This window comes from Argopecten irradians, chromosome 12, assembly GCF_041381155.1.
Source record: "Argopecten irradians isolate NY chromosome 12, Ai_NY, whole genome shotgun sequence".
NCBI lineage: Eukaryota > Metazoa > Mollusca > Bivalvia > Pectinida > Pectinidae > Argopecten > Argopecten irradians.
The window spans coordinates 42763338-42835426 of NC_091145.1; the positions used below are offsets into that span (position 1 = coordinate 42763338).

Sequence of the window (72089 nt, forward strand, 5' to 3'; positions counted from 1 at the left end):
ACAAAAAATCATTTCTATGGAATAAATATATACAAATCATTTCTATGGAATAAATATATACATTCTGCCACGATAGGGCCTTCTTCAGTCGAAAATAACACTAACACCTCGATTTGCGTTCAGGACTACATTATGTACATCAAAGATGCTGTCACGTACAATGTCCAAATATCATTGATATATTCTGAATTAAAGATTGTGGTTGTCCTAGATAGCTGACATCGAGTCAGCATGTGACCAAGGACGTATATATCTCACTTTTAAATCCTTGATGTGACCGAATATTTTGCCTACGTCGTAGTGGCCCATTGGTTAAGATGTCCCGACATATTACATGTACCACAAACCCTCCACCTCTGGGATGCGGGTTCGAAATCCACGTGGGGTAGTTGCCAGGTACCAGAAACATTTATACATATGTACATTGTATATATGTTTCTGCAGGTACTGACCGCTGGGCGGTGTTTTTTCTCTGAATACTTCGGTTTTTCCCCACCAACACAAACCTGGAACGTCTTTAAATGACCCTGGCTGTTAAAAGGACGTAAATTGATAAAACCAAATATCAATGCATGTGTAGGTATCACAGAATAAATTTTGTATTTAGCGCCAAGAGTACTGGGTTGTAATTAAGTTGAGCGCCACCTGTTGGCCAGGTAAGTGACCGTGTTATCAGTATGGCGACTATCCGTGTTTGTTGATCAGCTACAGAAATAAGACAGGTAACCCAATTTGTTAGTTATTAGAACTTATAAAGTTTAAGTTTTAATACCTACTGTTGTCTAGCTGTAATGTTATATGGAGGTCACGTCATGTACACATGTATGACCTTTACACATCAAACACCTGAGCTGTATACGTCATTACAAAGTTATATTTAGCTGTTATATATGGGGATCTCTTGTTGTAACCCGAATCCAATAATAAAGATTACGGCGTTGAGAACGTTAACTGTAGAATGGAATCAAACCTCAATAGCCTGTATTCAGTCGTCGCAAGTTCCGCTCTCAAAAAATCAACACGCCATGGGGCACGAGTCGCCTGATCGTTAGATGTAGGTATTGAGATTTTTTATATGATGCTTATCAGAAGTTTCTCATCGTCTAAACTCGAACATGGTTAGAGAGGAGGTATAACCTACATGTATTGAACATTGCTCAGCTGATCGAGAGAGCTATTTATTGACATGACCCAATGTGTTTCTCTAAAAACTAATACTTTGATATTCTATTGACTACAAGTACTATAAATCTGACCCTAGCCGAGATTCAAATATACAAATATATACCACTTTGTGTGATACTTTGGAGTGGTAAATGTAATATATATGAGTCTGGTCCAACCCTTGATGATGAAGGCATCAATTTCAACCTTGTTTAAATCCTTAATATTCTTCCATGGACTTCACCTGACTGGTTCATGCATTAGGTCATATTGGGTGAGAGCAATCATATATCACTGTGTAACTTTAAAGGCAGCTGGTCCCTGACACTCTAAGACCCAATAATTATTCTTATTATTCTCTTTATTTCCTCCAATTTGAAGATTACATAAATAGAATAACATACATGTAATACAATATTCAACATGGCTTAATCTGTACAAAGAATAATGTAAGTGATGTGACAACTAGCTGAGTAGATGTACATACAACTATTTAGTACTATCTATAGTGCAGTATAGTGGTGCAAAATAATTAATAGACAATAATATATATAATAATGATAATAATTATAGTCAATAAATAAAAAGAATAATAATGATAATAATAAAAATCAGGGGAAAAAATTAACACTTCAGTATGTATATATACACAATGAACCCAATCAATTAACTACACATACAAGTAGTAAGAATAGTCATAATTAGACGTGATAACTATTTGAAAAAATAATTTAACATTTTTGAAACATATCTGACAGAAACGTGGCGAAATACTATTATATCTATACTGTTCAAATCATACATAATTTTACCACCTATAAGTATATGAAATAATTGGAAGTCTGAATGGGAATGTAAGTATACGTTAAAACCGATTCCATCTATACTTAAAAGCTCGCACCATAACCGATCTCGCACCTCTTCCGTAAATCCACACTGTAACACAATATGCGTATATATTTCATTATACATTTTCCCACACCTATGACATAAATCTAATTTATCCGTCTCTGGACTTCTTAAATCAACAACCAATCAGTAATGAAATGCAGAATTAATTATTGTGGAAAAGTTATAATTTATTATGAATGAGTCTGGTGTCAGTGTCACTTTCTGATGAACGTAGACGACCTATTTTGTGAATTAATATTTAATATTCATCCTCTATTTATGCTAATTTTTACTCCTTCAGATCAAAGATGGCGAAGCGATACCAGCCTTAGTCTGGTGTCTGTGTCACTTTCTGATGACCGTAGACGACCTATTTTGTGAATTGATATTTTATATTTGTCCTCTATTTATGTGAATTTTTACTCCTTCAGATCAAAGATGGCGAAGCGATACCAGCCTTAGTCTGGTGTCTGTGTCACTTTCTGATGACCGTAGACGACCTATTTTGTGAATTGATATTTTTATATTTGTCCTCTATTTATGTGAATTTTTACTCCTTCAGATCAAAGATGGCGAAGCGATACCAGCCTTAGTCATGGTGTCTGTGTCACTTTCTGATGACCTTAGACGACCTATTTTGTGATTGATTATTTTTATATTTGTCCTCTATTTATGTGAATTTTTACTCCTTCAGATCAAAGATGGCGAAGCGATACCAGCCTTAGTCTGGTGTCTGTGTCACTTTCTGATGACCGTAGACGACCTATTTTGTGAATTGATATTTTATATTTGTCCTCTATTTATGTGAATTTTTACTCCTTCAGATCAAAGATGGCGAAGCGATACCAGCCTTAGTCTGGTGTCTGTGTCACTTTCTGATGACCGTAGACGACCTATTTTGTGAATTGATATTTTATATTTGTCCTCTATTTATGTGAATTTTTACTCCTTCAGATCAAAGATGGCGAAGCGATACCAGCCTTAGTCTGGTGTCTGTGTCACTTTCTGATGACCGTAGACGACCTATTTTGTGAATTGATATTTTATATTTGTCCTCTATTTATGTGAATTTTTACTCCTTCAGATCAAAGATGGCGAAGCGATACCAGCCTTAGTCTGGTGTCTGTGTCACTTTCTGATGACCGTAGACGACCTATTTTGTGAATTGATATTTTATATTTGTCCTCTATTTATGTGAATTTTTACTCCTTCAGATCAACGATGGCAAAGCGATACCAGCCTGGTGAGGGTATAGTGGGGGACGATGAGTTAGCCTATGATAGCGAGCTCCAGCCCCATCTCGGCCATTTACAGTTCGATAATGAAGGATTTACACCATTCGATTTCAACAACCCTGAAAATAACAATGAAAATGCAAAACCTTCTGATAAGGCTAATATAGAGCCAGAGGTCAAATCAGGTCAAGATCAAAATGTCACCTCCAGTGTGCAACAAAATGGCAGTGCTACCAGCGAACCATCAGTAACTATTCTGACAGATAACTCAAATCAAAATGGAAATGCCCAACCTCATGGTACTCCAGTTCATTTTAAAAGTTCTTCAGAATCAACTGCCAAATCAAAGGCACGTAACAAAGATCATGTTGTGATCCGAACGGCTAATATACAGGAAACAGAGAGATGGAGAGACTTGGAGCGACAGCGTCCCCTGAGACAGAGGCACATCATGTTGTTAAAAATCTTTGGTGTTATTGCATGTTTTTTCTTCTTCCCAACCGGCATACCAGCTATGTATTATGCATTTAAAACTGAAAAAGAATTTGATGAAGGCATTATGCGTGGTAATATTGATGAAGCTCAGAGATGTGCAAGGAAATCAGAAAGGTTAATTATTTTTTCTGGTCTCCTTGCTATACTGACAGCGGTGATTGTGTTCGCTGTAGTGGAACGGTCCCTCATGGACGAACAAGCCTACTGGGACAGCCATAGCTCCAGTCGCGTCCTTCCACCCTAAAATATTTCTTCATCTCCTAATGGAACGATTACCTGCATACTCTTTTGGATGGGCAAATCCGAATTATACATTTTTTAGATTCATGTAGAAAACATGTCATTAGAATTTCATTAATGAACATGATATTATCAAAATGGCTATATATATCTATATAATATGTCTTCTGAATCCCATCTTTGTCCTTGATAAGAAACCTTTTATCTGTAGGTGACAACATCTGATGTAGATTTCCAGTTCGAGGTCCATCTTACCATTGATATTTTTTCACCTTTAGCAGTTTTAGCTGTATGTATGAAATATTCAATGATTTGTGATACATTATTATGCAAGGGTAAATAAGTATGGTTTGTAAACATTTCAAAGACCTGTTTATTAATTGATAACTTTCCATTTTACAATTTATTTAGGTCTTTGTGTTTATAATACAACCACCTTGTGTTATATTCAAGGGAGGATAACGTTATACCAATTATGTAATGTACATGTATGGGTCCAAGGGGAGATTGTTATACCAATTATGTAATGTACATGGTTCCAAGGGGAGAATTGTTATACCAATGTTTATGTAATGTACATGGTATGGGTCCAAGGGGAGATTGTTATACAATATGTAATGTACATGGTATGGTCCAAGGAATGTTATACCAATTATGTAATGTACATGGTATGGGTCCAAGGGGAGATTATTATACCAATTATGTAATGTACATGGTATGGGTCCAAGGGGAGATTATTATACCAATTATGTAATGTACATGGTATGGGTCCAAGGGGAGATTATTATACCAATTATGTAATGTACATGGTATGGGTCCAAGGGGAGAGATTGTTATACCAATTATGTAATGTACATGGTATGGGTCCAAGGGGAGATTATACCAATTATGTAATGTACATGGTATGGGTCCAAGGGGAGATTATTATACCAATTATGTAATGTACATGGTATGGGTCCAAGGGGAGATTGTTATACCAATTATGTAATGTACATGGTATGGGTCCAAGGGGAGATGTATTATACCAATTATGGTAATGTACAATGGTATGGGTCCAAGGGGAGATTATTATACCAATTATGTAATGTACATGGTATGGGTCCAAGGGAGATTGTTATACCAATTATGTATGTACATGGTATGGGTCCAAGGGGAGATTGTTATACCAATTATGTAATGTACATGGTATGGGTCCAAGGGGAGATTATTATACCAATTATGTAATGTACATGGTATGGGACCAAGGGGAGATTATATACCAATTATGTAATGTACATGGTATGGGTCCAAGGAGAGGTAATTATACCAATTATGTAATTTACATGGTATGGATCCAAGGGGAGGTATTATACCAATTATGTAATGTACATGGTATGGGTCCAAGGGGAGGTAATTATACCAATTATGTAATGTACATGGTATGGGTCCAAGGGGAGATTATTATACCAATTATGTAATGTACATGGTATGGGTCCAAGGGGAGATTATTATACCAATTATGTAATGTACATGGTATGGGACCAAGGGGAGATTATTATACCAATTATGTAATGTACATGGTATGGGTCCAAGGAGAGGTAATTATACCAATTATGTAATTTACATGGTATGGATCCAAGGGGAGGTAATTATACCAATATGTAATGTACATTGTTTGGGTCTAAGAGGAGGTAATTATACCAGTTATGTACATGGTATGGATCCAAGGGGAGGTAATTATGCCAATTATGTACAGAATATGGTGTGGGTCCTAGGGGAGATAATTATGTGCAGTAAATGATATGGGTCTAAGGGGAGGTAATAATACCAATCAGTATAGAGTTAACTGAATAATAGTGAAGGTTAAAGGGAGATAACTAGTTGATGTAGACAATAGGATGATGGTGACACTAGCTTTCTAGGCTGCCGATCGGCGGCTTGACTTCAGCTTACGTAATACATAGACGTGAAAGTGACACCACAAGCCAAGATGGTAATAGCCCAAGGCTGCTAATTAGGGCCACTGGTGTGTTGGTCAGGGGATCAGGGATCGATCACACCTCTTTTGTTTACTTAATTATCAAGCCTGGTATTTTGGTAGTTTAGTAAACATGTTCTGGGGACAAACATGGCCCTGCAGGTAGGGCGTAAGAATTGTACCTGCTGCCCCTATTGCATGATCGTAAAAGGCAACTAAATTTAGGATATTATCTTTTCTCTTCTTCCTAACTGACTTTATCTTTCCTAATGCCTCCCTTGGCACCGCCTCACTTTTGGCCTTGAGTTGAGCGTTCGCCCCTGTGAGGAAGGCTCTAGGTTCTGTCCCCTGGCCGTGACACACCAAAGTCTATAAAAGTGGTAGTTTCTGCTCCTGCTTAGCGCTCAGCATACAGGGAGTGGGACAACTGGTTCGCCCGTTGTCAGTAAAATGTGACCGGGTGAGGTGTGTTGCTTGGTGTCTTCGGCGGCATGCTTCAGTGATATAGCACTATAAAAAGGGTAAAATTTCCACTATACAAGAAGACACTACATGAATATACCGCAGTCTCCTAAAACACGCACCTCGCAGAACATACAAGCAACACACCACATACATGGGAGGCCGTCCTTACATGACCATAGCTGTTAATAGGACGTTAATTAATCAATCAAACAAACAAACAAACAAACAAACAGGGCAGGGCGTTAGGTTATAGGGGCATGGCATCAGGTAAAAAGGGCACTGAGCAACGCCATGCTAATCGGGGCTGTGGGAAACACTACTTTGTGTAAAGTGGCATCTACAAAAAGATGGTGATTCCTTAATTTTATTGTTTACATCTAAGCCTGGTAGCAGATTAACATTAAACTAGATATTATTTCATAACATGTTTGTGTTGGTGTGTGTTACACATGTTATGGCGTAAAAACTTGAATAGATTGTCTTTAAGCAGATCTCAAATAAATGAATTGCAAATTATCAAGATAAGCATGATATTATCCAAGTATTTGTTACTTGTTATCTTTGTCGGAGACCCACGGTTGATTAAACTACACTATGCTACATGTAGCATAATGAAATCCACAGGGACCTGGCACAAATTTCTAAAAAACAGTATAACATTATATATTGATATTATAATATAACATAAATACTGTTGGTTAGAAAAATTGTGCCAGGTCCCTGTGATGGGTCTTGGCCGGTACAGATTATGTGTACATGTACATGTCCTATTTTGTCCATTATTCATGCTTATTATTCAGATCTTTGTCATTGCTTGGAAAATGAAATAAAGAAAATGATGGTCACTTTTCTTTTTAGATAGATTTTTATAGAATTCTACTTAAGAATAACAATTATATAAACTGGTATAATTTTATGACATGTATTATTATGTAAATGTGTATAGAACTGCTGGGCATGAATCTCGCCTAAAATTGAAATCAATTTATACAATTTTTTGTATCATATATATATATTCTATTTTAGATCATATGTACTAAGTCTTTCAGAATATTTTTGAGAATATTAAAAATGCACTCTGGGTGATAGAAACTATACATATTAGATATTTGTTGTCATTTTAACAAACAGTAGAATACACCCTAATATCAAACCACATACAGAGTATATTGGAAATGTTAAAATCTTTGGACAATACCACTCCACTACTAACAAAAATCTAAAAGTTTGAATCTGATGTTAAGCATCTGCCATGCACTGACCTTGGGTCAGTGGTTTTTCTCTGGACACTCAGACTTTCCTACACCTATACCTGGCACGTCCTTAAATGACCCTGGCTTACCAAACTGTTGGATAATTCATGTATTATCATATTACCTCCCTTATTTGCCTCTACTCCAACACGTGTATGAGGCCTTATTCCACCATGATTAATACATGGGTTGGATATGTCACACAACCCATCGTCATGTTAACCTCTAACATTGTTGGAGTAGTTTGACACCAACAGATTGCATGATAGTAGTAGTTTGTCAACAATAATAAAGTTTGACATCGATAGGATCTAGCCCTGTAACACAAGAATTGATACCAACTCTATTGTATGTGTTAACATCTTTATCAGAACACCAGCTGCTGGAATAGTGCCAGTAAGAGTTACTTCCCCTTACATTGTGGGCTGTACAGTAGATTGATTGACTTTTTGTGATGAACAATCTCACACCTTAATTAATTTCAAATGCATTGGCATTAAAATACAATTTAGATTCTTTAAGACATGGTAAACCTTTAAATTTTCAGTCTTCTGCTTGGATTTACTTGACTTTAAAGTGAAATATTTTATCAGGATCAATGTCTTCCAGATATAGGAGTATTTGTTAATGGGTTTCAAGTGAAGGTGGAGTCATAAAGATAAGCCTCCATTACAGACGAGACAATGATTACAATAAGATAACTTGACCTAGAAATAAGTTGAGTCATATAGATGTAAACTAGCAATAAGCCTTCACTACAGACGAGACAATGAATATAATTAGATAACTTGACCTAGAAATAAGTTGAGTCATGAAGACGAAAACTAGCAATAAGCCTCCACAACAGACGAGACAATGAATATAATAAGATAACTTGACCTAGAAATAAGTGGAGTCACGTTAACTTACAATAAGCCTCCACAGCAGATAAGACAATGAATATAGTAAGATAACATGACCTAGAAATAAGTTGAGTCATGTAGATGTAAACTAGCAATAAGCCTCCACAGCAGATAAGACAATGAATATAGTAAGATAACATGACCTAGAAATAAGTTGAGTCATGTAGATGTAAACTAGCAATAAGCCTCCACAGCAGATAAGACAATGAATATAGTAAGATAACATGACCTAGAAATAAGTTGAGTCATGTAGATGTAAACTAGCAATAAGCCTCCACAACAGACGAGACAATGAATATAGTAAGATAACTTGATCTAGAAATAAGTTGAGTCATGTAGATGTACACTAGCAATAAGCCTCCACTACAGACAATGACTACCGTAAGATAACTTGACCTATAGATAGGTGGAATCATGAGAATGGATATTGGACTTATAGCATGGTGAGATCACAGGTGTTCGTTTCTAATATAAGTATAAGTATAATACTGGGTCAAGGTCTATAACTCGGCCGGCCATATAACACTACCCAATTTCAGAAAAAGTATGATTATTAACAAACCGTATAGGATATGATAATAGGAATACTCTCAATCGACAGCCAGATAATTTATCTTTAATTTGGTATATGATACAATATATATCATGCCGTATAAATGTCACTAGGTATCCAGAAACATCGGAAAACAGCCAGATTTCAACTGGTCGGACACTGGTGTCCTCCGATAAACACGCCAGGGCTCTAATGGGTAGCTCAAAAACCACTGCATGTCAACATTTCAGCTTCATAGGAATTAAAGTTTGGTTTTTTAATGTTTGTTAATAATCATACTTTTTCTGAAATTGGGTAGTGTTATATGGCCGGCCGAGTTATAGACCTTGACCCAGTATTATACTTATACTTGATAATTTTGTAGTCACAAATATAATTATAACTTACCATTAATAGTACACTTATTATCGCCTTCTGAACAGTTAAATTAAATTAAATGTTAAGGCACATTGGCCTCTTGTTGTGTTATATCTCCATAACATAAAAAATCTAGTCGAATTGATCCTCATAATATAGTTTACTAAAAACTTTCACATAACGCATTCATTTTTAACTCTTTTTTTTCCCTATAGAATCACGCCGTTATCTCAACCAATCAAAAGCGACGGTACAAACTGCGGCGAAATTTTTTCCCCATAAGCTGATAAAGTAAATTTTTAGCAGAATTAAAATCATATTTACATTGTAATCGATATGAGTGATAATTGTACAGCATTGCTTCATAACAGCACTCCAGTTTTCCAAAAGCTTCAATGAGAGCCTTAATTTAGTTATTGTAGGTATATGATATCACTGCTATAAAATGTTAACAAAGACATACAAAGTGTGTGGGGCGGCAACAGTCATCGGATAAACCACCTCTGCTAAAGTCATGTAAGCCTCGCGGGGGGTCTTGTTTTAATAATCACTGTACAAAGAACAAATGCGTTTGAGTTCTGATCCATAACATAAAAAGGAAATGACAAATAACTTAGTTTTCCCAGAATCAGAAATACATGTTTCTGCCAAGTTTTATCTTCAAAAGACGACGGAAAATCGTTGTCTCTTGTAAAACCTCTTCTTGTCGATGACGTTCCGACGTCGTCAAAAGACTTGTTTGTCGATGACATCACTGCTTAAAAGCTGTAGTATTTGACCTTTGGACAACGTCATCAGTTGAAAACTTGTCGATGACGTCATGACTTAAACGTTTTTGACAGTTTGTAATATAAACAGATGTCGTCGGTTGATCTTTGTCGATGACGTCATGACTTTAAAGTCGTATTAACCTTTCGTGTTATGGACATCGTCGGTTGATTGACCGAACCATTAAAGCATTGATGTCACTTATTTTCAACTTCTTCGGGGTAAGAAAAAATGTTTGCAAATTGTGTGAATCGGCGTAGCGAATTATCACAAAATTTGCAAACAAGTTTTTTTTTTCGTAACCAGATGAAATTAAAGAAAAATATGACATTAATTCTTATAATTAATCTTATAATAAAACAAAAAAAAATAAATATACATTTCTAGTGATTTTTCAAGGGATTCTTTTTCCGAATTATACGCAACGTCAATGTCTCTATTGTGACGTCACGAAAACGTCGGGGTTTCGCTCCATTCTCGGATATTTTTCCAACGTGTTATGAAAAAAAGTATTGGCCAATCAGAAAGCCAGATTTAGTATTAAAACAAAGAAAAAGATATTACAGTGTTAAACATTTGTATAACAGACCTCGTCAGCTGATGTTGACGTCATGACTTAATCAAAGTGTTGACATTTTGTATAACAGACCTCGTCAGCTGATGTTGACGTCATGACTTAATCAAAGTGTTGACATTTTGTGTAACAGACGTCGTCAGCTGATGTTGACGTCATGACTTAATCAAAGTGTTGACATTTTGTGTAACAGACGTCGTCAGCTGATGTTGACGTCATGACTTAATCAATGTGTGTTGACATTTTGTGTAACAGACGTCGTCAGCTGATGTTGACGTCATGACTTAATCAAAGTGTTGACATTTTGTGTAACAGACGTCGTCAACTGATGTTGACGTCATGACTTAATCAAAGTGTTGAGCAGATTTCGTTGACTTATCAAGTGACATTTTGTGTAACAGACGTCGTCAGCTGATGTTGACGTCATGACTTAAATCAAAGTGTTGACATTTTGTGTAACAGACGTCGTCAGCTGATGTTGACGTCATGACTTAATCAAAGTGTTGACATTTTGTGTAACAGACGTCGTCAGCTGATGTTGACGTCAAGACTTAATCAAAGTGTTGACATTTTGTGTAACAGACGTCGTCAACTGATGTTGACGTCATGACTTAATCAAAGTGTTGACATTTTGTGTAACAGACGTCGTCAGCTGATGTTGACGTCATGACTTAACCAAAGTGTTGACATTTTGTGTAACAGACGTCGTCAACTGATGTTGACGTCATGACTTAACCAAAGTGTTGACATTTTGTATAACAGACGTCGTCAGCTGATGTTGACATCATGACTTAATCAAAGTGTTGACATTTTGTATAACAGACGTCGTCAGCTGATGTTGACGTCATGACTTAACCAAAGTGTTGACATTTTGTGTAACAGACGTCGTCAGCTGATGTTGACGTCATGACTTAACCAAAGTGTTGACATTTTGTGTAACAGACGTCGTCAGCTGATGTTGACGTCATGACTTAATCAAAGTGTTGACATTTTGTATAACAGACGTCGTCAGCTGATGTTGACGTCATGACTTAACCAAAGTGTTGATATTTTGTATAACAGACGTCGTCAGCTGATGTTGACGTCATGACTTAATCAAAGTGTTGACATTTTGTGTAACAGACGTCGTCAACTGATCTTTGATGACGTCATGACTCATGACTTAATTAACCATAGTGTTGACTTTTTGTATAACAGACCTCGTCAGTTGATGTTTGATGACGTCATGACTTAACCAAAGTGTTGACATTTTGTGTAACAGACGTCGTCAACTGATGTTGACGTCATGGCTTAACCATAGTGTTGACTTTAGTGTTGACATTTTGTATAACAGACCTCGTCAGTTGATGTTTGATGACGTCATGACATAATGATAATGTTGATATTCTGTATAACAGACGTCGTCAGTTCATTTTTGATGACGTCATGACTTAATAATAGTGTTGACGTTCTGTATAACAAACCTCGTCAGTTGATTGTTGATGACATCATGACTTAATAATAGTATTGACATTGTTTGATGACGTCATGACTTATTAACCATAGTGTTGACATTTTGTATAACAGACCTTGTCAGTTGATGTTTGATGACGTCACGACTTAACCATAGTGTTGACATTGTTTGATGACGTCATGACTTATTAACCATAGTGTTGACATTTTGTATAACAGACCTCGTCGGTTGATGTTTGATGACGTCACGACTTAACCAAAGTGTTGACATTGTTTGATGACGTCATGACTTATTAACCATAGTGTTGACATTTTGTATAACAGACCTCTTCAGTTGATGTTTGATGACGTCACGACTTAACCATAGTGTTGACATTGTTTGATGACGTCATGACTTATTAACCATAGTGTTGACATTTTGTATAACAGACCTCGTCGGTTGATGTTTGATGACGTCACGACTTAACTATAGTGTTGACATTGTTTGATGACGTCATGACTTATTAACCATAATGTTGACATTTTGTATAACATACCTCGTCAATTGATGTTTGATGACGTCACGACTTAACCATAGTGTTGACATTGTTTGATGACATCATGACTTAATTAACCATAGTGTTGACATTCTGTATTTACAAAGTTCGTCAGTTGATGTTTGATGACGTCATGACTCATGACTTAATTAACCAGTGTTGACATTCTGTATAACAGACCTCGTCGGTTGATGTTTGATGACGTCATGACTTAACCATAGTGTTGACATTTTGTATAACAGACGTCGGCACGATAAAGCCTATTAGACCTTCTATCTAACGCGCGTTCAGTGTCAGCTGAATTTTGTCGATGACGTCATTTTTCCCCAAGTGCAGTTGAATTTGTTTTCGGAAATGTTTGCAAAATATTCAAATTGATTATCGCATTTTATCATTGAATATTTTTTTTTGTGTGTCAAATAAAAATATGTATTTATATGGTATATAATCAAGCGATTTGTTTCTCAGAATATCATCAAAACACTATAATGTTACATGTTACACTTGTTTTATTTTAGGTCGAATAAAATATAGAGCATCATACAAACAAGAAATCATGTGGATAATCAACGAATAATTGTAAATACTGTCCTTACATCGAGTATACCCCGACTGTCCTCTGACACCAGACAAAGACATTCTGACAGTTACATAGCCTGGCTCGGTTATACGTCTGTAACAAAGCTTTGTTTGAGGGTCCTAACAAAGTGTGACTATAATTTGAGGGTCCTTACAAAGTGTGACTATAATTTGAGGGTCCTAACAAAGTGTGACTATAATTTGAGGGTCCTTACAAAGTGTGACTATAATTTGAGGGTCCTTACAAAGTGTGACTATAATTTGAGGGTCCTTACAAAGTGTGACTATAATTTGAGGGTCCTTACAAAGTGTGACTATAATTTGAGGGTCCTTACAAAGTGTGACTATGATTTGAGGGTCCTTACAAAGTGTGACTATAATTTGAGGGTCCTTACAAAGTGTGACTATAATTTGAGGGTCCTTACAAAGTGTGACTATAATTTGAGGGTCCTTACAAAGTGTGACTATAATTTGAGGGTCCTTACAAAGTGTGACTATAATTTGAGGGTCCTTACAAAGTGTGACTATAATTTGAGGGTCCTTACAAAGTGTGACTATAATTTGAGGGTCCTTACAAAGTGTGACTATAATTTGAGGGTCCTTACAAAGTGTGACTATAATTTGAGGGTCCTTACAAAGTGTGACTATAATTTGAGGGTCCTTACAAAGTGTGACTATAATTTGAGGGTCCTTACAAAGTGAAATTTGGTCCTACAAGTGTGACTATATTTGAGGGTCCTTACAAAGTGTGACTATAATTTGAGGGTCCTTACAAAGTGTGACTATGATTTGAGGGTCCTTACAAAGTGTGACTATAATTTGAGGGTCCTTACAAAGTGTGACTATAATTTGAGGGTCCTTACAAAGTGTGACTATAATTTGAGGGTCCTTACAAAGTGTGACTATAATTTGAGGGTCCTTACAAAGTGTGACTATAATTTGAGGGTCCTTACAAAGTGTGACTATAATTTGAGGGTCCTTACAAAGTGTGACTATAATTTGAGGGTCCTTACAAAGTGTGACTATAATTTGAGGGTCCTTACAAAGTGTGACTATAATTTGAGGGTCCTTACAAAGTGTGACTATAATTTGAGGGTCCTTACAAAGTGTGACTATAATTTGAGGGTCCTTACAAAGTGTGACTATAATTTGAGGGTCCTTACAAAGTGTGACTATAATTTGAGGGTCCTTACAAAGTGTGACTATAATTTGAGGGTCCTTACAAAGTGTGACTATAATTTGAGGGTCCTTACAAAGTGTGACTATAATTTGAGGGTCCTTACAAAGTGTGACTATAATTTGAGGGTCCTTACAAAGTGTGACTATAATTTGAGGGTCCTTACAAAGTGTGACTATGATTTGAGGGTCCTTACAAAGTGTGACTATAATTTGAGGGTCCTTACAAAGTGTGACTATAATTTGAGGGTCCTTACAAAGTGTGACTATAATTTGAGGGTCCTTACAAAGTGTGACTATAATTTGAGGGTCCTTACAAAGTGTGACTATAATTTGAGGGTCCTTACAAAGTGTGACTATAATTTGAGGGTCCTTACAAAGTGTGACTATAATTTGAGGGTCCTTACAAAGTGTGACTATAATTTGAGGGTCCTTACAAAGTGTGACTATAATTTGAGGGTCCTTACAAAGTGTGACTATAATTTGAGGGTCCTTACAAAGTGTGACTATAATTTGAGGGTCCTTACAAAGTGTGACTATAATTTGAGGGTCCTTACAAAGTGTGACTATAATTTGAGGGTCCTTACAAAGTGTGACTATAATTTGAGGGTCCTTACAAAGTGTGACTATAATTTGAGGGTCCTTACAAAGTGTGACTATAATTTGAGGGTCCTTACAAAGTGTGACTATAATTTGAGGGTCCTTACAAAGTGTGACTATAATTTGAGGGTCCTTACAAAGTGTGACTATAATTTGAGGGTCCTTACAAAGTGTGACTATAATTTGAGGGTCCTTACAAAGTGTGACTATAATTTGAGGGTCCTTACAAAGTGTGACTATAATTTGAGGGTCCTTACAAAGTGTGACTATAATTTGAGGGTCCTTACAAAGTGTGACTATAATTTGAGGGTCCTTACAAAGTGTGACTATAATTTGAGGGTCCTTACAAAGTGTGACTATAATTTGAGGGTCCTTACAAAGTGTGACTATAATTTGAGGGTCCTTACAAAGTGTGACTATAATTTGAGGGTCCTTACAAAGTGTGACTATAATTTGAGGGTCCTTACAAAGTGTGACTATAATTTGAGGGTCCTTACAAAGTGTGACTATAATTTGAGGGTCCTTACAAAGTGTGACTATAATTTGAGGGTCCTTACAAAGTGTGACTATAATTTGAGGGTCCTTACAAAGTGTGACTATAATTTGAGGGTCCTTACAAAGTGTGACTATAATTTGAGGGTCCTTACAAAGTGTGACTATAATTTGAGGGTCCTTACAAAGTGTGACTATAATTTGAGGGTCCTTACAAAGTGTGTGACTATAATTTGAGGGTCCTTACAAAGTGTGACTATAATTTGAGGGTCCTTACAAAGTGTGACTATAATTTGAGGGTCCTTACAAAGTGTGACTATAATTTGAGGGTCCTTACAAAGTGTGACTATGATTTGAGGGTCCTTACAAAGTGTGACTATAATTTGAGGGTCCTTACAAAGTGTGACTATAATTTGAGGGTCCTTACAAAGTGTGACTATAATTTGAGGGTCCTTACAAAGTGTGACTATGATTTGAGGGTCCTTACAAAGTGTGACTATGATTTGAGGGTCCTTACAAAGTGTGACTATAATTTGAGGGTCCTTACAAAGTGTGACTATAATTTGAGGGTCCTTACAAAGTGTGACTATAATTTGAGGGTCCTTACAAAGTGTGACTATAATTTGAGGGTCCTTACAAAGTGTGACTATAATTTGAGGGTCCTTACAAAGTGTGACTATAATTTGAGGGTCCTTACAAAGTGTGACTATAATTTGAGGGTCCTTACAAAGTGTGACTATAATTTGAGGGTCCTTACAAAGTGTGACTATAATTTGAGGGTCCTTACAAAGTGTGACTATAATTTGAGGGTCCTTACAAAGTGTGACTATAATTTGGAGAATGTTAGTACAGTACAGAGTGACTATAATTTGAGGGTCCTTACAAAGTGTGACTATAATTTGAGGGTCCTTACAAAGTGTGACTATAATTTGAGGGTCCTTACAAAGTGTGACTATAATTTGAGGGTCCTTACAAAGTGTGACTATAATTTGAGGGTCCTTACAAAGTGTGACTATGATTTGAGGGTCCTTACAAAGTGTGACTATAATTTGAGGGTCCTTACAAAGTGTGACTATAATTTGAGGGTCCTTACAAAGTGTGACTATAATTTGAGGGTCCTTACAAAGTGTGACTATAATTTGAGGGTCCTTACAAAGTGTGACTATAATTTGAGGGTCCTTACAAAGTGTGACTATAATTTGAGGGTCCTTACAAAGTGTGACTATAATTTGAGGGTCCTTACAAAGTGTGACTATAATTTGAGGGTCCTTACAAAGTGTGACTATAATTTGAGGGTCCTTACAAAGTGTGACTATAATTTGAGGGTCCTTACAAAGTGTGACTATAATTTGAGGGTCCTTACAAAGTGTGACTATAATTTGAGGGTCCTTACAAAGTGTGACTATAATTTGAGGGTCCTTACAAAGTGTGACTATAATTTGAGGGTCCTTACAAAGTGTGACTATAATTTGAGGGTCCTTACAAAGTGTGACTATAATTTGAGGGTCCTTACAAAGTGTGACTATAATTTGAGGGTCCTTACAAAGTGTGACTATAATTTGAGGGTCCTTACAAAGTGTGACTATAATTTGAGGGTCCTTACAAAGTGTGTGACTATAATTTGAGGGTCCTTACAAAGTGTGACTATAATTTGAGGGTCCTTACAAAGTGTGACTATAATTTGAGGGTCCTTACAAAGTGTGACTATAATTTGAGGGTCCTTACAAAGTGTGACTATAATTTGAGGGTCCTTACAAAGTGTGACTATAATTTGAGGGTCCTTACAAAGTGTGACTATAATTTGAGGGTCCTTACAAAGTGTGACTATAATTTGAGGTCCTTACAAAGTGTGACTATAATTTGAGGGTCCTTACAAAGTGTGACTATAATTTGAGGGTCCTTACAAAGTGTGTGACTATAATTTGAGGGTCCTTACAAAGTGTGACTATAATTTGAGGGTCCTTACAAAGTGTGACTATAATTTGAGGGTCCTTACAAAGTGTGACTATAATTTGAGGGTCCTTACAAAGTGTGACTATAATTTGAGGGTCCTTACAAAGTGTGACTATAATTTGAGGGTCCTTACAAAGTGTGACTATAATTTGAGGGTCCTTACAAAGTGTGACTATGATTTGAGGGTCCTTACAAAGTGTGACTATAATTTGAGGGTCCTTACAAAGTGTGACTATAATTTGAGGGTCCTTACAAAGTGTGACTATAATTTGAGGGTCCTTACAAAGTGTGACTATAATTTGAGGGTCCTTACAAAGTGTGACTATAATTTGAGGGTCCTTACAAAGTGTGACTATAATTTGAGGGTCCTTACAAAGTGTGACTATAATTTGAGGGTCCTTACAAAGTGTGACTATAATTTGAGGGTCCTTACAAAGTGTGTGACTATAATTTGAGGGTCCTTACAAAGTGTGACTATAATTTGAGGGTCCTTACAAAGTGTGACTATAATTTGAGGGTCCTTACAAAGTGTGACTATAATTTGAGGGTCCTTACAAAGTGTGACTATAATTTGAGGGTCCTTACAAAGTGTGACTATAATTTGAGGGTCCTTACAAAGTGTGACTATAATTTGAGGGTCCTTACAAAGTGTGACTATAATTTGAGGGTCCTTACAAAGTGTGACTATAATTTGAGGGTCCTTACAAAGTGTGACTATAATTTGAGGGTCCTTACAAAGTGTGACTATAATTTGAGGGTCCTTACAAAGTGTGACTATAATTTGAGGGTCCTTACAAAGTGTGACTATAATTTGAGGGTCCTTACAAAGTGTGACTATAATTTGAGGGTCCTTACAAAGTGTGACTATAATTTGAGGGTCCTTACAAAGTGTGACTATGATTTGAGGGTCCTTACAAAGTGTGACTATGATTTGAGGGTCCTTACAAAGTGTGACTATGATTTGAGGGTCCTTACAAAGTGTGACTATAATTTGAGGGTCCTTACAAAGTGTGACTATGATTTGAGGGTCCTTACAAAGTGTGGACTATATTTGAGGGTCCTTACAAAGTGTGACTATAATTTGAGGGTCCTTACAAAGTGTGACTATAATTTGAGGGTCCTTACAAAGTGTGACTATAATTTGAGGGTCCTTACAAAGTGTGACTATAATTTGAGGGTCCTTACAAAGTGTGACTATAATTTGGAGAATGTTAGTACAGTACAGAGGAAACACATAAGTAATGAACCCCCGTTATATGTTTTATCTCACAATAAAACATTGATTAGTCATACATAATTGATAACAGGAAAATTGGAATGATAAACCAGGAGCATATTTAGGCCGTTCTGTCTTCACTATCGTTTGATGAGCACCACAGGAACTTGCATTTAAAAAGTTGTTTTTATGTATCAGAGGTCTTGGTATTAAATTCTTTAAGACAAAGGAATAGAAGTCCTCTGTTATATTTAAAAAACAACTCCTTAATGCAAGTGCCAATAGAATCCGCGTTTGGGAAATCAAGTCTATGCGCAAACATTCACAAAGCTGTATTTTAGATGTTTTACCGTTTTTAAAACGTCAGGGCAACGAAATAGATTCTAATCACAGCAACATAAACTTACCTACCGAACCACGGAAACGAGATCTTCGAATGTGAAATTGTTTATTAATAAAAAGAGTTATTTATTTTTTCATTTAATTAGTAATAAATTACCAGTTTTCGCGCCTACAAATTTTGTGTTAATTATATTTTGTTCGTGTGGATTCGTTATTTGTTCAAGCTCATTTTTGCGCCAAAAAACAGCATGTTTGCCAAGTTTTGTTGTAGTTGATACAATTGTACGAACGACGATTAAACATTTTGTTATTCTTTTTATCCGAAACCTTTTCTGGTACACTGCGGTGTTAATGGGTTAACATTTTAGTGAGCATGAACAAGTTTTGTTAACATTTTAGTGAGCATGAACAAGTTTTCATAAACACGGACTAGGGCCTCAATATCAAATATTTGATGTCTAGATACGGCATTAAGGAAGTTCATTATCCGAACCAACTTCGGCAACACAAATATCTCACAAAGCCCCAAAATGGATTGGCTTGATCAAACTGCCTTCTCACAGTCATTAGAATAATCGTATGCTATACGATGTCGTCGTCATGAACAATACGTTTGTCTTTAAGACGCTATTCCCATAGAAACACATGGGTTTGTCACACCATCACACACATATATGTTACGTTCAAGTCTTTGGAGAGGCTGATGCTTTGACACCGAGTTCCCGGACAAACTGTGGGGATCCCCCGACACACGACATCGACGTTCCGATCGCCTGGTTTATAGAGAACACGCCATATTTCCTGCTGTCTTTGTCCTTGTGATGTTTTTCCTGTGGTGTGAAAATAGAATGAATACATCTCGGGGCATGCTTGTTGCGACTGTTGATTAGTTCGGCGGTTCGTTTGTTGGATATTATTTGGAAAAGTTCCTTTGAGGTTATAAAGGTTTCCCGGTCCTGTACACAAAAAAGGAGAGGATTCAGGCATGTTTGTGGAGGACAGAAAATTAGTTGACATTCTAATAAAGCATACGCAATCATACATCGTATCTTACACGTGCAGATATGCAGTCACATGACATTTAAAACACTATCACAACGGGATATATACTTAATACTTTCGGGACCTTAGATTTAGGTTTATATTGTTAATAAAGACAATTAAAGACTGTGCCAGAGTTTGGGGTGGAAAATTGATACTAGAGTACCAAGAAAAACGCCATAGACCTACAGTCGGTACCTGCCCCACGTGGGGTCCGAACACGCAACCCAGAGGTGGAGGTACAGTGATGTGATCACCGTGACCTCTAATGACCTTGAATGTTTTATAAGACGTTCAGATCACTGAGACACCAGAAGTTGTTAATTATATATACAAAACGATGACTTATGTTTAGCTGATGTTAATGAATATTAATTGAATATTACACAGTGTATTTATTTGTATTTCATGGTACGTATACATGTCCTTTCCGTGTGAACATATTTTGTTTCCGTATACAGGTACTTTTTTGTTTCCGTATACTTGTACTTTTTTTTTGTTTCCGTATACTTGTACTTTTTTTTGTTTCCGTATACTTGTACTTTTTTTTTGTTTCCGTATACTTGTACTTTTTTTTTTGTTTCCGTATACTTGTACTTTTTTCTGAACTAAAAGTAATCAAAGTTTCGAGACGGAACATATCTATTATAAGTAAGATAAGATAACATATATTATAAGTAAGATAAAATAACATCTATTAAAAGTAAGATAAGATAACATATCTATTATAAGTAAGATAAGATAACATATCTATTATAAGTAAGATGGCAATTTTCTGACAGTTGTATTCCTTATATAGACTAGGAGGGAGTTTGTTCATGCACCGTTGGTCTATAATGTAAGCAGTATGCTACTGAGCACGTGAGTTTCACTTCACGTGCAACGCTTAGGATGTTTTGGAGTTTCGGAACGCAGAAATAAAAAGAAAATAGGACAAACTGTTTGGCTAACTGACAAAGCGCATACTTGTATAATTTATATTGACGAGTACATTTTCAGCTATTTCCAAATGCTGTGAAACAACAGGAAGTGGAGGATCTTAGTTGAGACGTTTATTGGCACTAGATAGGTGTAAGGGTGGGAAACACCTACCGAGTACTCCTAACGTCCAAAGATTGTATAGATTTATCTATTGAATGGTAAAACTACAGGAGCTACGGAATGAACTTTTGGTTGTATAATAGTTATTCGTCTGGATATGGGTACATAAAATAATCAGGTATTTTGTAACTGGGGTAATGTGCACGTGCTGCCCTTGACCTAGATATTGATGGAGAGGATTCCATTAATTGATTTTTTCATCTGATTTGTCGATATCTTAAATATCTTTTTGATATCGAAGGAATGCATTTTCGTATAAAGTAAACATGATATTCCAAGATACCAGTTGAGTTTAAACAAGTTTTCCTTTCCTACAACTTTAGAATAATTCAATCATTTTAAAATGTTCCGAGTATCATCTGACCACCACACCACTCGATAACTCCATCACCATAAATTTAACCGTTTGTAAGTACAAAATATCAACCATTCCACAATGCTATTGTTACTTATATATACATGCACTGGAAATAAGACGATCTAAAACGGTAGGACTGGCCATGCACCAAGGTTAGGGAGGCAGCTAAATTGGGAATCGTGCACGACAACGAAAGCAAACTTAACAATAACTGTAAATTGTATGTGCTATTTCTGTTAACAAAACGACAAAACGAGGGCTGGTAAGAGGAAGTAAAAACAGATATGAATAAACGTAACGTAAGAACAACCAACTGATATACAAAAACACAATCACGGAAGTTATTTCTGTCCGCCATAAAACGTTGTTTTTCCTACATATTTCAATGTCTTGTTCAAACCTCACACCCTATCTATGGAAACATATGACATGTGGTACGCTAAACCTGCCAATAAATTAGGGTTTTAATTATTATTACATCTTTTACCTGATAAAATAGGGGGAAAGTCATCATCGATTCTTCAGGAGATACTATCACTATCGAGGATAAAACGACAGTGATAGTAACCCCTGGAGTACAGAGGATAAAACGACAGTGATGGTAACCCCTGGAGTATAGAGGATATAACGAGTGATACAAACCCCTAGAGTATAGAGTGTATAACGACAGTGATAGTAACCCCTAGAGTATAGAGAATATAACGAGTGATAGTAACCCCTAGAGTAAAGAGGATATAACGACATTGATAGTATCCCCTGGAGTATAGAGAATATAACGAGTGATAGTAACCCCTAGAGTATAGAGGATATAACGACAGTGATAGTAACCCCTAGAGTATAGAGGATATAACGAGTGATAGTAACCCCTAGAGTATAGAGGATATAACGACAGTGATAGTAACCCCTAAGGTATAGAGGATATAATGACAGTGATAGTAACCCCTAGAGTATAGAGGATATAACGACAGTGATAGTAACCCCTAGAGTATAGAGGATTATACGACAGTGATAGTAACCCCTGAGTATAGAGGTATAATGACAGTGATAGTAACCCCTAGAGTATAGAGGATATAAGACAGTGATAGTAACCCCTAGAGATAAGGATATAATGACAGTGATAGTAACCCCTAGAGTATAGAGGATATAATGACAGTGATAGTAACCCCTAGAGTATAGAGGATATAACGACAGTGATAGTAACCCCTAGAGTATAGAGGATATAACGACAGTGATAGTAACCCCTAGAGTATAGAGGATATCACGACAGTGATAGTAACCCCTAGAGTATAGAGGATATAACGACAGTGATAGTAACCCCTAGAGTATAGAGGATATAATGACAGTGATAGTAACCCCTGGAGTATAGAGGATATAACGAGTGATAGTAACCCCTAGAGTATAGAGGATATAATGACAGTGATAGTAACCCCTAGAGTATAGAGGATATAACGACAGTGATAGTAACCCCTAGAGTATAGAGGATATAATGACAGTGATAGTAACCCCTAGAGTATAGAGGATATAACGACAGTGATAGTAACCCCTAGAGTATAGAGGATATAACGACAGTGATAGTAACCCCTAGAGTACAGAGGATATAATGACAGTGATAGTAACCCCTGGAGTATAGAGGATATAACGACAGTGATAGTAACCCCTAGAGTATAGAGGATATAATGACAGTGATAGTAACCCCTAGAGTACAGAGGATATAATGACAGTGATAGTAACCCCTGGAGTATAGAGGATATAATGACAGTGATAGTAACCCCTAGAGTACAGAGGATATAATGACAGTGATAGTAACCCCTGGAGTATAGAGGATATAATGACAGTGATAGTAACCCCTAGAGTATAGAGGATATAACGACAGTGATAGTAACCCCTAGAGTATAGAGGATATAATGACAGTGATAGTAACCCCTAGAGTATAGAGGATATAACGACAGTGATAGTAACCCCTAGAGTATAGAGGATATAACGAGTGATAGTAACCCCTAGAGTATAGAGGATATAACGACAGTGATAGTAACCCCTAGAGTATAGAGGATATAACGACAGTGATAGTAACCCCTAGAGTAAAGAGGATATAACGACAGTGATAGTATCCCCTGGAGTACAGAGGATATAACGACAGTGATAGTAACCCCTGGAGTATAGAGGATATAACGACAGTGATAGTAACCCTAGAGTATAGAGGAGATATAACGACAGTGATAGTAACCCCTAGAGTATAGAGGATATAACGACAGTGATAGTAACCCCTAGAGTATAGAGGATATAACGACAGTGATAGTAACCCCTGGAGTATAGAGGATATAACGACAGTGATAGTAACCCCTAGAGTATAGAGGATATAACGACAGTGATAGTAACCCCTAGAGTATAGAGGATATAACGAGTGATAGTAACCCCTAGAGTATAGAGGATATAACGACAGTGATAGTAACCCCTAGAGTATAGAGGATATAACGAGTGATAGTAACCCCTAGAGTATAGAGGATATAACGACAGTGATAGTAACCCCTAGAGTATAGAGGATATATAACGACAGTGATAGTAACCCCTAGAGTATAGAGGATATAACGACAGTGATAGTAACCCCTAGAGTATAGAGGATATAACGACAGTGATAGTAACCCCTAGAGTATAGAGGATATAACGACAGTGATAGTAACCCCTAGAGTATAGAGGATATAATGACAGTGATAGTAACCCCTAGAGTATAGAGGATATAACGACAGTGATAGTAACCCCTAGAGTATAGAGGATATAACGACAGTGATAGTAACCCCTAGAGTATAGAGGATATAACGACAGTGATAGTAACCCCTAGAGTATAGAGGATATAACGAGTGATAGTAACCCCTAGAGATATAGAGGATATAACGACAGTGATAGTAACCCCTAGAGTATAGAGGATATAACGACAGTGATAGTAACCCCTAGAGTATAGAGGATATAACGACAGTGATAGTAACCCCTAGAGTATAGAGGATATAACGAGTGATAGTAACCCCTAGAGTATAGAGGATATAACGACAGTGATAGTAACCCCTAGAGTATAGAGGATATAACGACAGTGATAGTAACCCCTAGAGTATAGAGGATATAACGACAGTGATAGTAACCCCTAGAGTATAGAGGATATAACGACAGTGATAGTAACCCCTAGAGTATAGAGGATATAACGAGTGATAGTAACCCCTAGAGTACAGAGGATATAATGACAGTGATAGTAACCCCTGGAGTATAGAGGATATAACGACAGTGATAGTAACCCCTAGAGTATAGAGGATATAACGAGTGATAGTAACCCCTAGAGTATAGAGGATATAACGACAGTGATAGTAACCCCTAGAGTATAGAGGATATAACGAGTGATAGTAACCCCTAGAGTATAGAGGATATAACGACAGTGATAGTAACCCCTAGAGTATAGAGGATATAACGACAGTGATAGTAACCCCTGGAGTATAGAGGATATAACGACAGTGATAGTAACCCCTAGAGTATAGAGGATATAACGACAGTGATAGTAACCCCTAGAGTATAGAGGATATAACGACAGTGATAGTAACCCCTAGAGTATAGAGGATATAACGACAGTGATAGTAACCCCTAGAGTATAGAGGATATAACGACAGTGATAGTAACCCCTAGAGTATAGAGGATATAACGACAGTGATAGTAACCCCTAGAGTATAGAGGATATAACGACAGTGATAGTAACCCCTAGAGTATAGAGGATATAACGACAGTGATAGTAACCCCTAGAGTATAGAGGATATAACGACAGTGATAGTAACCCCTAGAGTATAGAGGATATAACGACAGTGATAGTAACCCCTAGAGTATAGAGGATATAACGACAGTGATAGTAACCCCTAGAGTATAGAGGATATAACGACAGTGATAGTAACCCCTAGAGTATAGAGGATATAACGACAGTGATAGTAACCCCTAGAGTATAGAGGATATAACGACAGTGATAGTAACCCCTAGAGTATAGAGGATATAACGAGTGATAGTAACCCCTAGAGTATAGAGGATATAACGACAGTGATAGTAACCCCTAGAGTATAGAGGATATAACGACAGTGATAGTAACCCCTAGAGTATAGAGGATATAACGACAGTGATAGTAACCCCTAGAGTATAGAGGATATAACGAGTGATAGTAACCCCTAGAGTATAGAGGATATAACGACAGTGATAGTAACCCCTAGAGTATAGAGGATATAACGACAGTGATAGTAACCCCTAGAGTATAGAGGATATAATGACAGTGATAGTAACCCCTAGAGTATAGAGGATATAACGACAGTGATAGTAACCCCTAGAGTATAGAGGATATAACGACAGTGATAGTAACCCCTAGAGTATAGAGGATATAACGACAGTGATAGTAACCCCTAGAGTATAGAGGATATAACGACAGTGATAGTAACCCCTAGAGTATAGAGGATATAACGACAGTGATAGTAACCCCTGGAGTATAGAGGATATAACGACAGTGATAGTAACCCCTAGAGTATAGAGGATATAACGACAGTGATAGTAACCCCTAGAGTATAGAGGATATAACGACAGTGATAGTAACCCCTAGAGTATAGAGGATATAACGACAGTGATAGTAACCCCTAGAGTATAGAGGATATAACGACAGTGATAGTAACCCCTGGAGTATAGAGGATATAACGACAGTGATAGTAACCCCTAGAGTATAGAGGATATAACGACAGTGATAGTAACCCCTAGAGTATAGAGGATATAACGACAGTGATAGTAACCCCTGGAGTATAGAGGATATAACGACAGTGATAGTAACATCTTGAAAATCAAGGATACAACGACAACGATAGTAACCCTTGGAGTATTGAGGATGGCTTTCCCTCTACTCTATGTAATCAGGGTTAGCGAACTAAGGAATCGCACATCCCACACAGGGGAACCATGCATGATGCGATAGCAAGGGGCGATAATCTAAATTTGACCCTAACAGAACGTCTTAAACAGAAAACAATCGGATGATAATAAAAAGCGAAAATGGCGGCACAAATCAGCCACCATATAATAAACATTTCCATCCGACTACAAACTTAGTGCTATGTACTCACTTTAATATCCTGGCTCCCTCTACGTTGGTGGTTGTCATGGTTACTTTGATGTTTGTTGTTGTTACTGTTACTGCTGCTGTGGCTGGGACCTGGAGGAAAAAATAGGAGACTTCAGATGACACGTTATTTTAATTACCCAAGGTTAAATATCATACATAACAACAAGAGAACACTCGTTTTATACTCATAGCAATAGATGATACTATATGGTATAGGATCTAAAGCATTCCTATGGTAGATTCCTATGAGAAAGTTGAATTTGAATCAGGCCAACGGGATATACAATGTACGTTACGTATTCGAAAGGTTTTGGATAACTTTAACACCATTCAAAAGAACAAATATAACAATCGCAGGAATAGGCGAATGAAAACATCCGAATACCATGACATTATCGAGACGTAATGAATTATCGTACCTACAGACATAAAGCCTATATATAATGTAACATTACATAACTAATATAAGTAACATCTCCACATCAATCAGCCCTGGGAGACATAAAGCCTATATATAATGTAACATCTCCACATCAATCACCCCTGGGGGAGTTGGGAAGGGGGGAGTCTTTAAGACAATGGGCCTTAACTCTTTTGTTACCTTGGAAGTAAAACGGGAGCATGAAGTTGGTGGCCAGTTCCTAATGCTTCCCTACAAAACCTATGTAACCCAAACAGGCTGTCTCTGACACAAGTTGTAAACATGACCGTATCACTGTTATTGAATCATCTAATGACTATCACAGACTCACACGACCATTCGGCTCCATGTCTACGTACAACGTTTGATACCATACATTAAACGGGGAGAAACCTTATGAACATTTAGTCTCATTCCTATTAATTCCTATTAAGCTCATATCGGTTCAGTTTCTTTTAGCTCATCAGCCTAGTTGTCATTCATGAAAGCAGGTCCCATGTATAAGATTCCAATATAATTCTTTTATTTGCTAAGATAAGAAGCATACCTGACAGATAACGTCAGAGCGCCGCTCCTACAGATTCGCCAACCCTCCTATTGTAAAGTAATAGCTATAGCTATTCCCTCGTCTTGTCATCTATATGTAGCTGATCTGTCAGAAGCTCTACATCTACTTTGGCAACACATTAACGATATTAATACTGGTAGTTACAAAGGTGTCATAGTGATGGGGTGCATTCGTTACCAACGTATCACGGTCTGATGGCTGATAATGGCACTAATATTGCCAAATATGGAATGAATTAATTCTTCACTACAATATGAAAGATTCGATAAAAAGATAATTCGAACTCATTATACATCTCTGCAATGTTTTACCGAAAACAAAACTCGTAGGACAGCTAACCTCTTCAGTTGAAGATAACAAAAAGAGCGACGCCCGACTTGAAAGCCACACAGTCAATCATGATCACAGTGTACCATTATTCGATTCTTAAGATATACATCAAAGAATATTTACAGTCAGTGGTGAATTGATAGTATAAACCCCGTTGATTTCAACCAAAGGCTACTCAACTTTATTTCTCGATAGATTGAGTATGTCACGCGCAATTTGGAGCCGCGCGGATGAATTTATGGTGGTCCAATTCAGAAACTTTTGGTGTTTTCAGTACCGAACGTACGTTCGATGAACATGTAAGCTTACATGTATCAAAATAGGTTTGAACAAATATACATGTACGTGTGTAAATACAAATGTAGAAAAGTTACATTGTTTATGTTACTACCGTACCTCTTTGAGCAATGCTTCCGTGCGTATGATAAATAAACAATGTTGTACAATGTACAGTTTTGCACATTCCGATGACGTCGCAATGTTTACATGTTGTGTGTCGGTGAGTCTGTGTTGTTCGCTACAACATGTAGCCTAGATCTACATCCTATTTGTATTTTTAACATCTTTGGTTGTACGCGAATGGATAAGATATGTAAGGACATCATCAGTCTCTCTATCTATCTATCTATCCTAGCACGACAATGCATTTTTGTTCATCTCGGGGGACAGACAAGTCCTGTACGTTATCTACTGTGAATCGGCGAGAGTAGGCCTTACAATGTACGTTTGGGTGTTTCGAAATATCAATGAAACGGAATCCTACAATTGTAGCTTTACAATACTTGTAATAGATATCTCTAATATTTATTGAAGTGTTTGAAACAACAATATAAATATATAAGCTAACATTTTGAGAGCGGTAAACGTTTACAGTAGTGGGCCTACCTGTGTTTGTACATGTTCCTCGAAACGACGTCCGATACATTCGAATCTCCAAAATCCGGAAATAATGACATGGAACTATGTAAACATCCATATTTTCAAGAAATTTCAAACGTGAACTGATTAAGTAGAACTCAAGTGATCACAAAATTGAAGAAACTCTCTGTTTGTCACACTTCCTTGACACAGGCGGTTTGAATCGGACGCCGCGTCACAACTACGTTAAATATCCTGCCACGTTATGAATTGTGTAAGCGTGTGTAATCATACGAAGCAAAAGATTAAAACCAAACTGCTTTGCATCATGGTGTTTTTAACAACAGGTAAATAAAACGATTTATAGGCCATACCGGGAAAACCCCAGATATATGCTTCATCAGACGGAACTCATTTTATTTGTATGTTCATTGATAAATTGGCGGGAATTTCCGCCACTTCGAGTGGCTGTTCCAAATGCCTGTCGGAACCAAACGATATAATTCAATTTTAGTCTTATAAATGCCACAAACACTATTAAGGGTAAATTTTGAGCTATGAAAATAATAGTTAAGACTGTAAATATAAGGATTAAAGTCTCTTTCTGGTGGTTCTATCGAAGGATAAAGTTGAGTAGGGTATCGATATTTGTTTCATGGACCGCGAATATCGATACCCTACTCAACTTTATCCTTCGATAGAACCACCAGAAAGAGACTTTAATCCTTAAACCAATTCAACTGAAATTACCTGTGTCTTCTGTTGCCTCCAGTCTCAGTATGAGATAGTCCAGAGTTGGATATAACGTCAGTAATAGTAACCCCTGCAGTATCGAGGATGGTGTATTACTATATGTGTCGATGTAGCTAGCGCCGATTTGGTAGTGTATTACTAGATGTGTCGATGTAGCTAGCGCCCCTTGGTTAATGTATTACTAGATGTGTCGATGTAGCTAGCGTCCCTTGGTAGTGTATTACTAGATGTGTCGATGTAGCTAGCGTCCCTTGGTAGTGTATTACTAGATGTGTCGATGTAGCTAGCGTCCCTTGGTAGTGTATTACTAGATGTGTCGATGTAGCTAGCGTCCCTTGGTAGTGTATTACTAGATGTGTCGATGTAGCTAGCACCCCTTGGTAGTGTATTACTAGATGTGTCGATGTAGCTAGCGCCCTTGGTAGTGTATTACTAGATGTGTCGATGTAGCTAGCGTCCCTTGGTTAGTGTATTACTAGATGTGTCGATGTAGCTAGCGCCCCTTGGTAGTGTATTACTAGATGTGTCGATGTAGCTAGCGTCCCTTGGTAGTGTATTACTAGATGTGGCGATGTAGCTAGCGTCCCTTGGTAGTGTATTACTATATGTGTCGATGTAGCTAGCGACCCTTGGTAGTGTATTACTATATGTGTCGATGTAGCTAGCGTCCCTTGGTAGTGTATTACTAGATGTGTCGATGTAGCTAGCGTCCCTTGGTAGTGTATTACTAGATGTGTCGATGTAGCTAGCGTCCCTTGGTAGTGTATTACTAGATGTGTCGATGTAGCTAGCGCCCCTTGGTAGTGTATTACTAGATGAGTCGATGTAGCTAGCGTCCCTTGGTAGTGTATTACTAGATGTGTCGATGTAGCTAGCGTCCCTTGGTTATGTATTACTAGATGTGTCGATGTAGCTAGCGCCCCTTGGTAATGTATTACTAGATGTGTCGATGTAGCTAGCGTCCCTTGGTTAGTGTATTACTAGATGTGGCGATGTAGCTAGCGTCCCTTGGTAGTGTATTACTAGATGTGTCGATGTAGCTAGCGTCCCTTGGTAGTGTATTACTAGATGTGTCGATGTAGCTAGCGCCCCTTGGTAGTGTATTACTAGATGTGTCGATGTAGCTAGCGTCCCTTGGTAGTGTATTACTAGATGTGTCGATGTAGCTAGCGTCCCTTGGTAGTGTATTACTAGATGTGTCGATGTAGCTAGCGTCCCTTGGTAGTGTATTACTAGATGTGTCGATGTAGCTAGCGTCCCTTGGTAGTGTATTACTAGATGTGTCGATGTAGCTAGCGTCCCTTGGTAGTGTATTACTAGATGTGTCGATGTAGCTAGCGTCCCTTGGTAGTGTATTACTAGATGTGTCGATGTAGCTAGCGTCCCTTGGTAGTGTATTACTAGATGAGTCGATGTAGCTAGTAGCGTCCCTTGGTAGTGTATTACTAGATGTGTCGATGTAGCTAGCGTCCCTTGGTAGTGTATTACTAGATGTGTCGATGTAGCTAGCGTCCCTTGGTAGTGTATTACTAGATGTGTCGATGTAGCTAGCGTCCCTTGGTAGTGTATTACTAGATGTGTCGATGTAGCTAGCGTCCCTTGGTAGTGTATTACTAGATGTGTCGATGTAGCTAGCGCCCCTTGGTAATGTATTACTAGATGTGTCGATGTAGCTAGCGTCCCTTGGTAGTGTATTACTAGATGAGTCGATGTAGCTAGCGCCCCTTGGTAGTGTATTACTAGATAAGTCGATGTAGCTAGCGTCCCTTGGTAGTGTATTACTAGATGAGTCGATGTAGCTAGCGTCCCTTGATAGTGTATTACTAGATGTGTCGATGTAGCTAGCGTCCCTTGGTAGTGTATTACTAGATGTGTCGATGTAGCTAGCGTCCCTTGGTAGTGTATTACTAGATGTGTCGATGTAGCTAGCGTCCCTTGGTAGTGTATTACTAGATGTGTCGATGTAGCTAGCGTCCCTTGGTAGTGTATTACTAGATGTGTCGATGTAGCTAGCGTCCCTTGGTAGTGTATTACTAGATGTGTCGATGTAGCTAGCGTCCCTTGGTAGTGTATTACTAGATGTGTCGATGTAGCTAGCGTCCCTTGGTAGTGTATTACTAGATGTGTCGATGTAGCTAGCGTCCCTTGGTAGTGTATTACTAGATGTGTCGATGTAGCTAGCGTCCCTTGGTAGTGTATTACTAGATGTGTCGATGTAGCTAGCGTCCCTTGGTAGTGTATTACTAGATGTGGCGATGTAGCTAGCGTCCCTTGGTAGTGTATTACTAGATGAGGCGATGTAGCTAGCGCTCCTTGATAGTGTATTACTAGATGTGTCGATGTAGCTAGCGCCCCTTGGTAGTGTATTACTAGATGTGTCGATGTAGCTAGCGTCCCTTGGTAGTGTATTACTAGATGTGTCGATGTAGCTAGCGTCCCTTGGTAGTGTATTACTAGATGTGTCGATGTAGCTAGCGTCCCTTGGTAGTGTATTACTAGATGTGTCGATGTAGCTAGCGCCCCTTGGTAGTGTATTACTAGATGTGTCGATGTAGCTAGCGTCCCTTGGTATGTATTACTGTATTACTAGATGAGTCGATGTAGCTAGCGTCCCTTGGTAGTGTATTACTAGATGTGTCGATGTAGCTAGCGTCCCTTGGTAGTGTATTACTAGATGAGTCGATGTAGCTAGCGTCCCTTGGTAGTGTATTACTAGATGTGTCGATGTAGCTAGCGTCCCTTGGTAGTGTATTACTAGATGTGTCGATGTAGCTAGCGTCCCTTGGTAGTGTATTACTAGATGAGTCGATGTAGCTAGCGTCCCTTGGTAGTGTATTACTAGATGAGTCGATGTAGCTAGCGTCCCTTGGTAGTGTATTACTAGATGTGTCGATGTAGCTAGCGTCCCTTGGTAGTGTATTACTAGATGTGTCGATGTAGCTAGCGTCCCTTGGTAGTGTATTACTAGATGTGTCGATGTAGCTAGCGCCCTTGGTAGTGTATTACTAGATGTGTCGATGTAGCTAGCGTCCCTTGGTAGTGTATAACTAGATGTGTCGATGTAGCTAGCGTCCCTTGGTAGTGTATTACTAGTTTTGTCGTTGTAGCTAGCGTCCCTTGGTAGTGTATTACTAGATGTGTCGATGTAGCTAGCGTCCCTTGGTAGTGTATTACTAGATGTGTCGATGTAGCTAGCGTCCCTTGGTAGTGTATTACTAGATGTGTCGATGTAGCTAGCGCCCTTGGTAGTGTATTACTAGATGTGTCGATGTAGCTAGCGTCCCTTGGTAGTGTATTACTAGATGTGTCGATGTAGCTAGCGTCCCTTGGTAGTGTATTACTAGATGTGTCGATGTAGCTAGCGTCCCTTGGTAGTGTATTACTAGATGTGTCGATGTAGCTAGCGTCCCTTGGTAGTGTATTACTAGATGTGTCGATGTAGCTAGCGTCCCTTGGTAGTGTATTACTAGATGTGTCGATGTAGCTAGCGTCCCTTGGTAGTGTATTACTAGATGTGTCGATGTAGCTAGCGTCCCTTGGTAGTGTATTACTAGATGTGTCGATGTAGCTAGCGTCCCTTGGTAGTGTATTACTAGATGTGTCGATGTAGCTAGCGTCCCTTGGTAGTGTATTACTAGATGTGTCGATGTAGCTAGCGTCCCTTGGTAGTGTATTACTAGATGAGTCGATGTAGCTAGCGTCCCTTGGTAGTGTATTACTAGATGTGTCGATGTAGCTAGCGTCCCTTGGTAGTGTATTACTAGATGTGTCGATGTAGCTAGCGTCCCTTGGTAGTGTATTACTAGATGTGTCGATGTAGCTAGCGCCCTTGGTAGTGTATTACTAGATGTGTCGATGTAGCTAGCGTCCCTTGGTAGTGTATTACTAGATAAGTCGATGTAGCTAGCGTCCCTTGGTAGTGTATTACTAAATGAGTCGATGTAGCTAGCGTCCCTTGGTAGTGTATTACTAGATGTGTCGATGTAGCTAGCGTCCCTTGGTAGTGTATTACTAGATGTGTCGATGTAGCTAGCGTCCCTTGGTAGTGTATTACTAGATGTGTCGATGTAGCTAGCGTCCCTTGGTAGTGTATTACTAGATGTGTCGATGTAGCTAGCGTCCCTTGGTAGTGTATTACTAGATGTGTCGATGTAGCTAGCGTCCCTTGGTAGTGTATTACTAGATGTGTCGATGTAGCTAGCGTCCCTTGGTAGTGTATTACTAGATGTGTCGATGTAGCTAGCGTCCCTTGGTAGTGTATTACTAGATGTGTCGATGTAGCTAGCGTCCCTTGGTAGTGTATTACTAGATGTGTCGATGTAGCTAGCGTCCCTTGGTAGTGTATTACTAGATGTGTCGATGTAGCTAGCGTCCCTTGGTAGTGTATTACTAGATGAGTCGATGTAGCTAGCGTCCCTTGGTAGTGTATTACTAGATGTGTCGATGTAGCTAGCGTCCCTTGGTAGTGTATTACTAGATGTGTCGATGTAGCTAGCGTCCCTTGGTAGTGTATTACTAGATGTGTCGATGTAGCTAGCGTCCCTTGGTAGTGTATTACTAGATGTGTCGATGTAGCTAGCGTCCCTTGGTAGTGTATTACTAGATGTGTCGATGTAGCTAGCGTAGCCCTTGGTAGTGTATTACTAGATGTGTCGATGTAGCTAGCGCGCCCTTGGTAGTGTATTACTAGATGTGTCGATGTAGCTAGCGTCCCTTGGTAGTGTATTACTAGTTTTGTCGTTGTAGCTAGCGTCCCTTGGTAGTGTATTACTAGATGTGTCGATGTAGCTAGCGCCCCTTTGTAGTGTATTACTAGATGAGTCGATGTAGCTAGCGTCCCTTGGTAGTGTATTACTAGATGTGTCGATGTAGCTAGCGTCCCTTGGTAGTGTATTACTAGATGTGTCGATGTAGCTAGCGTCCCTTGGTAGTGTATTACTAGATGTGTCGATGTAGCTAGCGTCCCTTGGTAGTGTATTACTAGATGTGTCGATGTAGCTAGCGTCCCTTGGTAGTGTATTACTAGATGTGTCGATGTAGCTAGCGTCCCTTGGTAGTGTATTACTAGATGTGTCGATGTAGCTAGCGTCCCTTGGTAGTGTATTACTAGATGTGTCGATGTAGCTAGCGTCCCTTGGTAGTGTATTACTAGATGTGTCGATGTAGCTAGCGTCCCTTGGTAGTGTATTACTAGATGTGTCGATGTAGCTAGCGTCCCTTGGTAGTGTATTACTAGATGTGTCGATGTAGCTAGCGTCCCTTGGTAGTGTATTACTAGATGTGTCGATGTAGCTAGCGTCCCTTGGTAGTGTATTACTAGATGTGTCGATGTAGCTAGCGTCCCTTGGTAGTGTATTACTAGATGTGTCGATGTAGCTAGCGTCCCTTGGTTAATGTATTACTAGATGTGTCGATGTAGCTAGCGCACCTTGTTAGTGTATTACCAGATGTGTAGATGTAGCTAGCTAGCGCCCCGTTGTAGTGTATTACTAGATGTGGCGATGTAGCTAGCGCTCCTTGGTAGTGTATTACTAGATGTGTCGATGTAGCTAGCGTCCCTTGGTAGTGTATTACTAGATGTGTCGATGTAGCTAGCGTCCCTTGGTAGTGTATTACTAGATGAGTCGATGTAGCTAGCGTCCCTTGGTAGTGTATTACTAGATGTGTCGATGTAGCTAGCGTCCCTTGGTAGTGTATTACTAGATGTGTCGATGTAGCTAGCGTCCCTTGGTAGTGTATTACTAGATGTGTCGATGTAGCTAGCGTCCCTTGGTAGTGTATTACTAGATGTTCGATGTAGCTAGCGTCCCTTGGTAGTGTATTACTAGATGTGTCGATGTAGCTAGCGTCCCTTGGTAGTGTATTCTAGATGTGTCGATGTAGCTAGCGTCCCTTGGTAGTGTATTACTAGATGTGTCGATGTAGCTAGCGCCCCTTGGTAGTGTATTACTAGATGTGTCGATGTAGCTAGCGTCCCTTGGTAGTGTATTACTAGATGTGTCGATGTAGCTAGCGTCCCTTGGTAGTGTATTACTAGATGTGTCGATGTAGCTAGCGTCCCTTGGTAGTGTATTACTAGATGTGTCGATGTAGCTAGCGCCCCTTGGTAGTGTATTACTAGATGTGTCGATGTAGCTAGCGTCCCTTGGTAGTGTATTACTAGATGTGTCGATGTAGCTAGCGTCCCTTGGTAGTGTATTACTAGATGTGTCGATGTAGCTAGCGTCCCTTGGTAGTGTATTACTAGATGTGTCGATGTAGCTAGCGTCCCTTGGTAGTGTATTACTAGATGTGTCGATGTAGCTAGCGTCCCTTGGTAGTGTATTACTAGATGTGTCGATGTAGCTAGCGTCCCTTGGTAGTGTATTACTAGATGTGTCGATGTAGCTAGCGTCCCTTGGTAATGTATTACTAGATGTGTCGATGTAGCTAGCACCCCTTGGTAGTGTATTACTAGATGTGTCGATGTAGCTAGCGCCCTTGGTAGTGTATTACTAGATGTGTCGATGTAGCTAGCGTCCCTTGGTAGTGTATTACTAGATGTGTCGATGTAGCTAGCGTCCCTTGGTTATGTATTACTAGATGTGTCGATGTAGCTAGCGTCCCTTGGTAGTGTATTACTAGATGTGTCGATGTAGCTAGCGTCCCTTGGTAGTGTATTACTAGATGTGTCGATGTAGCTAGCGTCCCTTGGTAGTGTATTACTAGATGTGTCGATGTAGCTAGCGTCCCTTGGTAGTGTATTACTAGATGTGTCGATGTAGCTAGCGTCCCTTGTTAGTGTATTACTAGATGAGTCGATGTAGCTAGCGCCCCTTGGTAGTGTATTACTAGATGTGTCGATGTAGCTAGCGTCCCTTGGTAGTGTATTACTAGATGTGTCGATGTAGCTAGCGTCCCTTGGTAGTGTATTACTAGATGTGTCGATGTAGCTAGCGTCCCTTGGTAGTGTATTACTAGATGTGTCGATGTAGCTAGCGCCCCTTGGTAGTGTATTACTAGATGTGTCGATGTAGCTAGCGTCCCTGTAGTTATACTAGATGGTCGATGTAGCTAGCGTCCCTTGGTAGTGTATTACTAGATGTGTCGATGTAGCTAGCGTCCCTTGGTAGTGTATTACTAGATGTGTCGATGTAGCTAGCGTCCCTTGGTAGTGTATTACTAGATGTGTCGATGTAGCTAGCGTCCCTTGGTAGTGTATTACTAGATGTGTCGATGTAGCTAGCGTCCCTTGGTAGTGTATTACTAGATGTGTCGATGTAGCTAGCGCCCTTGGTAGTGTATTACTAGATGTGTCGATGTAGCTAGCGTCCCTTGGCCTAGTGTATTACTAGATGTGTCGATGTAGCTAGCGTCCCTTGGTAGTGTATTACTAGATGTGTCGATGTAGCTAGCGTCCCTTGGTAGTGTATTACTAGATGTGTCGATGTAGCTAGCGTCCCTTGGTAGTGTATTACTAGATGTGTCGATGTAGCTAGCGTCCCTTGGTAGTGTATTACTAGATGTGTCGATGTAGCTAGCGTCCCTTGGTAGTGTATTACTAGATGTGTCGATGTAGCTAGCGTCCCTTGGTAGTGTATTACTAGATGTGTCGATGTAGCTAGCGTCCCTTGGTAGTGTATTACTAGATGTGTCGATGTAGCTAGCGTCCCTTGGTAGTGTATTACTAGATGTGTCGATGTAGCTAGCGTCCCTTGGTAGTGTATTACTAGATGTGTCGATGTAGCTAGCGTCCCTTGGTAGTGTATTACTAGATGTGTCGATGTAGCTAGCGTCCCTTGGTAGTGTATTACTAGATGTGTCGATGTAGCTAGCGTCCCTTGGTAGTGTATTACTAGATGTGTCGATGTAGCTAGCGTCCCTTGGTAGTGTATTACTAGATGTGTCGATGTAGCTAGCGTCCCTTGGTAGTGTATTACTAGATGTGTCGATGTAGCTAGCGTCCCTTGGTAGTGTATTACTAGATGTGTCGATGTAGCTAGCGTCCCTTGGTAGTGTATTACTAGATGTGTCGATGTAGCTAGCGTCCCTTGGTAGTGTATTACTAGATGTGTCGATGTAGCTAGCGTCCCTTGGTAGTGTATTACTAGATGTGTCGATGTAGCTAGCGTCCCTTGGTAGTGTATTACTAGATGTGTCGATGTAGCTAGCGCCCCTTGGTAGTGTATTACTAGATGTGTCGATGTAGCTAGCGTCCCTTGGTAGTGTATTACTAGATGTGTCGATGTAGCTAGCGTCCCTTGGTAGTGTATTACTAGATGTGTCGATGTAGCTAGCGTCCCTTGGTAGTGTATTACTAGATGTGTCGATGTAGCTAGCGTCCCTTGGTAGTGTATTACTAGATGTGTCGATGTAGCTAGCGTCCCTTGGTAGTGTATTACTAGATGTGTCGATGTAGCTAGCGTCCCTTGGTAGTGTATTACTAGATGTGGCGATGTAGCTAGCGTCCCTTGGTAGTGTATTACTAGATGTGTCGATGTAGCTAGCGTCCCTTGGTAGTGTATTACTAGATGTGTCGATGTAGCTAGCGTCCCTTGGTAGTGTATTACTAGATGTGTCGATGTAGCTAGCGTCCCTTGGTAGTGTATTACTAGATGTGTCGATGTAGCTAGCGTCCCTTGGGTAGTGTATTACTAGATGTGTCGATGTAGCTAGCGTCCCTTGGTAGTGTATTACTAGATGTGTCGATGTAGCTAGCGCCCCTTGGTAGTGTATTACTAGATGTGTCGATGTAGCTAGCGTCCCTTGGTAGTGTATTACTAGATGTGTCGATGTAGCTAGCGTCCCTTGGTAGTGTATTACTAGATGATGTGTCGATGTAGCTAGCGTCCCTTGGTAGTGTATTACTAGATGTGTCGATGTAGCTAGCGTCCCTTGGTAGTGTATTACTAGATGTGTCGATGTAGCTAGCGTCCCTTGGTAGTGTATTACTAGATGTGTCGATGTAGCTAGCGTCCCTTGGTTAGTGTATTACTAGATGTGTCGATGTAGCTAGCGCCCTTGGTAGTGTATTACTAGATGTGTCGATGTAGCTAGCGTCCCTTGGTAGTGTATTACTAGATGTGTCGATGTAGCTAGCGTCCCTTGGTAGTGTATTACTAGATGTGAGTCGATGTAGCTAGCGTCCCTTGGTAGTGTATTACTAGATGTGGCGATGTAGCTAGCGTCCCTTGGTAGTGTATTACTAGATGTGTCGATGTAGCTAGCGACCCTTGGTAGTGTATTACTAGATGTGTCGATGTAGCTAGCGTCCCTTGGTAGTGTATTACTAGATGAGTTGATGTAGCTAGCGTCCCTTGGTAGTGTATTACTAGATGTGTCGATGTAGCTAGCGCCCTTGGTAGTGTATTACTAGATGTGGCGATGTAGCTAGCGCCCCTTGGTTATGTATTACTAGATGTGTCGATGTAGCTAGCGTCCCTTGGTAGTGTATTACTAGATGTGTCGATGTAGCTAGCGCCCTTGGTAGTGTATTACTAGATGTGTCGATGTAGCTAGCGTCCCTTGGTAGTGTATTACTAGATGTGTCGATGTAGCTAGCGTCCCTTGGTAGTGTATTACTAGATGTGTCGATGTAGCTAGCGTCCCTTGGTAGTGTATTACTAGATGTGTCGATGTAGCTAGCGCCCCTTGGTAGTGTATTACTAGATGTGTCGATGTAGCTAGCGTCCCTTGGTAGTGTATTACTAGATGTGTCGATGTAGCTAGCGTCCCTTGGTAGTGTATTACTAGATGTGAGTCGATGTAGCTAGCGTCCCTTGGTAGTGTATTACTAGATGTGTCGATGTAGCTAGCGTCCCCTTGGTAGTGTATTACTAGATGTGTCGATGTAGCTAGCGTCCCTTGGTAGTGTATTACTAGATGTGTCGATGTAGCTAGCGTCCCTTGGTAGTGTATTACTAGATGTGTCGATGTAGCTAGCGTCCCTTGGTAGTGTATTACTAGATGTGTCGATGTAGCTAGCGTCCCTTGGTAGTGTATTACTAGATGTGTCGATGTAGCTAGCGTCCCTTGGTAGTGTATTACTAGATGTGTCGATGTAGCTAGCGTCCCTTGGTAGTGTATTACTAGATGTCGATGTAGCTAGCGTCCCTTGGTAGTGTATTACTAGATGTGTCGATGTAGCTAGCGTCCCTTGGTAGTGTATTACTAGATGTGTCGATGTAGCTAGCGTCCCTTGGTAGTGTATTACTAGATGTGTCGATGTAGCTAGCGTCCCTTGGTAGTGTATTACTAGATGTGTCGATGTAGCTAGCGTCCCTTGGTAGTGTATTACTAGATGTGTCGATGTAGCTAGCGTCCCTTGGTAGTGTATTACTAGATGTGTCGATGTAGCTAGCGTCCCTTGGTAGTGTATTCTAGATGTGTCGATGTAGCTAGCGTCCCTTGGTAGTGTATTACTAGATGTGTCGATGTAGCTAGCGTCCCTTGGTAGTGTATTATAGATGTGTCGATGTAGCTAGCGTCCCTTGGTAGTGTATTACTAGATGTGTCGATGTAGCTAGCGTCCCTTGGTAGTGTATTACTAGATGTGTCGATGTAGCTAGCGTCCCTTGGTAGTGTATTACTAGATGTGTCGATGTAGCTAGCGTCCCTTGGTAGTGTATTACTAGATCGATGTAGTGGCCGATGTAACTAGCGTCCCTTGGTAGTGTATTACTAGATGTGTCGATGTAGCTAGCGCCCCTTGGTAGTGTATTACTAGATGTGTCGATGTAGCTAGCGCCCCTTGGTAGTGTATTACTAGATGTGTCGATGTAGCTAGCGTCCCTTGGTAGTGTATTACTAGATGTGTCGATGTAGCTAGCGTCCCTTGGTAGTGTATTACTAGATGTGTCGATGTAGCTAGCGTCCCTTGGTAGTGTATTACTAGATGTGTCGATGTAGCTAGCGTCCCTTGGTAGTGTATTACTAGATGTGTCGATGTAGCTAGCGTCCCTTGGTAGTGTATTACTAGATGTGTCGATGTAGCTAGCGTCCCTTGGTAGTGTATTACTAGATGTGTCGATGTAGCTAGCGTCCCTTGGTAGTGTATTACTAGATGTGTCGATGTAGCTAGCGTCCCTTGGTAGTGTATTACTAGATGTGTCGATGTAGCTAGCGTCCCTTGGTAGTGTATTACTAGATGTGTCGATGTAGCTAGCGTCCCTTGGTAGTGTATTACTAGATGTGTCGATGTAGCTAGCGTCCCTTGGTAGTGTATTACTAGATGTGTCGATGTAGCTAGCGTCCCTTGGTAGTGTATTACTAGATGTGTCGATGTAGCTAGCGTCCCTTGGTAGTGTATTACTAGATGAGTCGATGTAGCTAGCGTCCCTTGGTAGTGTATTACTAGATGTGTCGATGTAGCTAGCGTCCCTTGGTAGTGTATTACTAGATGTGTCGATGTAGCTAGCGTCCCTTGTGTAGTGTATTACTAGATGTTGTCGATGTAGCTAGCGTCCCTTGGGTAGTGTATTACTAGATGTGTCGATGTAGCTAGCGTCCCTTGGTAGTGTATTACTAGATGTGTCGATGTAGCTAGCGTCCCTTGGTAGTGTATTACTAGATGTGTCGATGTAGCTAGCGTCCCTTGGTTATGTATTACTAGATGTGTCGATGTAGCTAGCGTCCCTTTGTAGTGTATTACTAGATGAGTCGATGTAGCTAGCGTCCCTTGGTAGTGTATTACTAGATGTGTCGATGTAGCTAGCGCCCCTTGGTAGTGTATTACTAGATGTGTCGATGTAGCTAGCGTCCCTTGGTAGTGTATTACTAGATGTGTCGATGTAGCTAGCGTCCCTTGGTAGTGTATTACTAGATGTGTCGATGTAGCTAGCGTCCCTTGGTAGTGTATTACTAGATGTGTCGATGTAGCTAGCGTCCCTTGGTAGTGTATTACTAGATGTGTCGATGTAGCTAGCGTCCCTTGGTAGTGTATTACTAGATGTGTCGATGTAGCTAGCGTCCCTTGGTTAGTGTATTACTAGATGTGTCGATGTAGCTAGCGTCCCTTGGTAGTGTATTACTAGATGTGTCGATGTAGCTAGCGTCCCTTGGTAGTGTATTACTAGTGATGTGTCGATGTAGCTAGCGTCCCTTGGTAGTGTATTACTAGATGTGTCGATGTAGCTAGCGTCCCTTGTAGTGTATTACTAGATGTGTCGATGTAGCTAGCGCCCCTTGGTAGTGTATTACTAGATGTGTCGATGTAGCTAGCGTCCCTTGGTAGTGTATTACTAGATGTGTCGATGTAGCTAGCGCCCCTTGGTAGTGTATTACTAGATGTGTCGATGTAGCTAGCGCCCCTTTGTAGTGTATTACTAGATGTGTCGATGTAGCTAGCGCCCCTTGGTAATGTATTACTAGATGTGTCGATGTAGCTAGCGCCCCTTGGTAGTGTATTACTAGATGTGTCGATGTAGCTAGCGCCCCTTGGTAGTGTATTACTATATAAGTCGATGTAGCTAGCGCCCCGTTGTAGTGTATTACTAGATGTGTCGATGTAGCTATCGTCCCTTAATAGTGGAATACTAGATAAGTCGATGTAGATAGCGCCCCTTGGTAATGTATTACTAGATGTGTCGATGTAGCTAGCGCCCCTTGGTAATGTATTACTAGATGTGTCGAATTAGATAGCGCCCCTTGGTAATGTATTACTAGATGTGTCGATGTAGCTAGCGCACCTTGTTAGTGTATTACTAGATGTGTAGATGTAGCTAGCTAGCGCCCCGTTGATAGTGTATTACTAGATGTGTCGATGTAGCTATCGTCCTTTAATAGTGGAATACTAGATAAGTCGATGTAGATAGCGCCCCTTGGTAATGTAATACTAGATGTGTCGATGTAGCTAGCGCCCCTTGATAGTGTATTACTAGATGTGTCGATGTAGATAGCGCCCCTTGGTAGTGTATTACTAGATGTGTCGATGTAGCTAGCGCCCCTTGGTAGTGTATTACTAGATGTGTCGATGTAGCTAGCGTCCCTTAATAGTGGATTACTAGATAAGTCGATGTAGATAGCGCCCCTTGGTAATGTAATACTAGATGTGTCGATGTAGCTAGCGCCCCTTGGTAGTGTATTACTAGATGTGTCGATGTAGCTAGCGCCCCTTGGTAATGTATTACTAGATGTGTCGATGTAGCTAGCGCCCCTTGGTAGTGTATTACTAGATGTGTCGATATAGCTATCGTCCCTTAATAGTGGAATACTAGATAAGTCGATGTAGATAGCGCCCCTTGGTAATGTAATACTACATGTGTCGATGTAGATAGCGCCCTTGGTAATGTATTTCTAGATGTGTCGATGTAGCTAGCGCCCCTTGGTAGTGTATTACTAGATGAGTCGATGTAGCTAGCACCTCTTGGTAGTGTATTACTAGATGAGTCGATGTAGCTAGTACCCCTTGGTAGTGTATTACTAGATAAGTCGATGTAGATAGCGCCCCTTGGTAATGTATTACTAGATGTGTCGATGTAGCTAGCGCCCCTTGGTAGTGTATTACTAGATGTGTCGATGTAGATAGCGCCCCTTGGTAATGTAATACTACATGTGTCGATGTAGATAGCGCCCCTTGGTAATGTATTACTTGATGTGTCGATGTAACTAGCGTCCCTTGGTAGTGTATTATTAGATGAGTCGATGTAGCTAGCGTCCCTTGTTAATAATGTATTACTAGATGTGTCGATGTAGCTAGCTAGCGTCCCTTGGTAATAATGTATTACTAGATGAGTCGATGTAGCTAGCGCCCCTTGGTAGTGTATTATCAGATGAGTCGATGTAGCTAGCGTCCCCTGGTAATAATTTATTACTGGATGTGTCGATGTAGCTAGCGACCCTTGGTAATAATGTATTACTAGATGTGTCGATGTAGCTAGCGTCCCTTGGTATTAATGTATTTCTAGATGTGTCGATGTAGCTAGCGTCCCTTGGTAATAATGTATTACTAGATGTGTCGATGTAGCTAGCGTCCCTTGGTAATAATGTATTACTAGATGAGTCGATGATTTTTAAAGCTCGTGTCTTTTCAAAATTTGAAAATTAACTAACTCGAGTTTGATTAAACAACAGTCTCTTGTTGGGGAACCTCTAAATAACAACAACTCACTATGTCATGGAATAGCCAGGAAAGTATTCTGTTACGATTATGATGTCTCAAGTAAATCAGGGCTATTGTATATATACATATATAACAACAACTCACTATGTCATGGAATAGCCAGGAAAGTATTCTGTTACGATTATGATGTCTCAAGTAAATCAGGGCTATTGTATATATACATATATAACAACAACTCACTATGTCATGGAATAGCCAGGAAAGTATTCTGTTACGATTATGATGTCTCAAGTAAATCAGGGCTATTGTATATATACATATATAACAACAACTCACTATGTCATGGAATAGCCAGGAAAGTATTCTGTTACGATTATGATGTCTCAAGTAAATCAGGGCTATTGTATATATACATATATAACAACAACTCACTATGTCATGGAATAGCCAGGAAAGTATTCTGTTACGATTATGATGCCGCAAGTAAATCAGGGCTATTGTAAGTTATACATATATAACAACAACTCACTATGTCACTAGATATTCAGCTCTGCTCCGATGTCTCGGGAAATAAATTAGTCACAAAATAATCCGTCAAACTACTAAAAGTAATCAAACCAAACTACCGATATCCGAGGGAAAGGCGTGAGACAGAGTGAACAGAAGTACAGAAACATTAAACTACCGATATCCGAGGGAAAAGCGTGAGACGGAGTGAACAGAAGTACAGAAGCACCAAACTGCCGATATTCGAGGGAAAGGCGTGAGACGGAGTGAACAGAAAGACAGAAGCACCAAACTACCGATGTCCGAGGCAAAGGCGTGAGACGGAGTGAGCAGAAGTACAGAAGCACCAAACTACCGGTATCCGAGGGAAAGGCGTGAGACGGAGTGAACAGAAGAACAGAAGCACCAAACTACCGATGTCCGAGGGAAAGGCGTGAGACGGAGTGAACAGAAGTACAGAAGAACCAAACTACCGATGTCCGAGGGAAGGGCGTGAGACGGAGTGAACAGAAGTACAGAAGCACCAAACTACCGATGTCCGAGGGAAAGGCGTGGGACGGAGTGAACAGAAAGACAGAAACAGTACGTAACTAAGACGAGACAAAGAAAAAAAAAGTTATTTATGAAAAAACCAAAACAAAGAATTATGATAGCTAAAAATAACTTCAGCCAAACCAAAAACAAAATACACAGAAAACGATTCAAGTTACTGTGAAATTAAAATACCAGAAACATCAATATGAAAGTCAACCAAACGAAGATGGGGGAAATATTAGGAACCGAATGCAAATGATAATGACATATTCAATCTACAAGACAAAGAGGAGGGAACGACAGCAACCATAAGAAATAGAGGCGAAATAAATTAAACAAAAATGACATTGGTAAAACAAAAATATAAACCGAAGTAAGGAAAGAAGACGACAATAATTGCTACCATCCTGGATTGCTACCATCCTGGATTGCTACCATCCTGGATTGCTACCATCCTGGATTGCTACCATCCTGGATTGCTACCATCCTGGATTGCTACCATCCTGGATTGCTACCATCCTGGATTGCTACCATCCTGGATTGCTACCATCCTGGATTGCTACCATCCTGGATCTCCTGGATTGCTACCATCCTGGATTGCTACCATCCTGGATTACTACCATCCTGGATTGCTACCATCCTGGATTGCTACCATCCTGGATTGCTACCATCCTGGATTGCTACCATCCCAGGTGCTCAGGGTGGTAGCTATTATAATCGGTCGCTTTGCCTGCCATGTTGTTGGGATTTCACATGGTCATAAATAATCTGTTCACGTTGATTGGCTTGTCTTTATGCATATATTATGTATTTCACCAACTTGTCCAAGTACATGTACATGTATATCAGTACATTGTATATTAGACGGAAAACTTGTAAGCATTAGGAACGGGCCCACTACACCTTTGAAAAACTTTATTAAAATAAACAAAACGTTAATTTTCATAACGCAGGTCGTATTATGTTTCCCAACGTCGTCATACTTACAAGGCGTTAGTTGACTATAACATACTGCGCAGACGGCAAAACTTCAACTTGTTTGATGTTGTAACCTCATCTTTGGTAATGTTTATCAATTTTATCATGTTATAATTGTTTTAAAGAAACTTTTATTTTTTTTCGGAAAGGTAGCCTAGTGGCCCTTTCATGTATATCCAGAAAAACCAGAAAGCCCAACAAGTCAGAAGTCAGAACACAAAGCACGGCAGTATGCAAACAGAAAGCCCAACAAGTCAGAAAGTCAGAACACAAAGCACGGCAGTATAAATACAAACCAGAAAGCCCAACAAGTCAGAAGTCAGAACACAAAACACGGCAGTATAAATACAAACCAGAAAGCCCAACAAGTCAGAAGTCAGAACACAAAGCACGGCAGTATAAATACAAACCAGAAAGCCCAACAAGTCAGAAGTCAGAACACAAAGCACGGCAGTATAAATACAAACCAGAAAACCCAACAAGTCAGAAGTCAGAACACAAAGCACGGCAGTATAAATACAAACCAGAAAACCCAACAAGTCAGAAGTCAGAACACAAAGCACGGCAGTATAAATACAAACCAGAAAACCCAACAAAGTCAGAAGTCAGAACACAAAACACGGCAGTATAAATACAAACCAGAAAGCCCAAAAAGTCAGAAGTCAGAACACAAAACACGGCAGTATAAATACAAACCAGAAAACCCAACAAGTCAGAAGTCAGAACACAAAGCACGGCAGTATAAATACAAACCAGAAAGCCCAACAAGTCAGAAGTCAGAACACAAAGCACGGCATTATAAATACAAACCAGAAAACCCAACAAGTCAGAAGTCAGAACACAAAGCACGGCAGTATAAATACAAACCAGAAAGCCCAACAAGTCAGAAGTCAGAACACAAAGCACGGCAGTATAAATACAAACCAGAAAACCCAACAAGTCAGAAGTCAGAACACAAAGCACGGCAGTATAAATACAAACCAGAAAACCCAACAAGTCAGAAGTCAGAACACAAAAGCACGGCAGTATAAATACAAACCAGAAAACCCAACAAGTCAGAAGTCAGAACACAAAACACGGCAGTATAAATACAAACCAGAAAACCCAACAAGTCAGAAGTCAGAACACAAAAGCACGGCAGTATAAATACAAACCAGAAAACCCAACAAGTCAGAAGTCAGAACACAAAACACGGCAGTATAAATACAAACCAGAAAACCCAACAAGTCAGAAGTCAGAACACAAAACACGGCATTATAAATACAAACCAGAAAACCCAACAAGTCAGAAGTCAGAACACAAAACACGGCAGTATAAATACAAACCAGAAAGCCCAACAAGTCAGAAGTCAGAACACACAAAGCACGGCAGTATAAATACAAACCAGAAAACCCAACAAGTCAGAAGTCAGAACACAAAACACGGCAGTATAAATACAAACCAGAAAACCCAACAAGTCAGAAGTCAGAACACAAAACACGGCAGTATAAATACAAACCAGAAAGCCCAACAAGTCAGAAGTCAGAACACAAAACACGGCAGTATAAATACAAACCAGAAAGCCCCAACAAGTCAGAAGTCAGAACACAAAGCACGGCAGTATAAATACAAACCAGAAAGCCCAACAAGTCAGAAGTCAGAACACAAAAGCACGGCAGTATAAATACAAACCAGAAAACCCAACAAGTCAGAAGTCAGAACAAAAAGCACGGCAGTATATAAATACAAACCAGAAAGCCCCAACAAGTCAGAAGTCAGAACACAAAGCACGGCAGTATAAATACAAACCAGAAAACCCAACAAGTCAGAAGTCAGAACACAAAACACGGCAGTATAAATACAAACCAGAAAACCCAACAAGTCAGAAGTCAGAACAAAAGCACGGCAGTATAAATACAAACCAGAAAACCCAACAAGTCAGAAGTCAGAACACAAAGCACGGCAGTATAAATATAAAACAGAAACAAAACCAGAAAACCCAACAAACCAGAAAAGTCAGAACACAAAGCACGGCAGTATAAATACAAACCAGAAAACCCAACAAGTCAGAAGTCAGAACACAAAACACGGCAGTATAAATACAAACCAGAAAACCCAACAAGTCAGAAGTCAGAACACAAAGCACGGCAGTATAAATACAAACCAGAAAACCCAACAAGTCAGAAGTCAGAACACAAAGCACGGCAAGTATAAATACAAACCAGAAAGCCCAACAAGTCAGAAGTCAGAACACAAAACACGGCATTATAAATACAAACCAGAAAACCCAACAAGTCAGAAGTCAGAACACAAAGCACGGCAGTATAAATACAAACCAGAAAACCCAACAAGTCAGAAGTCAGAACAAAAAGCACGGCAGTATAAATACAAACCAGAAAGCCCAACAAGTCAGAAGACAGAACACATAGAACAGCAGTGTACAAACCAAAAAAGCCTTAAAACTAACAGTGATAACAAATATACGATGATAATACGACAATCTTTGCCTATCTAACATGGATTACAAACATAATATAAAAACTGGAATGTGCGTCAGTATAGTCTATAGGGACATGGCCCTGACATTTTACTATTTCTCTCTAACCATGGCTAGATATATCACGGTGCCTGGCCCAATTTACTCTGTAGTTACAGGCAGTAAAACACCAGATGTTACGATTTGTATTCATTGATACAGTATGGAGAAGCTGTTTCTCGAGCATTTTCTGAATGCCTTTCTGTTACGTTCTTACAGTTTACCCTCCATATGTAATATATCAATATTTTCCTTACAAAACCTTAATTTGTTTACATTGATTTTCGGGAACATTTTCAGCATGCCAATCTGTAACTTTCTTACACTTTTACCCTCCTTGTGTATTATTTCAATAGTTTCCTTACAAATCCTTAATTTATCTAAAATAATTTAAGTCTTTCGTCGGTCTATAACTTGTTGAATCTTTAATGAATCGGTTTTGATTTCGTTTAAAGTAATACAAGCCACAACTTGGAGAAAATTTTGACATGTTTTTTCTTCAGTAATCTATATTGAAAACATTTTACGTTTAGATGAATGATGCTGTGAAAGTCATTGTTAGGTATAGGCAAATATATATGATACTTTATAAACATTTGTAACAGCTCAAAATGTATTCACTTTAGTAGTTCTGATTTTTAAAGCTTTATGTATGTTTAAATAAACACATCTGAAGAATTCACTTAGTAATTACTGATATGGCCGTAAACAATGTTAAATGATATTGTAGACCATAGCTTGACTTCCTTTGACCATGTGTAAACATTTCAGTGCGTTGAAATTCATTTTGAGTTCTCTGTAAAACTGAAATATATACGATTATAAGTATTGTAATTCTCAAATTGTAGGAAACCTTTGCTAAATATAACTATAACATATTAAAATTTCTTCTCTATTCGCGAGCATGAAAAATTACAGTACACATACCTTTAAATATCATACGGTTAATATCATGTCATACCGATTATTGAAATTAATATCATGTCGGTTTACAAACAAATGTACACATTACTTATTATACAAATTCAGATTATTTAATTTACACATTACTTAAAATACAATACACCTACAAAAACTATTATCTTATAAAGATATATTGTACTATCAAAATACTTTTAGCAATTTTTTGACCAATGGATTCTTTTGTACAAATATCTTGAAAATATCTTTCTGGCCAATAATGGCCAATAACTTTCAATAATTGGTACCAAATATTACTACATTCATTTGAGCTAAACATTGTCCAAGTTTGTTCGAAGGATATAACGAAAAAATATTAATGTCAAACATATTAAAGATTGTTTAAATTAAGCATTACTACATGAAACTTGTTCGCAGTGTAGCTTTACGTTATAATATAGCACTGCTTTGTACCAATAATGTTATTGAAAGCTTTATATCACAATCTTTTAGTAATGCGTTAAAAAGGCAGACGTCGGTAATGTTTTTTTATTCACAAATGGCTTATTGCAGATATCAAATTTTAAAAACTCGTATGTAGATCTAAGCATGAGATATCCCGAATTATTTTGACGTTCTCACGCCATGGGCTCAAGGTCTGAAAGACAATAGGAAGACAGAATATAACTGAATTACCCACAGTTGATTACTTATGACTAAATTCCAACCGACCTTTACATCCAGAGGATGAAGCAATCACACCAAACATGTTTCTCTGTGGTCACTTTAGTCACTGTTGGTCACTGTAACACTGAGAACCACGACTGCACTGTTCAGTCGTCAGTACGTCACGTCCACTATAACCACAGATCAGGCGACAACACTCGTCACGTACAGTATACCACGGATCAGGCGACAACACTCGTCACGTACAGTATACCACGGATCAGGCGGCAACACTCGTCATCCCACACGTTACAGGACAACCTGTTAGCAATATACTCCCAAACTTGTCCGCTCCTTATAACACGTCGGATCTAATCAATTTCCTCCATACATCAGTAGCGGGACGTGCAAACCACGCGCGGAATCCAACACGTGAATATATACACAAAGCTAATAGGCTATCTATCACCGTGCTATTGTTACAAGCGTTCCTTGTTGAAATGATTTCTCGGCGTGATACATTTGTACATATTATATTTTTAACGGAAACAAATTTAGTCTGTGAGGGTGATGCACATGTAAACAAGGTAAAGCACGCGCAGAGTAATGATGTGTGCGGGCGGTGAGGGTATCACAGTGTGCTGACTTCTGTGTACTACCAACTGTAAAAGATGAACTGTGCCAGTCAATATACAAGGCCAGGGCACCCATAACATCAGCCAGGTCCGTCATAATAACATAGTGTGATAACAAGGTCCCACACCAAAGAGGGGTCAAAACAGTGACGGCAGCACAAGTTAGCCAAAGATCAATATAACAATGGTAGGCAGGTCAAACCATTGACGGCAGCACAAGTTAGCCAAAGATTAATATAACAATGGTAGGCAGGTCAAACTAGTAACGGCAGCACAAGTTAGCCAAAGATTAATATAACAATGGTAGGCAGATCAAACCAGTGACAGCAGCACAAGTTAGCCACAGATTGATAAAACAATGGTAGGCAGGTCAAACCAGTGACAGCAGCACAAGTTAGCCAAAGATTGATAAAACAATGGTAGGCAGATCAAACCAGTGACGGCAGCACAAGTTAGCCACAGATTGATAAAGCAATGGTAGGCAGATCAAACCAGTGACAGCAGCACAAGTTAGCCACAGATTGATAAAACAATGGTAGGCAGGTCAAACCAGTGACGGCAGCACAAGTTAGCCAAAGATTAATATAACAATGGTAGGCAGGTCAAACCAGTGACGGCAGCACAAGTTAGCCAAAGATTGATATAACAATGGTAGGCAGGTCAAACCAGTGACGGCAGCACAAGTTAGCCAAAGATTAATATAACAATGGTAGGCAGGTCAAACCAGTGACGGCAGCACAAGTTAGCCAAAGATTGATAAAACAATGGTAGGCAGGTCAAACCAGTGACGGCAGCACAAGTTAGCCACAGATTGATAAAACAATGGTAGGCAGATCAAACCAGTGACGGCAGCACAAGTTAGCCACAGATTGATAAAGCAATGGTAGGCAGGTCAAACCAGTGACAGCAGCACAAGTTAGCCACAGATTGATAAAACAATGGTAGGCAGATCAAACCAGTGACGGCAGCACAAGTTAGCCACAGATTGATAAAGCAATGGTAGGCAGATCAAACCAGTGACAGCAGCACAAGTTAGCCACAGATTGATAAAACAATGGTAGGCAGGTCAAACCAGTGACAGCAGCACAAGTTAGCCACAGATTGATAAAACAATGGTAGGCAGGTCAAACCAGTGACAGCAGCACAAGTTAGCCACAGATTGATAAAGCAATGGTAGGCAGATCAAACCAGTGACGGCAGCACAAGTTAGCCACAGATTGATAAAACAATGGTAGGCAGGTCAAACCAGTGACGCAGCAAAGCATAAGCCAGCAAAAGATTAATATAACAATGGTAGGCAGGTCAAACTAGTAACGGCAGCACAAGTTAGCCAAAGATTGATATAACAATGGTAGGCAGGTCAAACCAGTGACGGCAGCACAAGTTAGCCAAAGATTGATAAACAATGGTAGGCAGGTCAAACCAGTGACGGCAGCACAAGCTAGTCAAAGATTAATATAACAATGGTAGGCAGGTCAAACCAGTGACGGCCGCATAAGTAAGCCAAAGATTGATAAAGCAATGGTAGGCAGATCAAACAAGTGACGGCAGCACAAGTTAGCCACAGATTGATAAAACAATGGTAGGCAGGTCAAACCAGTGACGGCAGCATAAGTAGCCAAAGATTGATAAAGCAATGGTAGGCAGATCAAACCAGTGACAGCAGCACAAGTTAGCCACAGATTGATAAAACAATGGTAGGCAGGTCAAACCAGTGACGGCAGCACAAGTTAGCCACAGATTGATAAAGCACAATGGTAGGCAGATCAAACCAGTGACGGCAGCACAAGTTAGCCATAGATTGATAAAACAATGGTAGGCAGGTCAAACCAGTGACAGCAGCACAAGTTAGCCACAGATTGATAAAACAATGGTAGGTAAATCAAACCAGTGACAGCAGCACAAGTTAGCCATAGATTGATAAAACAATGGTAGGCAGGATCAAACCAGTGACGGCAGCAAAAGTTAGCCACAGATTGATAAAGCAATGGTAGGCAGATCAAACCAGTGACAGCAGCACAAGTTAGCCACAGATTGATAAAACAATGGTAGGCAGATCAAACCAGTGACAGCAGCACAAGTTAGCCAAAGATTGATAAAACAATGGTAGGCAGGTCAAACCAGTGACGGCAGCACAAGTTAGCCACAGATTGATAAAGCAATGGTAGGCAGATCAAACCAGTGACAGCAGCACAAGTTAGCCAAAGATTGATATAACAATGGTAGGCAGGTCAAACCAGTAACGGCAGCACAAGTTAGCCACAGATTGATATAACAATGGTAGGCAGATCAAACCAGTGACGGCAGCACAAGTTAGCCACAGATTGATAAAACAATGGTAGGCAGATCAAACCAGTGACAGCAGCACAAGTTAGCCACAGATTGATAAAACAATGGTAGGCAGGTCAAACCAGTGACAGCAGCATAAGTTAGCCACAGATTGATAAAGCAATGGTAGGCAGATCAAACCAGTGACGGCAGCACAAGTTAGCCACAGATTGATAAAACAATGGTAGGCAGATCAAACCAGTGACAGCAGCACAAGTTAGCCACAGATTGATAAAGCAATGGTAGGCAGATCAAACCAGTGACAGCAGCACAAGTTAGCCACAGATTGATAAAACAATGGTAGGCAGATCAAACCAGTGACAGCAGCACAAGTTAGCCAAAGATTAATATAACAATGGTAGGCAGGTCAAACTAGTAACGGCAGCACAAGTTAGCCAAAGATTAATATAACAATGGTAGGCAGGTCAAACTAGTAACGGCAGCACAAGTTAGCCAAAGATTAATAAAACAATGGTAGGCAGATCAAACCAGTAACGGCAGCACAAGTTAGCCATAGATTGATAAAACAATGGTAGGCAGATCAAACCAGTGACAGCAGCACAAGTTAGCCACAGATTGATAAAGCAATGGTAGGCAGATCAAACCAGTGACAGCAGCACAAGTTAGCCACAGATTGATAAAACAATGGTAGGCAGGTCAAACCAGTGACGGCAGCAAAGTAAAGATTTTAAAGCAATGGTAGGCAGATCAAACCAGTGACAGCAGCACAAGTTAGCACAGATTGATAAAGCAATGGTAGGCAGGTCAAACCAGTGACGGCAGCACAAGTTAGCCACAGATTGATAAAGCAATGGTAGGCAGATCAAACCAGTGACAGCAGCACAAGTTAGCCACAGATTGATAAAACAATGGTAGGCAGATCAAACCAGTGACAGCAGCACAAGTTAGCCACAGATTGATAAAGCAATGGTAGGTAGATCAAACCAGTGACAGCAGCACAAGTTAGCCACAGATTGATAAAACAATGGTAGGCAGGTCAAACCAGTGACAGCAGCACAAAGTTAGCCATAGATTGATAAAACAATGGTAGGCAGATCAAACCAGTGACAGCAGCACAAGTTAGCCACAGATTGATAAAACAATGGTAGGCAGATCAAACCAGTGACACAGCAGCACAAGTTAGCCACAGATTGATAAAACAATGGTGAGGCAGATCAAACCAGTGACAGCAGCACAAGTTAGCCACAGATTGATAAAACAATGGTAGGCAGATCAAACCAGTGACGGCAGCACAAGTTAGCCACAGATTGATAAAACAATGGTAGGCAGATCAAACCAGTGACGGCAGCATAAGTTAGCCATAGATTGATAAAACAATGGTAGGCAGGTCACACCAGTGACAGCAGCACAAGTTAGCCACAGATTGATAAAACAATGGTAGGCAGATCAAACCAGTGACAGCAGCACAAGTTAGCCACAGATTGATAAAGCAATGGTAGGCAGATCAAACCAGTGACAGCAGCACAAGTTAGCCACAGATTGATAAAACAATGGTAGGCAGATCAAACCAGTGACAGCAGCACAAGTTAGCCACAGATTGATAAACAATGGTAGGTAGATCAAACCAGTGACACGAGCAGCACAAGTTAGCCACAGATTGATAAAGCAATGGTAGGCAGATCAAACCAGTGACAGCAGCACAAGTTAGCCACAGATTGATAAAGCAATGGTAGGCAGGTCAAACCAGTGACGGCAGCACAAGTTAGCCACAGATTGATAAAACAATGGTAGGCAGGTCAAACCAGTGACGGCAGCACAAGTTAGCCAAAGATTAATATAACAATGGTAGGCAGGTCCAAACAGTGACGGCAGCACAAGTTAGCCAAAGATTATATAACAATGGTAGGCAGGGTTAGGAAACGGCAGCACAAGTTAGCCAAATTGATTAATAAACTAATGGTAGGCAGATCAAACCAGTGACAGCAGCACAAGTTAGCCACAGATTGATAAAGCAATGGTAGGCAGATCAAACCAGTGACGGCAGCACAAGTTAGCCACAGATTGATAAAACAATGGTAGGCAGATCAAACCAGTGACAGCAGCACAAGTTAGCCACAGATTGATAAACAATGGTAGGCAGGTCAAATAGGTAACGGCAGCACAAGTTAGCCAAAGATTAATAAAACAATGGTAGGCAGGTCAAACTAGACGGCAGCACAAGTTAGCCAAAGATTAATAAACAATGGTAGGCAGGTCAAACCAGTGACGGCAGCACAAGTTAGCCAAAGATTAATATAACAATGGTAGGCAGATCAAACCAGTGACAGCAGCACAAGTTAGCCACAGATTGATAAAGCAATGGTAGGCAGATCAAACCAGTGACAGCAGCACAAGTTAGCCACAGATTGATAAAACAATGGTAGGCAGGTCAAACCAGTGACAGCAGCACAAGTTAGCCAAAGATTGATAAAGCAATGGTAGGCAGGTCAAACCAGTGACAGCAGCACAAGTTAGCCACAGATTGATAAAACAATGGTAGGCAATCAAACCAGTGACGGCAGCACAAGTTAGCCACAGATTGATAAAGCAATGGTAGGCAGATCAAACCAGTGACGGCAGCACAAATTAGCCATAGATTGATAAAACAATGGTAGGCAGGTCAAACCAGTGACGGCAGCACAAGTTAGCCACAGATTGATAAAACAATGGTAGGCAGATCAAACCAGTGACAGCAGCACAAGTTAGCCATAGATTGATAAAACAATGGTAGGCAGGTCAAACCAGTGACGGCAGCACAAGTTAGCCACAGATTGATAAAGCAATGGTAGGCAGATCAAACAGTGACAGCAGCAATAAGTTAGCCACAGATTGATAAAACAATGGTAGGCAGGTCAAACCAGTGACGGCAGCACAAGTTAGCCACAGATTGATAAAACAATGGTAGGCAGTCAAACCAGTGACAGCAGCACAAGTTAGCCACAGATTGATAAAGCAATGGTAGGCAGATCAAACCAGTGACAGCAGCACAAGTTAGCCACAGATTGATAAAGCAATGGTAGGCAGATCAAACCAGTGACAGCAGCACAAGTTAGCCACAGATTGATAAAGCAATGGTAGGCAGATCAAACCAGTGACAGCAGCACAAGTTAGCCACAGATTGATAAAGCAATGGTAGGCAGATCAAACCAGTGACAGCAGCACAAGTTAGCCACAGATTGATAAAACAATGGTAGGCAGGTCAAACCAGTGACAGCAGCACAAGTTAGCCACAGATTGATAAAACAATGGTAGGCAGGTCAAACCAGTGACGGCAGCACAAGTTAGCCACAGATTGATAAAACAATGGTAGGCAGGTCAAACCAGTGACAGCAGCACAAGTTAGCCACAGATTGATAAAACAATGGTAGGCAGGTCAAACCAGTGACGGCAGCACAAGTTAGCCACAGATTGATAAAACAATGGTAGGCAGATCAAACCAGTGACAGCAGCATAAGTTAGCCACAGATTGATAAAGCAATGGTAGGCAGGTCAAACCAGTGACGGCAGCACAAGTTAGCCACAGATTGATAAAACAATGGTAGGCAGATCAAACCAGTGACGGCAGCAGCAAGTTAGCCACAGATTGATAAAACAATGGTAGGCAGATCAAACCAGTGACAGCAGCACAAGTTAGCCACAGATTGATAAAACAATGGTAGGCAGGTCAAACCAGTGACAGCAGCACAAGTTAGCCACAGATTGATAAAGCAATGGTAGGTAGATCAAACCAGTGACAGCAGCACAAGTTAGCCACAGATTGATAAAGCAATGGTAGGCAGATCAAACCAGTGACAGCAGCACAAGTTAGCCACAGATTGATAAAACAATGGTAGGCAGATCAAACCAGTGACAGCAGCACAAGTTAGCCACAGATTGATAAAACAATGGTAGGCAGGTCAAACCAGTGACGGCAGCACAAGTTAGCCAAAGATTGATAAAGCAATGGTAGGCAGATCAAACCAGTGACAGCAGCACAAGTTAGCCACAGATTGATAAAACAATGGTAGGCAGGTCAAACCAGTGACAGCAGCACAAGTTAGCCACAGATTGATAAAGCAATGGTAGGCAGATCAAAAACCAGTGACGGCAGCACAAGTTAGCCACAGATTGATAAAGCAATGGTAGGCAGATCAAACCAGTGACAGCAGCACAAGTTAGCCACAGATTGATAAAACAATGGTAGGCAGATCAAACCAGTGACGGCAGCACAAGTTAGCCACAGATTGATAAAGCAATGGTAGGCAGATCAAACCAGTGACAGCAGCACAAGTTAGCCACAGATTGATAAAGCAATGGTAGGCAGATCAAACCAGTGACAGCAGCACAAGTTAGCCACAGATTGATAAAACAATGGTAGGTAGATCAAACCAGTGACAGCAGCACAAGTTAGCCACAGATTGATAAAACAATGGTAGGCAGATCAAACCAGTGACAGCAGCACAAGTTAGCCACAGATTGATAAAGCAATGGTAGGCAGATCAAACCAGTGACAGCAGCACAAGTTAGCCACAGATTGATAAAGCAATGGTAGGCAGATCAAACCAGTGACGGCAGCACAAGTTAGCCACAGATTGATAAAGCAATGGTAGGTAGATCAAACCAGTGACGGCAGCACAAGTTAGCCACAGATTGATAAAACAATGGTAGGCAGATCAAACCAGTGACGGCAGCACAAGTTAGCCAAAGATTGATAAAACAATGGTAGGCAGATCAAACCAGTGACAGCAGCAGCACAAGTTAGCCACAGATTGATAAAACAATGGTAGGCAGGTCAAACCAGTGACGGCAGCACAAGTTAGCCAAAGATTGATAAAACAATGGTAGGCAGGTCAAACCAGTGACGGCAGCACAAGTTAGCCACAGATTGATAAAGCAATGGTAGGCAATCAAACCTGTGACAGGCAGCACAAGTTAGCCACAGATTGATAAAACAATGGTAGGCACAAAACGTGACGCAGGTAGTAGCATATAACAATGGTAGGCAGGTCAAACCAGTGACGGCAGCATAAGTTAGCCACAAGATTAATATAACAATGGTAGGCAGGTCAAACTAGTAACAGGCAGCACAAGTTAGCCAAAGATTAATATAAACAATGGTAGGCAGGTCAAACAGTGACGGCAGCACAAGTTAGCCAAAGATTGATAAAACAATGGTAGGCAGATCAAACCAGTGACAGCAGCACAAGTTAGCCACAGATTGATAAAACAATGGTAGGCAGATCAAACCAGTGACAGCAGCACAAGTTAGCCACAGATTGATAAAGCAATGGTAGGCAGATCAAACCAGTGACAGCAGCACAAGTTAGCCACAGATTGATAAAGCAATGGTAGGCAGGATCAAACCAGTGACAGCAGCACAAGTTAGCCACAGATTGATAAACAATGGTAGGCAGATCAAACCAGTGACGGCAGCACAAGTTAGCCACAGATTGATAAAACAATGGTAGGCAGGTCAAACAGTAACGGCAGCACAAGTTAGCCAAAGATTGATATAACAATGGTAGGCAGGTCAAACCAGTGACGGCAGCACAAGTTAGCCAAAGATTGATAAAACAATGGTAGGCAGTCAAACCAGTGACGGCAGCACAAGTTAGCCACAGATTGATAAAACAATGGTAGGCAGGTCAAACCAGTGAACATGCAGCACAAGTTAGCCACAGATTGATAAAGCAATGGTAGGCAGATCAAAACCAGTGACGGCAGCACAAGTTAGCCACAGATTGATAAAACAATGGTAGGCAGATCAAACCAGTGACCGGCAGCACAAGTTAGCCACAGATTGATAAAGCAATGGTAGGCAGATCAAACCAGTGACAGCAGCACAAGTTAGCCACAGATTGATAAAACAATGGTAGGCAGATCAAACCAGTGACAGCAGCACAAGTTAGCCACAGATTGATAAAACAATGGTAGGCAGATCAAACCAGTGACAGCAGCACAAGTTAGCCACAGATTGATAAAGCAATGGTAGGCAGATCAAACCAGTGACAGCAGCACAAGTTAGCCACAGATTGATAAAACAATGGTAGGCAGATCAAACCAGTGACAGCAGCACAAGTTAGCCACAGATTGATAAAACAATGGTAGGCAGGTCAAACCAGTGACGGCAGCACAAGTTAGCCACAGATTGATAAAACAATGGTAGGCAGATCAAACCAGTGACAGCAGCACAAGTTAGCCACAGATTGATAAAGCAATGGTAGGCAGATCAAACCAGTGACGGCAGCACAAGTTAGCCACAGATTGATAAAACAATGGTAGGCAGATCAAACCAGTGACAGCAGCACAAGTTAGCCACAGATTTGATAAAGCAATGGTAGGCAGATCAAACCAGTGACGGCAGCACAAGTTAGCCATAGATTGATAAAACAATGGTAGGCAGATCAAACCAGTGACGGCAGCACAAATTAGCCACAGATTGATAAAGCAATGGTAGGCAGATCAAACCAGTGACAGCAGCACAAGTTAGCCACAGATTGATAAAGCAATGGTAGGCAAGATCCAAACCAAGGTCAAACCAGTGACAGCAGCACAAGTTAGCCACAGATTGATAAAGCAATGGTAGGCAGATCAAACCAGTGACGGCAGCACAAGTTAGCCACAGATTGATAAAACAATGGTAGGCAGATCAAACCAGTGACAGCAGCACAAGTTAGCCACAGATTGATAAAGCAATGGTAGGCAGATCAAACCAGTGACAGCAGCACAAGTTAGCCACAGATTGATAAAGCAATGGTAGGCAGATCAAACCAGTGACAGCAGCACAAGTTAGCCACAGATTGATAAAACAATGGTAGGCAGATCAAACCAGTGACGGCAGCACAAGTTAGCCACAGATTGATAAAGCAATGGTAGGCAGATCAAACCAGTGACAGCAGCACAAGTTAGCCACAGATTGATAAAGCAATGGTAGGCAGATCAAACCAGTGACAGCAGCACAAGTTAGCCACAGATTGATAAAGCAATGGTAGGCAGATCAAACCAGTGACAGCAGCACAAGTTAGCCACAGATTGATAAAGCAATGGTAGGCAGATCAAACCAGTGACAGCAGCATAAGTTAGCCAACAGATTGATAAAGCAATGGTAGGCAGATCAAACCAGTGACAGCAGCAACAAGTTAGCCACAGATTTGATAAAAACAATGGTAGGCAGGATCAAACCAGTGACAGCAGCACAAGTTAGCCAAAGATTGATAAAGCAATGGTAGGCTAGGTCAAACTAGTAACGGCAGCACAAGTTAGCCAAAGATTAATATAACAATGGTAGGCAGGTCAAACTAGTAACGGCAGCACAAGTTAGCCAAAGATTAATATAACAATGGTAGGCAGGTCAAACTAGTAACGGCAGCACAAGTTAGCCAAAGATTAATATAACAATGGTAGGCAGGTCAAACTAGTAACGGCAGCACAAGTTAGCCAAAGATTAATATAACAATGGTAGGCAGGTCAAACTAGTGACGGCAGCACAAGTTAGCCACAGATTGATAAAACAATGGTAGGCAGATCAAACCAGTGACGGCAGCACAAGTTAGCCACAGATTGATAAAGCAATGGTAGGCAGATCAAACCAGTGACAGCAGCACAAGTTAGCCACAGATTGATAATAAACAATGGTAGGCAGATCAAACCAGTGACAGCAGCACAAGTTAGCCACAGATTGATAAAGCAATGGTAGGCAGATCAAACCAGTGACGGCAGCACAAGTTAGCCACAGATTGATAAAACAATGGTAGGCAGGTCAAACCAGTGACGGCAGCATAAGTTAGCCAAAGATTAATATAACAATGGTAGGCAGATCAAACCAGTGGACAGCAGCACAAGTTAGCCATAGATTGATATAAACAATGGTAGGCAGGTCAAACAGTGACAGCAGCACAAGTTAGCCACAGATTGATAAAGCAATGGTAGGCAGTTATCAAACCAGTGACAGCCCAGCACAAGTTAGCCATAGATGATAAAACAATGTAGGCAGGTCAAACCAGTGACGGCAGCATAAGTTAAGCCAGATTGATAAAGCAATGGTAGGCAGATCAAACCAGTGACGGCAGCACAAGGTCTAGCCACAGATTGATAAAACAATGGTAGGCAGGTCAAACAGTGACGGCAGCACAAGTTAGCCACAGATTGATAAAGCAATGGTAGGCAGATCAAACCAGTGAACGGCAGCACAAAGTAGCAAGCCAAAGATTGATAAAACAACTCAGTAGGCACAAGTTCAGGTAACACATGGTGTAGGTCAAACCAGTAGTGAACAGCAGCACAAGTTAGCCATAAGATGGATAAAACAATGGTAGGCAGGTTCAAACAAGTTGAAAGCAAAGCACAAAGCCACAGACTTGATTATAACAATGGTAGGTCAGATCCAAACCAGTGGACAGCAGAAGTTAGCCACAGATTGATAAAACAATGGTAGGCAGGTCAAACCAGTGACGGCAGCACAAGTTAGCCACAGATTGAATAAAGCAATGGTAGGCAGATCAAACCAGTGACAGCAGCACAAGTTAGCCACAGATTGATAAACAATGGTAGGCAGATCAAACCAGTGACAGCAGCACAAGTTAGCCACAGGATTGATAAAGCAATGGTCAGGCAGATCAAACCAGTGACGGCAGCCGCAAGTTAGCCACAGATTGATAAAAGCTATGGTAGGCAGGTCTCAAAACCAGTGACAGGCAGAATAAGTTAGCCACAGATTGATAAAAGCAATGGTAGGCAGGTCAAACCCAGCATTGACAGCAGCACAAGTTAGCCGACAAGATTGATTAAAACAATGGTAGGGCAGGTCAAACCAGTGACAGCAGCACAAGTTGTAGCCACAGATTGATAAAACAATGGTAGGCAGATCAAACCAGTGACAGCAGCACAAACGTTAGCCACAGATTGATAAAGCAATGGTAGGCAGATCAAACCACCATGACAGTGCAGCACAAGTTAGCCACAGATTGATAAAGCAATGGTAGGTAATCAAACAGTGACAGCAGCAACAGTTAGCCACAGATTGATAAAACAATGGAGGCATGATCAAACCAGTGACAGCATCACAAATAGCCATAATTGATAAAACATGTAGCAAGTCAAACCAGTGACGCAGCACAAGTTAGCCACAGATTGAATAAAGCCAATGGTAGGGCAGATCAAACCAGTAAACAACACACGAGGGCTTACTCAGTGTATGGTCTGTACCAAACCAAAGAAACGTTGTAACCAAAGTTGTGTTATACTAAACAACACACGGGCTTACTCAGTGTATGGTCTGTACCAAACCAAAGTTAACCATACTAAACAACACACGAGGCTTACTCAGTGTATGGTCTGTACCAAACCAAAGATATAGTGTGTTATGTAAACAAACACAGGCTTAAGTATGGTCTGTACCAAACCAAAGATATACTAAACAACACACGAGGCTTTACTCAGTGTATGGTCTGTACCAAACCAAGTTAGATATGGAGTTGTAACCAAAGTTGTGTTATACTAAACAACACACGGCTTACTCAGTGTATATGGTCTGTACATAACCACCTAAGTTGTAACCATAAGTTGTGTTATACTAAACAACACACGGGCTTACTCAGTGTATGGTCTGTACCAAACCAAAGAGTTATAACTAAACAAACAAAGTATACTAAACAACACACGAGGCTTACTCAGTGTATGGTCTGTACCAAACCAAAGTTGTACTAAACATACTAAACACACACAGGGCTTACTCAGTGTATGGTCTGTACCCAAACCAAAGATATGGAGTTGTAACCAAAGTTGTGTTATACTAAACAACACACGAGGCTTACTCAGTGTATGGTCTGTACCAAACCATAAGTTCAGTGTATGGTCTGTACCAAACCAAAGTTATACTAAAACACACACGAGGGCTTACTCAGTGTATGGTCTGTACCAAACCAAAGATATGGAGTTGTACAACAAAGTACTCAGTGTTATACTAAACACACACGAGGCTTACTCAGTGTATGGTCTGTACCAAACCAAAGTTATACTAAACAACACACGGGCTTACTCAGTGTATGGTCTGTACCAAACCAAAGTTATACTAAACAACACACGAGGCTTACTCAGTGTATGGTCTGTACCAAACCAAAGTTGTAACCAAAGTTGTGTTATACTAAACACACACACGAGGGTACTCAGTGTATGGTCTGTACCAAACCAAAGATATGGCGTTGTAACCAAAGTTGTGTTATACTAAACAACACACGGGCTTACTCAGTGTATGGTCTGTACCAAACCATAGATATGGCGTTGTAACCAAAGTTGTGTTATACTAAACAACACACGGGCTTACTCAGTGTATGGTCTGTACCAAACCAAAGATATGGCGTTGTAACCAAAGTTGTGTTATACTAAACAACACACGGGCTTACTCAGTGTATGGTCTGTACCAAACCAAAGTTATACTAAACAGCACACGAGGTACTCAGTGTATGGTCTGTACCAAACCATAGATATGGCGTTGTAACCAAAGTTGTGTTATACTAAACAACACACGAGCTTACTCAGTGTATGGTCTGTACCAAACCAAAGTTATGGCGTTGTAACCAAAGTTGTGTTAAACTAAACAACACACGAGGCTTACTCAGTGTATGGTCTGTACCAAACCATAGATATGGCGTTGTAACCAAAGTTGTGTTATACTAAACAGCACACGAGCTTACTCAGTGTATGGTCTGTACCAAACCATAGATATGGCGTTGTAACCAAAGTTGTGTTATACTAAACAACACACGGGCTTACTCAGTGTATGGTCTGTACCAAACCAAAGATATGGCGTTGTAACCAAAGTTGTGTTATACTAAACAACACACGGGCTTACTCAGTGTATGGTCTGTACCAAACCAAAGTTATACTAAACAACACACGAGGTACTCAGTGTATGGTCTGTACCAAACCATGGTCTTACTCAGTGTATACTAAACAAAGTTTGTTTATACTAACACACACGAGGCTTACTCAGTGTATGGTCTGTACCAAACAAAAAGTTGTAACCAAAGTTGTGTTATACTAAAACACAACGAGGGCTAATACTAAACAACACACGTGGCTTTACTCAGTGTATGGTCTGTACCAAACCAAAGTTATACTAAACAACACACGAGGCTTACTCAGTGTATGGTCTGTACCAAACCAAAGTTATACTAAACAACACACGAGGCTTACTCAGTGTATGGGTACCAAACCAAAGATAAACCAAAGTGTTATACTAAACAACACACGAGGCTTACTCAGTGTATGGTCTGTACCAAACCAAAGATATACTAAACAAAGTTGTGTTTATACTAAACAACACACGAGGCTTACTCAGTGTATGGTCTGTACCAAACCAAAGTTATACTAAACAACACACACGAGGCTTACTCAGTGTATGGTCTGTACCAAACCTGTTATACTAAAGTTGTGTTATACTAAACACACACGGAGGTACTCAGTGTATGGTCTGTACCAAACCAAAGATAAAGTTGTAACCAAAGTTTGTGTTATACTAAACAACACACGGGGCTTACTCAGTGTATGGTCTGTACCAAACCAAAGATATGGCGTTGTAACCAAAGTTGTGTTATACTAAACAACACACGGGCTTACTCAGTGTATGGTCTGTACCAAACCAAAGTTATACTAAACAACACACGAGGTACTCAGTGTATGGTCTGTACCAAACCATAGATATGGCGTTGTAACCAAAGTTGTGTTATACTAAACAGCACACGAGGTACTCAGTGTAATATGTCTGTACCAAACCAAAGTGTTATACTAAACAACACACGACTTACTCAGGCTTACTCAGTGTATGGTCTGTACCAAACCTAGATAGAGGCTGTAACCAGTGTATGTGGTCCCTGTACTAAACAAACTAAACACCACACGAGGCTTACTCAGTGTATGGTCTGTACCAAAACAACAAAGATTATGTGTATGGTCTCTGTAACCAAACCAAAGTTATACTAAAAACAACACACGAGGCTTACTCAGTGTATGGTCTGTACCAAACCAAAGTTATACTAAACAACACACGAGGCTTACTCAGTGTATGGTCTGTACCAAACCAAAGATATGGCGTTGTAACCAAAGTTGTGTTATACTAAACAACACACGAGGCTTACTCAGTGTATGGTCTGTACCAAACCAAAGATATACTAAACAACACACGAGGTACTCAGTGTATGGTCTGTACCAAACCAAAGTTATACTAAACAACACACGAGGCTACTCAGTGTATGGTCTGTACCAAACCAAAGATATGGCGTTGTAACCAAAGTTGTGTTATACTAAACAACACACGAGGCTTACTCAGTGTATGGTCTGTACCAAACCAAAGTTATACTAAACAACACACGAGGCTTACTCAGTGTATGGTCTGTACCAAACCATAGATATGGCGTTGTAACCAAAGTTGTGTTATACTAAACAACACACGGGCTTACTCAGTGTATGGTCTGTACCAAACCAAAGATATATTTGTAACCAAAGTGTGTGTACCAAACCTAAACAACACACGGGCTTTACTCAGTGTATGGTCTGTACCTCAAAGATATGGCGTCTGTACCAAAACAACACACGAGGCTTACTCAGTGTATGGTCTGTACCAAACCAAAGTTAGTTGTTATACTAAACAACACACGAGGCTTACTCAGTGTATGGTCTGTACCAAACCAAAGTTATACTAAACAACACACGGGCTTACTCAGTGTATGGTCTGTACCAAACCAAAGATATGGCGTTGTAACCAAAGTTGTGTTATACTAAACAACACACGGGCTTACTCAGTGTATGGTCTGTACCAAACCAAAGTTATACTAAACAACACACACTCGAGGCTTTACGCAGTGTATGGTCTGTACCAAACCAAAGTTATACTAAACAACACACGAGGCTTATACTCCCAGTGTATGGTCTGTACCAAACCAAAGATATACTAAACAACAACAGGCTTATCAGTAGTAATGTGTACCAAACCAAAGATATACTAAACAACACACGCGGCTTACTCAGTTATGGTCTGTACCAAACCAAAGTTATACTAAACAACACACGAGTGGCTTACTCGAGGTACTGTATGGTCTGTAACAAACTAAAAAACCCAAAGATATATGGCGCTGTTACCAGTGTATGGTCCTGTACCAAACCAAATTATACTAAACAGCACACGAGGCTTACTCAGTGTATGGTCTGTACCAAACCAACAAGATATGGAGTCGTCTGTAACCAAAGTTGATATGTTATACTAAACAACACACGAGGCTTACTCAGTGTATGGTCTGTACCAAACCATAGATATGGCGTTGTAACCAAAGTTGTGTTATACTAAACAACACACGAGGCTTACTCAGTGTATGGTCTGTACCAAACCAAAGATATGGCGTTGTAACCAAAGTTGTGTTATACTAAACAACACACGGGCTTACTCAGTGTATGGTCTGTACCAAACCAAAGTTATATAAATGGTGTTGTAAACAGTGTATGTGTTATACTAAACAACAGTTGGGCTGTACTCAGTGTATGGTCTAAACAAAACCAAGGCTTATCAGTGTATGGTCTGTACCAAACCAAAGTTATACTAAACAGCACACGAGGTACTCAGTGTATGGTCTGTACCAAACCAAAGATATGGCGTTGTAACCAAAGTTGTGTTATACTAAACAACACACGAGGCTTACTCAGTGTATGGTCTGTACCAAACCAAAGATATGGCGTTGTAACCAAAGTTGTGTTATACTAAACAACACACGGGCTTACTCAGTGTATGGTCTGTACCAAACCAAAGTTATACTAAACAACACACGGGCTTACTCAGTGTATGGTCTGTACCAAACCAAAGTTATACTAAACAACACACGAGGCTTACTCAGTGTATGGTCTGTACCAAACCAAAGTTATACTAAACAACACACGGGCTTACTCAGTGTATGGTCTGTACCAAACCATAGATATGGTCGTTGTAACCAAAGTTGTGTTATACTAAACAACACACGGGCTTACTCAGTGTATGGTACTGTACTCAAACCATAGATATGGCGTTTGTAACCAAAGTGTATATACTAAACAACACACGGGCTTACTCAGTGTATGGTCTGTACCAAACCAAAGTATATGGAGTTGTAACCAAAGTTGTGTTATACTAAACAACACACGGGCTTACTCAGTGTATGGTCTGTACCAAACCAAAGTTATACTAAACAACACACGAGGCTTACTCAGTGTATGGTCTGTACCAAACCAAAGATATGGAGTTGTAACCAAAGTTGTGTTATACTAAACAACACACGGGCTTACTCAGTGTATGGTCTGTACCAAACCAAAGTTATACTAAACAACACACGAGGCTTACTCAGTGTATGGTCTGTACCAAACCTAAGATAGTGGAGTTGTCAACCAAAGTTGTGTTTATACTAAACAACACACGAGGCTTACTCAGTGTATGGTCTGTACCAAACCAAAATATAAATGGCGTTGTACCAAAGTCCTGTGTTTATACTAAACAACACACGGGGCTTACTCAGTGTATGGTCTGTACCAAACCAAAGATATACTAAACAACAAGAGGCTTAATCTGTGTATACTAAAACAACACACGTGGCTTACTCAGTGTATGGAGTCTGTAACCAAGACCAAAGTTATACTAAACAACACACGGGCTTACTCAGTGTATGTCTGTACAAACCAAAGTTATACCTAAACAGCACACACGAGGCTTACTCCAGTGTATGGTCTGTAACCAAACCAAAGATATGGAGTTGTAACCAAAGTTGTGTTATACTAAACAACACACGGGGCTTACTCAGTGTATGGTCTGTACCAAACCAAAGTTATACTAAACAACACACGAGGCTTACTCAGTGTATGGTCTGTACCAAACCAAAGATATACTAAACAACACACGAGGCTTACTCAGTGTATGGTCTGTACCAAACCAAAGATATGGCGTTGTAACCAAAGTTGTGTTATACTAAACAACACACGAGGCTTACTCAGTGTATGGTCTGTACCAAACCAAAGATATGGCGTTGTAACCAAAGTTGTGTTATACTAAACAACACACGGGCTTACTCAGTGTATGGTCTGTACCAAACCAAAGATATGGCGTTGTAACCAAAGTTGTGTTATACTAAACAACACACGAGGCTTACTCAGTGTATGGTCTGTACCAAACCAAAGTTATACTAAACAGCACACGAGGTACTCAGTGTATGGTCTGTACCAAACCAAAGTTATACTAAACAACACACGAGGCTTACTCAGTGTATGGTCTGTACCAAACCAAAGATATGGCGTTGTAACCAAAGTTGTGTTATACTAAACAACACACGGGCTTACTCAGTGTATGGTCTGTACCAAACCAAAGTTATACTAAACAGCACACGAGGTACTCAGTGTATGGTCTGTACCAAACCAAAGATATGGCGTTGTAACCAAAGTTGTGTTATACTAAACAACACACGAGGTACTCAGTGTATGGTCTGTACCAAACCAAAGTTATACCAAACCATAGATATGGCGCTGTAACCAAAGTTGTGTTACACTAAACAACACACGGGGCTTACTCAGTGTATGGTCTGTACCAAACCAAAGTTATACTAAACAACACACGAGGCTTACTCAGTGTATGGTCTGTACCAAACCAAAGATATGGAGTTGTAACCAAAGTTGTGTTATACTAAACAACACACGAGGTACTCAGTGTATGGTCTGTACCAAACCAAAGATATGGCGTTGTAACCAAAGTTGTGTTATACTAAACAACACACGGGCTTACTCAGTGTATGGTCGGGCTTACTCAGTGTATGGTCTGTACCAAACCAAAGTTATACTAAACAACACACGAGGCTTACTCAGTGTATGGTCTGTACCAAACCAAAGTTATACTAAACAACACACGAGGCTTACTCAGTGTATGGTCTGTACAAAACCAAAGATATGGCGCTGTAACCAAAGTTGTGTTATACTAAACAACACACGAGGCTTACTCAGTGTATGGTCTGTACCAAACCAAAGATATGGCGTTGTAACCAAAGTTGTGTTATACTAAACAACACACGGGCTTACTCAGTGTATGGTCTGTACCAAACCAAAGATATGGAGTTGTAACCAAAGGCGCTGTAACCAAACCAAAGTTATACTAAACAACACACGAGGCTTACTCAGTGTATGGTCTGTACCAAACCATAGATATGGCGTTGTAACCAAAGTTGTGTTATACTAAACAACACACGGGCTTACTCAGTGTATGGTCTGTACCAAACCAAAGTTATACTAAACAACACACGAGGTACTCAGTGTATGGTCTGTACCAAACCAAAGATATGGCGTTGTAACCAAAGTTGTGTTATACTAAACAACACACGGGCTTACTCAGTGTATGGTCTGTACCAAACCAAAGTTATACTAAACAACACACGAGGCTTACTCAGTGTATGGTCTGTACCAAACCAAAATATACTAAACAGTGTATGGTCTGTACCAAACCAAAGATATGGCGTTGTAACCAAAGTTGTGTTATACTAAACAACACACGAGGCTTACTCAGTGTATGGTCTGTACCAAACCAAAGTTATACTAAACAACACACGAGGTACTCAGTGTATGGTCTGTACCAAACCAAAGTTATACTAAACAGCACACGAGGTACTCAGTGTATGGTCTGTACCAAACCATAGATATGGCGTTGTAACCAAAGTTGTGTTATACTAAACAACACACGAGGCTTACTCAGTGTATGGTCTGTACCAAACCAAAGATATGGCGTTGTAACCAAAGTTGTGTTATACTAAACAACACACGAGGTACCCAGTGTATGGTCTGTACCAAACCATAGATATGGCGTTGTAACCAAAGTTGTGTTATACTAAACAACACACGAGGTACTCAGTGTATGGTCTGTACCAAACCAGAAGATATACTAAACAACACACGAGGCTTACTCAGTGTATGGTCTGTACCAAACCAAAGTTATACTAAACAACACACGAGGTACTCAGTGTATGGTCTGTACCAAACCATAGATATGGCGTTGTAACCAAAGTTGTGTTATACTAAACAACACACGGGGCTTACTCAGTGTATGGTCTGTACCAAACCAAAGTTATACTAAACAACACACGAGGCTTACTCAGTGTATGGTCTGTACCAAACCAAAGATATACTAAACAACACACAGGGCTTACTCAGTGTATGGTCTGTACCAAACCAAAGATATGGCGTTGTTTGTTATACTAAACAACACACGCGAGGCTTACTCAGTGTATGGTCTGTACCAAACCAAAGATATGGAGTTGTAACCAAAGTTGTGTTATACTAAACAACACACGAGGCTTACTCAGTGTATGGTCTGTACCCAAACCAAAGTTGTGTTATACTAAACAACACACGGGCTTACTCAGTGTATGGTCTGTACCAAACCAAAGTTATACTAAACAACACACGAGGTACTCAGTGTATGGTCTGTACCAAACCATAGATATGGCGTTGTAACCAAAGTTGTGTTATACTAAACAACACACGAGGCTTACTCAGTGTATGGTCTGTACCAAACCAAAGATATGGCGTTGTAACCAAAGTTGTGTTATACTAAACAACACACGGGCTTACTCAGTGTATGGTCTGTACCAAACCAAAGTTATACTAAACAACACACGAGGCTTACTCAGTGTATGGTCTGTACCAAACCAAAGTTATACTAAACAACACACGAGGCTTACTCAGTGTATGGTCTGTACCAAACCAAAGATATACTAAACCAAAGATATGGCGTTGTAACCAAAGTTGTGTTATACTAAACAACACACGAGGCTTACTCAGTGTATGGTCTGTACCAAACCAAAGTTATACTAAACAACACACGAGGCTTACTCAGTGTATGGTCTGTACCAAACCAAAGATATGGCGTTGTAACCAAAGTTGTGTTATACTAAACAACACACGAGGCTTACTCAGTGTATGGTCTGTACCAAACCAAAGATATACTAAACAACACACGGGCTTACTCAGTGTATGGTCTGTACCAAACCAAAGTTATACTAAACAACACACGAGCTTACTCAGTGTATGGTCTGTACCAAACCAAAGATATGGCGTTGTAACCAAAGTTGTGTTATACTAAACAACACACGGGCTTACTCAGTGTATGGTCTGTACCAAACCAAAGATACCAAACCAAAGTTATACTAAACAACACACGAGGGTCACTCAGTGTATGGAGTTTGTAACCAAAGTTGTGTTATACTAAACAACACACGAGGCTTATCATTGTATGGTCTGTACCAAACCAAAGTTATACTAAACAACACACGAGGCTTACTCAGTGTATGGTCTGTACCAAACCAAAGTTATACTAAACAACACACGAGGCTTACTCAGTGTATGGTCTGTACCAAACCAAAGTTATACTAAACAACACACGAGGCTTACTCAGTGTATGGTCTGTACCAAACCAAAGTTATACTAAACAACACACGAGGCTTACTCAGTGTATGGTCTGTACCAAACCAAAGTTATACTAAACAACACACGAGGTACTCAGTGTATGGTCTGTACCAAACCAAAGATATGGCGTTGTAACCAAAGTTGTGTTATACTAAACAACACACAGGGCTTACTCAGTGTATGGTCTGTACCAAACCAAAGTTATACTAAACAACACACGAGGCTTACTCAGTGTATGGTCTGTACCAAACCAAAGTTATACTAAACAACACACGAGGCTTACTCAGTGTATGGTCTGTACCAAACCAAAGATATGGCGTTGTAACCAAAGTTGTGTTATACTAAACAACACACGGGGCTTACTCAGTGTATGGTCTGTACCAAACCAAAGTTATACTAGTTATACTAAAACAACACACGAGGCTTACTCAGTGTATGGTCTGTACCAAACCAAAGATATGCGTGTAACTAAACAACACACGAGGCTTACTCAGTGTATGGTCTGTACCAAACCAAAGTTATACTAAACAACACACGAGGCTTACTCAGTGTATGGTCTGTACCTAAACCACACAGGCTATCAGTGTACCAAGTTGTAACTAAAACAACACACGAGGCTTACTCAGTGTATGGTCTGTACCAAACAAAAGTTGTTATACTAAACAACACACGAGGCTTACTCAGTGTATGGTCTGTACCAAACCAAAGATATGGCGTTGTAACCAAAGTTGTGTTATACTAAACAACACACGAGGCTTACTCAGTGTATGGTCTATTGTACCAAACCAAAGTGTTATACTAAACAACACA

At 40.1% G+C, this 72089-nt stretch overlaps 2 protein-coding genes and 1 long non-coding RNA gene across 5 annotated transcripts; 2 read left to right on the forward strand and 1 right to left on the reverse strand.

Moving 5' to 3' along the window:
* The first annotated feature begins 640 nt into the window (after nucleotides 1-640).
* On the forward strand, nucleotides 641-4169 carry LOC138335905 (uncharacterized). Of its 2 annotated transcripts, none has more exons than XM_069285086.1 (2): nucleotides 641-722; nucleotides 3270-4169. In XM_069285086.1, the coding sequence occupies exon 2, from the start codon at nucleotides 3277-3279 to the stop codon at nucleotides 4027-4029; it is 753 nt and encodes a 250-aa protein (XP_069141187.1). In that variant the 5' UTR covers nucleotides 641-722; nucleotides 3270-3276; the 3' UTR covers nucleotides 4030-4169. The 2 variants fall into 2 exon arrangements, with proteins under 2 accessions (XP_069141187.1, XP_069141188.1); XM_069285087.1 differs by lacking the exon at nucleotides 641-722 and adding an exon at nucleotides 810-1054.
* A 967-nt stretch (nucleotides 4170-5136) lies between these two features.
* On the forward strand, nucleotides 5137-7544 carry LOC138335906 (uncharacterized). Its single transcript, XR_011210351.1, has 2 exons — nucleotides 5137-5414; nucleotides 5650-7544. It is a non-coding gene; the product is annotated as an uncharacterized lncRNA (long non-coding RNA).
* Nucleotides 7545-19289: 11745 nt separating this feature from the next.
* LOC138335907 (uncharacterized) lies at nucleotides 19290-50257 on the reverse strand. Of its 2 annotated transcripts, XM_069285089.1 has the most exons (4): nucleotides 50063-50249; nucleotides 49954-50027; nucleotides 26821-26909; nucleotides 19290-20156 (listed from the first exon to the last, which is right to left on the reverse strand). In XM_069285089.1, exons 2-4 carry the CDS (start codon nucleotides 49988-49990, stop codon nucleotides 19884-19886), a joined length of 399 nt encoding a protein of 132 aa, XP_069141190.1. In that variant the 5' UTR covers nucleotides 49991-50027; nucleotides 50063-50249; the 3' UTR covers nucleotides 19290-19883. The 2 variants fall into 2 exon arrangements, with proteins under 2 accessions (XP_069141190.1, XP_069141191.1); XM_069285090.1 differs by having other exon boundaries at nucleotides 19290-20030; nucleotides 49954-50257.
* Between the last annotated feature and the right edge of the window lie 21832 nt (nucleotides 50258-72089).

Coding starts and splice junctions, on each gene's coding strand:
- LOC138335905 (XM_069285086.1), top strand. CDS start 3,277: ATGGCAAAGCGATACCAGCCTGGTGAGGGTATAGTGGGGGACGATGAG.
- LOC138335907 (XM_069285089.1), bottom strand. CDS start 49,990: ATGTTTGGTGTGATTGCTTCATCCTCTGGATGTAAAG. Junction 26,910..49,953: donor TTCATCCTCTGGATGTAAAG/GTCGGTTGGAAT, acceptor TTTTTCCTCCAG/GTCCCAGCCACAGCAGCAGT. Junction 20,157..26,820: donor GAGGGAGCCAGGATATTAAA/GTGAGTACATAG, acceptor TTTTGTGTACAG/GACCGGGAAACCTTTATAAC.